Raw genomic sequence first — 72,089 nt, 5'->3', positions numbered from 1 at the left:
TCCTGGTGTTGCGTACGTGAGGTGCCTTCTCTTCCTTCACTTTTTCACTTCTCACATTGACTTTTCTGATTTTTTTGTGAGCTGTGGTGTCATACTTTGCGTGAGGCATTGAAGGGCTGTATTGCAGGTTGTTTTAATTGAAATTCAAGAGGTTCAGGACCTGGCTAAATTTGGACGTGTTGCCGTTGGTTGGGAAATAGTTATTCCCAATAGTAGTGGAGGTCCTTGAATTGAAACGTGAGTCCTCATGATGCCAAGCCATTATTGGTGTTGATAGATGTTGAGTGGAGGGCGGCTTGGCATTTTCCCTCTATAGCTCCTAGTTGAAAAGAGATCTGTATTTATCCCCTTTTCCCTCAAGGAGGACAGTCACAACTTCTCCACCCCCAGAGCACACTGTACATATACCACCATAAAAAGAGGTATTTTTATGGTGCCCCACAATTCAGTTCATTTAAGTGTAATGGACGTCATTACTGAATGCAATAATTGCTGTTTGTTTCTCCCTGTTTTATTCAAATTTGCCATTTTAAAGCTTGGGGAAGACACACCGCAGCGTATTCGTTAGTCTTATGCTACAGAGTTATAGCGACAACAGTGAGCACATGAGCGATCAGAAACACATACCTTGTATACCTACACATCACATTACATATTAAATGTGGACGCTTGGATGCACACACGATGTGACCCCACACACCGGCACAATACACAAGCATGTACTATTGAGAGGTGGGGCCACAGTCGTCTTACGTATACATATGTTATGAAAAGCAGAGATTAAAAGCGAGCGAGTTACCTATTTTCGCCTTGAAAAATGGGTACCTCCCATTAAGTGAAAAGACTAGAAAAGGGATTTACTCATGCAAAATAAGACAGGGACACGGGGCAAAACAGTGCAATACACTCAATTGGTGTCACATCTCTCAATAGAATGAATGTTTACATATTGTACCAATATGACGCTGATACATTTAAAGTGCTTAATGGGGGCACAACGCATGATTTATATGTACATAAAGCACCATATGAAGACAGTTTCGCATATATTGTATGTTGTCTGCCTTTTCTCATTTCAGAGGAGAACAGTATTTTCTCCAGATCTGGAGCACATTGAATCGGACCACACAAAATCCAAGGGACACAGTTCGGATTGGCTTGTAAAACAAAGGGATCCTTCTATCCTTATCGGTCGTGATGAAAGCTGCCATCCCGTTGGGCACAGGTAGGCTGCAACATGTAGACCTGTTTTTATTGAGTGATGTGGGGGACACATTATACATCCCGATACACATCCACCTTCGTTTTAACATTACCTCTATCTAGATTCCGAATAAATCAACTTTTTTCTAGATAAGGGGTAATTTTATATCTTTTATTCTGATGCGGATTCCAGATAATCTCTTCAATCCTTGTGAAGGCAAAGACCTGATGATGATGCCATCAGTTACTAGTAAGTCAGTGGCAAAAAATATACCACAGACTGAAAATAGCTGTTGAGGGTCTCACAGATTTTTTTAAAAGGGATCCCTCAAGAATATACAATCTCACTTATTTAGTAGTTTTTGGTGTACTATTGACCCCAACACAATGCACTGTAACTGCCAGGAGAGGCACTGGGCCCTATTTACTATAGCACCTACAGAACCTTGCCTGCACCACATCCTGCACATCCTCTATGTGGAGTCTTGCTTCCTCTTGGAGCCTTGGGGCCCCTGCCACTGCTGCCCGGCGATCCCTGCCCAGACCGCCATCTTGTAGCCCCTTCTATGGGTATCTCCTTCTTGCCAACATCGCTCCAGCCTGGTATCTCACTCTATTCCTCCTTGGCTGCACCTACACTGAGCTGAGGCCCTGGGTAGTTGGATATTACTGGGGACCCCCACTTGTGTAGTTACACTCCTGCAGCCGGGCTCCATAGCCTGCTCCTACCTCGCTCTATACCGCCCTCGCTCCTCATTTTTAGTCATGGGCCGCACTGACTCTAAGCAGCACAAGCCGCTCTTTGACTAGGCTAAACCGGTGAGGTGCCAGGGCTCTCACTCGGACATTAACTTCTTCATATGAAACATCTGTGGTATCAATAATCTTCACGTGGGCAAACAAGTCCTTTCATGTCTGTCCCGCCACGGGGCTAAAATAGCCTTTCTTCCAAAAACACATCACCCACCTCATGATACCCAATCTCATGCAACTGCCTGGAGAGCCCATCACTACTTCTCTTGTTACAGTTCCTACTCGCTTGGAGTTTGCATGCTCATGCATAAAAGCATCCTGTTCTCTCTTCACAAGTGCCACTTGGCCCAGAATGGCAGCTATTTGATCTTACAAGGTACACTTGCCGACAAACGAGTCATACTAGTTAACACATATGCCCCCAACTTGGACACTCCAGAATCTTTCCAGGAGCTTTATACTCATATGGAGCATGCAGATTCTGACGTTGTCATTCCAGGGGAGACTTTAACATGATGCAACACCCCAGCATTGACACCACTAGTGCCCGGCCAAGTGGTAAGCCCTGATGGCGAGAACTGCTCCAACACATTGTTGATACATACCCCTTACAAGATAATTGGCATGCTCAACACCTGTCCACACTTGGTCATAACTTCTACTCTGCCCCTCACGGCATTTGGACATGGCTTGCTTATTGGCTTCTCTCTGCTGATGCCTGCTGGGCTCTAGACCACGGAGATCAAACCCTTAACGCAAACCCTATCAGATCATAGCCCTGTTCTCCTGACCCTCCAAATCCCTTTTGGATGTGGGTCGGAACGCACCTGGAGATTTCACGGCGAAGCTCTGCACGATCCATAGTGAACTCCATTATTCCTTCGGCAAGTACTTTGCCCTGAACTCTGGCATGGTCTCAATGCAGGAGGTTCTTTGGGAGGCCTTTAAAGCATATGTCCATAAAGTGTGCATATCTAAGCATATGGGCATTCTGCACAATATCCGCTCCCAACTCCAATGCATCAAAACTGCCCTGCGTGACATAGACCTGGCCGCCTCTCAAGGTGGCGACCCTCAATTGCACTGCTGTTCAGTATTACTGACTGAATTCAGAGAGCTGGCTGTGAGAGATCTCACATATCTGGGTAAGCACACTAGGGCCACTGCTACGGTGAGGGGTAGCACCTGGGTGGCAGATTAACACAGCTGCTCCACACCAATCTCCTTGGTAGTTATGTCACCGAGTTGCGTACAACTCTCAGGTCCTCTGTCTCCGCAGGCAAAGCTATCCCGAGTTCTGACACTATTATTAAGGGCTTTACACATCCCGCATGAATGATGGCACACCGGAGATCTCGCCATACCTGGCAGAAATTGCAATAGTGTAGCTCAATGATGCTTAACAAAAACGTTGTGAGGAGGGTCCAAGGGAAAATGTATAGACCTGCAAAAGATTGTATCCCCAATTCCATAATGATATATAACACAGAAAATCCTTGGGTCTGACGTGGGGAAGTAAATGGTCAGAGACACTGAAAAAAGACCTAGTCCCATCAAGGGCTACAACCCCCTCACTTCCTACACAGTAATTGTTTGTTGAGCTGCGCCCTCCCCCAACTCATTCCTCTCATCTGGTGGATTTAGAACATCCTTTGTAGAGTAGATCCAAAAAACATCCCTGAGCTCCTCCCTCTCAGTGAGGGGGTTGTAGCCGTTGGTGGGACTAGGTCTTTCCACCAAGAGGAGAATCCCAGATGATAAAGCATGCTACCTTTGGTGGGTGAGGGATTACGTCCGAAAAGGGATTATCCCACGGATATTTCTGTGTGATTTTATCAGTGTCTCTGACCATTTACTTCTCCACGTCAGACCCAAGGATTTTCTGTAGCTCAATGATGGCCGGAGATGATTACTAAGTGAACCGACATCATGCGAATAAGTCACCCAGGTGATTGATGCTTTGGATGGATCCAAGTGCCCCTGGCCTTGATGGCCTTATGGGAGCTTTCTATAAAGCTTTCAAACAGCAACTTGCCCCACACCTCTTAGCAATGTAAACTGAATCTCTGGATGCCGGCGCACTGCCACCCACATTGTGCAAGACAGTGCTCATGCTCCTCCTGAAGCCTGACAGGGACCCCCACCTGTGCACCTCCTAAAGTCCCCTTTCCCTTCTTAATCTGGACAAAACGATTTTAGCCAAGATCCTTGCTACCAGATTATCCCTAATGATGGAGCAAATTACATCCCCTGTTCAGTCAGGCTTCGTCCACCTTAGATCTACCTCCCTCAATCTACGGACCACCTTCGCGGTGCTAAACAGAATCTCCCCCACTACACCCGCTGCCGTTGCCTTAATAGACGCTGAGGGGTCATTTGACTCCTTGAAGTGGCCCTTCTTGAAAGCAACTCTGATAAAGCAGGGACTTCCCACCGGGTTTATCTCCCTGGTCATGCTATTATATTATATTCCGGTGGTACGCCTGCATTAATGGTATCCTCACTGATGCATTGCATATCAGAAGGAGGACCAGGCAGGGCTGTCCCCTATCTCCCCTCCTATTCATCATTGCAATAGATCCCTTAGCCCATCACCTCCAGGAATGTGATAGGCACCAAGGCCTCCAGCTCACCCATGGCCCCTCCTCATTTCCCAGTATGCAGAAGACATATTTTTTGTCATCCTTCAGATAACCTTCCTCCTCTTAATCAGGAAATAACATGCTTCGGCAACCTTACTGGGCTCCAGATTAACTGGACTAAATCCGAACTCTTACGGACATCGCCTGCTCCATCTCCATGGACTATCCTCTAACTTGGGCTGCAAATACCTTAGTATCCATCTCCATCAAGATAGGGATCAGGTAATCCAGTTCAACTATGGCCCCGCTGTTGATGCTCTTATGAGTCAAGTGGAGTGTTGGATTAAACTCCCCCTATCCATGGCAGGACATGTAGCTATAATCAAAATGGTGGTTCTCCGGCACTTCTTGTATCTTTTTTTTAATATCCCTATACTGCTCACACAGAATTTTTTTATCATCTTACAGAGTCTCCTAACGTGCCTTATATGGGCTGGAAGCCACCCCCGCCTTTTGTGGGATACCCTAACCCTCCCTTATGACCATGGTGGGTTCGAGGTCTCAGATCTACACCTCTACTATCTTGCCTTACATGCATCATTGGTACCACCCAGGTGCCCACCTCCCTTGCCTAAAACCTGAAAGGAACCAGCTGGGGGACTTTCCTCACTCCTCTATTCTGCCGAAGGGCCTCCAAATTGATCCCACAGATGTTCAAACCATCTCCAAAACATGTTGTGCCTGGCTGAAGCTCCGTCAGGTACTGACCGGAGGCTCCCTCTATTCCCCTGCCCTTTCTATAGCTGACAACCCTTGCTTATCACTTACACGTGAAAAACTGGTGCAAAGCACCCTCTTTGGTAATAGCCTCCACACCTTGGGTGATATTTTCCCTGATGGGCATGTCCTGACACATGCCGATGATAGCCGCTTTCAGGACACCTCATACAGGGATCACTTTATGCTTCAACGACTACATACTACCCTGCGCTCCCTTATGCCTTTCTACCCCCTGGCCCCGGATGATTTCCCCCCACTGACACTTGTCATTTCGGACAATGACGGAGAGCTGTTGGTCTCCAGGATATACCGACTCTGCACTACCATAAAACCTGACACCACAGCTAGAGTCAGTGAGACTTGAGGTGTGAACCTGGGCTCCCCACTCACTGACAAAGTGAAGTCCTACTGTTGTTGACAGACACAAGGCATTTCGATCAACTACCAACACAAACTGCTGTATTTCAAATTTCTTCACTAAGCATACCTCTCCCCTTCTGACATTGCAAAATTCTTCCCTAATTGATCTGACCAGTGCCCCAAATGTTCAGCCCCAAATGCAGATTTTGCGCACCTGACATGGACATGCCCACAGATTTGCCTCTACTGGACTTCGATCTTTTCTCACATCTCAGCCAAGAACGAAGTAGCAGTTGCACCTGACGCCCTCATGGCACTCCTAGGCACACCGGTGATATTCCTAAGTGCACTCGCCAGCTTATGTTCATGGCACTTCTGCTTGCTAAATGCAAGATCGCCGTGAATTGAGTCAGTGGTCAGATCTCTACTGCCGCAGCGTGGCTCAAAATTATGACACTTTGCGATGGTGTCAGAGGGGCTATGCATAGCAACAGCCACTCACATCTCGACCTAAAGATTTTTGGCAGCATCTTCTGGACTGCCTTTTCACCCTAGAACCCACTGCTCCAGATTGATAACTACCCCCCACCCTAATCTCCTTACCGCCCTCTCCCTTTCATTTTGTGTCCAATGCTCTTATCTTCAATGTGGTGATTCTCCTTCGTGTCTATGTATACAATGTATATGTTGATGTTATACTGCTGACTATGTTGTGTTCATGACGGTGCACCTTGCACCCTGCTACACCCTTACTGTACCTCTGTGTGATGTGCTTCATCGGGGTGTTGTTGTTGACAGGGCTCTTACTGTATGAAAGCCCAATAAATACATTAAAAAAAAAGATTTGCATTAAGGCACCGGTTCCAAAGTTGATAGTATAGGATAGGATAGAGTTTATAAAGTGCTCGAATGCCGAGGCGTCTTGGCGCTGGGAGGTGAGAGTAGAGGGACTGCATACCGCAAAGTGGTAGTCCCTCCTGACAGCTATCCAGCTCTTCTTCCTGGCAAAATGGTCTCAGCCCAGAAAGGTTCTGAGTATATGGTGTCAGAGTTCCAGTACTTATTTTCATTTCAACCTTTGAAGTAGGCTAACCTCAAAGGAAAGTCTTAGTTGTGTACAAGACCCTTCCTTTTCCTGCCCTGGCTACAGACACACTACAAGAAGTGGACACTTCTATGTGTGAGGACAGGCACAGCCCTATTCAGGTGTCAATTTCAACTCCTCTGCCACTCTAGCTCAGTAAGACTAATCAGCCTGGTGACAGGCCAACAGGATATGCAGGACACTCCTCCGTTCGCTTTGTGTGACTGTCTAGAGAGAATGCGCAAACAGACCAACTGTCATCCTGACCCAGACATGTATTCAGACACAGGCACAGAATGGCTAAAGTAAGAAAATTCTAACTTCCTAAAAGTGGCATTTTCAGACCGTAACTTTAAAACCAACCTCACTAAAAAAGGTGTTTTTAAATTGTGAGCCCAAAGACACCAAACTCCAATTTTCTATCAGGTCCCAATTGGCAGATGCACTTGTGAGATATTACAAGGCAGGTCCAGTGCTAACATATGAGAGAGATAGGCCTTGCTGTAGTGAAAAACGAAATAAGCAGTATTTCACTTCCAAAACATGTAAAACATAACACTACGTCCTACCTTTTTAAATACAATGCACCCTGCCTATCTTTTGAAAGGCGGTATTTTGTGAAAACATAACACAATATTTTCCACATGAACTGCCAGTTTTATCTGTGGCTCATTCACTGGCTTATCCCTTCGCTGCAGGGGTTTCCTTCTCAATTTATCTAAGAACAGCTACAGTGCACGTACAGCAAATAAAAGGGACAATGGCCGACTCTGTCTAGTACAGACATCATGGTAGTTAGAGGAATTACAATATGTGAGCTGCTCTGCTGTCATTTCTAAGAGACAGAAATAGCTAGCCAGCTCTGATATTAAGATGAACCTGTTTTGTGCAGATCAATATCATTAATGTTAACTTTCAGACCGAAAATTGTAATTAGTTAAAGAAAGCCATAAGAATAGTCGGTGAATACCGTGAAAAACCTGACCTGACCCCAGTGCTGGAAGCGGCGACTGAGGGGTATAATTACTCACAACTTCATATTTCTATGCATTTTCATTTCAACGCAGCGACCTCTCTAGTCCAGTAATATTGAGCATGCCCGTCAGCAAACAGGATCAAACAATTGGCCAAAAACATTGAGTACAATTATTGTAGACAGGGGGCCATGACTCGTTTTGAAATTATACCCATTGCTCAGGGGCACTTATGTTTGAGTCATTCTGACAAGTTTTACAACACTCTAATTGAACTGCCTGGACACTGAGGAATTGCTGCTTGGGAAAGGAAACCAGCTGCTAGAGTTACACAAAGGCCTATCAGAAAGCGCGGTGCACTTTCCGACGTTTGAAATGTCAGACTCCTGGGCACCAATTTGTCTGACATATTACTGTGCCGCAAGTAGTCAGCAAGTGTTACAGGGTAATTTCTAACAATTGATATATATTCCTAACCACAGTTCTAGTTCAGTAATGGCTGCTCAGTCCTATTTATTATTCATTCATGCTTCGAAGGCAATAGCATCTTTAGCAATGTAGCACAAAGGAACAGGTTATTACATTGAACGGGGGTGTTGAAATGAGGACGCCATTTTATACTCACATCGACCATTTCAATGACCCTCTGATGGGCCGGCTAGATGAAGCAGCCTGCAGAATGTAAGCCAGTGCTAATCATATTTTGTTTTCAATAAAGTGTACATGAATGTAAAGGCACAGAGAATGGGTTTCCTATACAGCATAGATCTCTGTTCATTAATAACGTGAATTAATGTTAAAATGTGTGTCTTTGGAATTCATGGGCTTCAAGGAAATGAAGAAAATCACTGCTGTTGCAATCATTGCAAAACTTTAATGGGGTACATTGACTGCACCCCTGCACTGGATTTTTAAATGTCAGTGGGGAATGGTGCAGGTAATTGCAAGTTGCCCAATATTGACTATTTGAAGGCCATACCCATTACAGCGCTTTTACATTGATCTCAATCGAACATGAGGCCATCGGGAGCCTGATGTTTTGTAGCATTTTTAATTAATTGATTTAAATATCCACATTTTGATTTTAGTTTTCACCACTTGGGATCTGTACATTTACTATCTTCATTTAAACTATATTTGTAGGTCTGGAATTATCCAAGGCATTTTGATTTTACAAACAATACGCATGCAATGCTGACATAGAGGGGTTTTAAGCCAGCCCTCTTCATTCATTGGTCTGTAGCAGTGTCATGCACATTTTTCTTTTGCCCAGTACAAGATACTGCATGCGGCAGGAGGCCACACCACTTCTGCTACTGGTTCCATTCTGTATTGGTGACAACAGTGTATTAATCATTTTCACTGCTCAGGACTGATGGGCCAACGTGCTTTTCTTAAAAAAAAAAAAACAATAAACGTGTCTCCTTTTGTTTTTTTAATGATTTTAAAATAAAGTTTTAGAATGCTTTTAACAAAAAAAATTAGCAAATCCCAAAGTCTGGCAGACCACACCAGACTTACTGTCTTTCCCAATACTTGTTGATTTTGAAAATGCTGTGAATTGAGTCAACATGTTAATGAATGCCCATTGGAACCTGGACAAGAGAAGGAATTGAAATTCTACCAACAATGCAATCTTAAATCGCTTTTCCATGCAGAGGTCTGAGCACCTTTGTGTTCAATGAGACTAAAGATATTTTTTTGGACTGAAATCTAATGAATGTAAATGCCAACGATTGTGGAAACATGCTATATTTCTAATTCTATGGAAGAACATCATGCAATAAAGACCGGGGCTCAAAATTAAACGTGAATGACATGCGGAATACAAAGATCAGTTTCTGGAAGTTTCATCAATTCTCTTGCCCCTTCTTCATCGTGGGGATTATCAATGAATGAAGATATAGGCAACTCTCTCAAGAGAAATATTTTCTTACTACTTATACTGTCATTTTTAATAATGGACGTAACTAATTTCTCACATACGTGTGCAATTCAACAAACAGATCACAAAAACGGTGCAAATGTCCAAGAATTCAGCAAGTTCTCTTTGGCACCGAGCACTGCTTGAGTACTAGTGAAGGGAGAAAAGAGAATCGATCATGTTAACATTAAAAAGTTTTTTACAAGGGCAGAAAAGAAGAAAACGGGGAACACCGTGGCTTAACCCAACATTTCTTTAAGTTAAAAGTTTATTTTCAGACAGTACAACTTGAAAACAATGAGCACGGTTTGCCTCTTTCTGTTTCTGGACTCAGCTTACTAAAATAAGGCACTAATTCTGAAAAAAATCGAGTTAAATTCATTTTACTCTCTAAAGGGTGCACAGAAAAAGAGCTTGGCTCTGCACTGAGCCAGAAAATCCAATTATAATATGGCCCTAGTTCAATGGATTTTAACCTTTGGACTTCTGTCCACCCCCAAATAATCATAACTGAATTCTGGAGACCGCCACTAAATCATTATTGGAATCGAGGGACCCCCCCCCACTGTGTCATTACTGGGAGTGGAGGACCCCAGCCTAAGCAATTTCAATGAGTTGAACAGCAAAACAATATACAAAAATACAGAAACAAGCATTCATCAAACAAATACACAAATGGTGAAATATTTTATTTAATGTACAAACAATTCACAAACATATATATAAAAATCAACATTTTCATTTTAACAGAAAGTTTGTAAATTCAATTGAGGTCACCCATTGTCCATAGTATATTCTGTTTGATGCCTTTGCACTGCTCCCATGATTCAATCATTCACATTTACAGAGCTTTTAAAATTATCACATTTACATTTTGCTTCTTTTTTTATATACAAAATCTTAATATTTTAAGTTGTAGAACCCCTGAGTAGCCTAGGAGGTTAAAAAGTTCAAAAAATAAATAACATATCTTTGAGATATAAATGATAGTATGTTTGTGATACAGTTTAAAAAAAATGATCCAGGAAATCCCCTTGCTAAGCACCTAAAACAAACCAGCTTTCCAAAAGTTGTGCTTCTTTGGTAATACGAAATAGAAAAAAAGGATTTTGCCATTAACTTATTTCATCTTGCATTTGCTCCAAACTTTATTTTATAATTAGTACAAAAAAAGAGCAAATTCAGTTTGCTTCTTTTTTCCTCGGGTTCACCAATATTTATGCTCTATGTACTGGTTCAGTCCAGTTTTCACTATATTTTTCTGCGCACAAGTTTATGTAATCTGGCCATGGGGTGAGCAATAAAAGTAGCTGTAGAAGTTACTGCACACTCAGAGCCGGACTGTGGAACCAAACCTAGTGCTCTCATAAATGCTCAAACCAGCCCGACTTCATTTTTCTCCTGGCGCAATCTCTCTCTTTCTATCCATCCATTTTGTCTCTCTTTCTCTCTCTCTCTCTCCTCTTCCTCTCTGATCTCTTTCTCTCTATATTCCCACTATCTCTCTCTCTCCCGTTCTCTTTCACTTGAAGCCTTCCAATGCCTGCTACAATTTACCGTAGGGAACTGGGGAAAGCAACAAAGGCACAAGGAGCGGGCCCTTGTCCTAAAACCCGGCTTCTAGAGGGGTTTCAGGCCACGGGGGAAATGCCCATTGGAATAAAAGGACTGTCCAGCTCTATGCACACTGCTATGATAATGTAGAATGTCCAGTCTGATAACCATTGTTTATCGTAGTTCATCTTACGTTGAAATACTGAAGGTAAACACATCCAAAGCCGCTTGATCAGTTTTAAGCACAGCTGTACAATAAGGAAGGGACAGTGGCGGCTGTCTTGCAACGGGGGGGGGGGCGTGGGGGTGGAGAGATGGATTAAAAAAAGAAATAAATGAACGTACCTTCTCTGTTGTGCTGCCTCTCCTCTCTCCTCAGTCTGCTGGAAGCACTGGAAGCACCCCGGCTTCCTGGCTCTCCCAGCCAATCACAACGCTGCAGAAGCAGCGTCGTGATTGGTCTGAGCATCCTGTTTGGACACTCAGGCTGTGATTCAGGGATTTTAATTTTATTTTTTGCACTGCTGAAATAGCAGTGGGGCGACGCTCGTCCGCCTTAGCTGAGGAGCCGCCATTAGGGAGGTACTCACCAAGTCTACCCCTTCTCATCCCCACTAGTGCTGGTGTTTTGGGACAGGTAGTGCCCTGCTGGAATCTTGAAGCATTGGTTCTTTCAGAGAAGCTTTTAGTTACCAAACATGGAAGCACAGAGAGCTGTGTGGTGACAGTTTTGGCACAAATACATGGCTTGACGATAAATATTACTGCACAGGATATTTACAAGTTTGAATAGGAGATTGTTTTGATTTTCATTACTCTCTCATGCTACTTCCTGTTCCACAGTTGGAAGTAAGTGTGTAGCTATATTTTGGGTATATGTTTAAAAAATATGTGATTATTCCTCTTTTCCATACGTTTCGTTTTCAGCAATGTCAATACCCCTGAAGTTTGTAACGTTTCCCTTTAGATCCTCTATTTTATGCTCCAGAGCAGCACTATGTCGACCTCACCACATCTGCATACTTCTGGAACTCTACTCTGATATGCTATGTAACTTTTTCAATATGTACTATAGTAAAATGTATTATTTGGCTGTGTAATAAAATCTATTGTATTATTTGGCTGTGTAAAAATATATATATTACAACTGGTTGATCAAGTCCTCTAGTCGTTCTGTGAGTTAAGTTATAGTACACACTGCATTAAATGTAAAATATATAAATTTAAAGCAAATTAAACATCAGTTTATATTGAACCTACAGGTGCCAAACTTGTGGACATCTTTACATGGTTTCTACAGTATTCTAAAAAGCCATGCCTCCAGGTTAAAACCAGTTACAAAGCAAGCCATCAAACATTATATTTTATGAAAAAATTCTTCAGTAAAAGCTTACTTTTCTCTCTCTTAACTTATACATATTTTCAGCTCGAATTGGAGCTCTCCACTAGAGACCTGCTGAATATAAATCCTTCCCCCAACTGATTAAAGAATTCGCCTGTCTACTGCCTGTATCCAACAGTGCAGTGTTGAAACACAATTCTTCCGGTTATCATCTGCAGACTCCTGACATAATGTATGCACACATCTGCCACATGCATAATCCCCCGGAGCTGCACTTCTAAGATAGCATGCATCTGGCATGGTGTGCACAGTGCGGCACAATCAAATCTTGCTTAGGCCAAAATCAATTGCGGCTGATTACTGCAGTGATACATACGTTGCACACTTGGCTAGATAAAGTTGAAGTTTTTTACAAACAAAACTAGGCTGACAATATGCTCATATTACAAAGGCAGGCTATTGCTACTGGAATAAAACATTGAAATTAGTTATTTTTTGCCTTTCTTTAACATTTCTCTTATTTCCACACATTTGTAACTTTTTCGACAATTTTTATTTGGGGCCCTCAGAAATTGGGTTGTTGGCTGAGTGGGCTGTTCACCCTGCACAACTAACAGCCACAATAGCTGTCAGGATGAACAACAAAAGTCAAAAAAATTGATCTGTGTTCAACCCTCTGGTAGCCTGGTACAAAAACAGTCATGCTTAACTTAGAGGCAATATGTAAATTATTTATGCAGCAACACAAACAGCAATAAAGTGAAACGCAAGATAAAAAATCTCTCACACTAATTTAGAAACATAGAGTAAATTTTAATAAATCATTTGACATCGAAATGGCGAAAATGTGATCAGTAGAACCGGAATTATGATTTTTTAAAGTTTAAGGTAAAAGCATCTACAAGATCAAAGCTCCAACTGCAGACATCTAGTCACGCAACACAGGGTCAAAGTCAAAAAATATAGCTGACCACGATGGAGTGCGGATCGGATACAAAGAGTAGACTAGGCCCAGTGGGTGCTTACCTTTGGACTTAGAAGAAATTTTATGGAAAAATTTCTGAGTAGATAAACGTTAGTGGTTCAAGACAGCCGGCGGTGTACGAGGAGGAGGAGGCATTGTCATTGGGAGCTGCTGATCAAAGCAGTGAAGATTTCTAAGTTTGGAATTAGCATCGTTTTTTTGAAGTCACAAATGCCCAGCAGGACAAAGCTGCAGGCTGTGGCCTATGAGTGCTCCACGAGCAGCTCCCTTCTGCGGGGAGACGCTGAACAGGATTTCCTGCTGTGGAGAAGAACGCAGCGGAAACTGCTGCAAAGTCACGTAGAGTGCCAATGCACCTTGGGGGATTGGCAAGCAGGTAAGTCCCAGTCTCCTCTTAGTTATCAGATCACTTTTGTCAGGATTTTTTTCACGTCCCAAGTTTTGGATATGAGCTATTTGGCCAGATTTAGCATCACTTTCAAAGGTCCAGGACTGAAGAGACACCACTTGGAGGGTCAGGACTCATCCATGTTAGGTCCAGGTGTGGTTTGAAGATTGTTGGAGCCTTTTCTGTCCCTGAGGCTCTAATAAGGAGGCCAACTAACTAGCCCTTGAAATCACTCTGGAAGTCTAGGGTTCAAGCCGGAAAGTAGGACTCAAGTAGCAGGTCAGTCCTCTGATGGCTCAGGGCAGGCGTTAGGTAGCAGGGCAGTTCTCTTGGTGCAGGAGGACTTTTCTCTGAAGTATGCAAAAGAAACAATTGATGGACGGAATGCATGACAATGTAAGGGTCAAGACTGATTTGCATACGGCTGGGTGCAAACTGGGGTGGTGTGGTGAACAAAAGAATGATGGATTTAACCCAGATCCTTGTGACTGGGGTGAATGATTGCATTGTCCAGCATTTCGTCCATCAATTGTTTCTTTTGCATATGTTCTCTGAAGTACACATAGTCCACATGGAAGAAGGGCAGTCCTCTGAGAGTCCTTCTGCAGGTCCAGAAGTGAACTAAAGAGTGGGTATGAGGGTCCCATTTTTAGGTCTCGCCTAGCGTTTCATTGCGAATGCGCTGCCATCGCTTTGCGAGGCATACAGTATATATTGTAGTGTGGAAGCTTCGTGGAAGCTCCGCCCACTCTCTGCCCATTGGCTTTTGTCTTAAATGCCGCCTTCCAATTGGTTTGAGGCTTGTTAGTTCCTCCTCATTCATTGTTTGTATCCTTCCACAGCTATTGGCCCCTTTACTCCTAACACTATTTTCTTCCCTGTCTACCCACCCTACCGTCCCCTCCCTCAGTCTGTGACTTCTCACCCTCCCCTGACCCCCCCACTCCCGTTCGTGTTTTCTTGCTTGCCAGCACTTCCGTTTTCATCTTTATTATTGCCACCTTGAAATATGCGATTTCCAGATGCGTGCTGTACAAAATCTTCTCGTGTTTAAAGAACTAGATTTTAATGTTACTCTAAATATAATAAGACTCTAGGCAACATTTGGGGTATGCATGGCAACTGACGCCTCTTGGCATTGTTGTTGGGCGGGAGGAGCAGAAGTGTTTTAACTCATGCTTAAAACGAATAACTTCCTCTCAATTCAGTGCTATAATCTTGTGTATTAAGGTGACGCGCTAAAGAAAGGCACTTTTTGAATTCTGAAGAGACAGCATCGCACATTTACATCATGTTTACTGTATGATTAACATGCGGATCATTTTCACGGCTCACCCACTGGCTTGTATACGTTTGGCTCGTCTCCAGCTGGCTCTACCTGCTAATTAATATATTGGCTCGCGCAACTCTAACAAAGAGAGATGAATGGATACATGACTGTGAGCCCGATAGATGGTAGAGAATTAGACTGGTGCAGTCAAACAGACAAAGTCAGTCTCCATTGCCTCACGTCAGAATCATCACTTTCAATAACCTGGAAATCTGCTGGAAACTCCTGCATGCCCCAACCTCATCCCCCTCACCTATTCTTACCAGAAGCGGCAGATTCTGAGCTGTGCCCTGCTGGTGCAGAGGAGCACAGCAGAGTCTGTAGAAGCGCTGGGATCCCTAGCCTCTCCGGGTTGGCACCTAAGCCTTCTGGATGCCTTCACACTCAGGATAAATTAATACATTTTGTTCTGTGCTTTAGTCGCCCCTCTGTGAGCAATGTCTGGTAGATGGGGCTCTGTGTTAAGAAGCACATTCAGAGAGGTGGTTGTGTACAAACAAACAACAGCCACAATACCGTACGTATTGAACGTGTAGTTAAATACCTGTTGATCGAGTACCTCATTGGCTGATCATTCCATGGCACTACCAAAATTACATTTGGACACATTTGCTCAACTGTAAAACATTCCCTTCTGTGTGTCATTTAACAACTCGGGGCTTTAGGGTTAGGTAACCTACTTTAGATGCTGTGTAAAAGAATAAATACAAAAATTAATGCAATTAAACTAAGCAACCAGTACTGTCTAAAACACTGTGAAAACTGACACGCATTCTGGCATTTTGTTATGTTAATGTCGATTTTCTCATAGATGCGAGTAAAGTACTCTTAATATCTTAATGAAATCTGTACACTTTTAACTAATAGCACTGGGCGACATTTGACAACTAGGCAATGAATACATTTTCATGTACCCCTGAAATTCCCCTGCTCCCTTGGCAAACTTCATTGCCTCCTAGTGTTTGGAGGATAACCAAGACACAGGAGAGTGAGTCAAATAGTCTAGAAAATGAAAGAGAAGCCGGAATTCGGATTCACATGCTCCAATACCGATCGCATTGGTTAGTCTGTAAGCGCTACTTTTATTAATGAGTTTTGCATTAGTAAAGCACCACGGTGTGCATGTGTGGCAACACTTCACCCATGAGGTACGTGCCAAACAATTGTTGACACAATCCACACTTTGTGTCTTTTTCAATATATTTATTACGAAGTGCAGGACCTTTCCAAGGAATTTTGCACAGTACATACATTCACTCCAAAAATAAAACATGTAGGTAAAAAACATTACCATTTACAACGTCAATAGCTCTAACTCACAAATGTGAGACCTATGTGCATTGCAAATGCTTGTTATATCTGGTACCCCATTTGAAGTTAAAGAAAACTCCAGAGGTTTTCTCCTAGAGAAGTGTCTGGAGTTTTTCCTCTACCCCTGCCCTGGTCCCAGTTTGTCTGCAGGCACAATAGACTAGCATAAAGGTCTTTGAGTGTGAGATGAAGCAGTGTCTTTGAAGTGCAAGTGGGGCAGTGCACAGCATCATCCCCCATCCTGCCTTGGATGGCCTATCCTGCCAACACCTGTGCTCTTTATTGTGAGGCTGTCTGGGAGAAATACACGAAGACCAACTGCCAACTATACCTACTCATGTGACCCAGGAACCTGGATGCAGGCACCAAAAAGTTAGGATAAGATAATGCCAACTTTCTAAACGTGGCATTTTCAGAATTGTGGCATTACCATTAAAGAAGGTTTTAAATTACAATTCCCTAGATAACCAAACATGAGATTTCCACCTGCTCCCAAACAAAAGGTATCACTTATTAAATGAATAAGGTAACCCAATGTTATCCTATGGGAGTGGTAGGCCTCACAGTAGTGAAAAACACATTTTTGAGTTTTTCCCTACCAGGACATGTAACAATTTAAATTATATGCCTACCTTTTTTACTGTAATGCATACTGCACTATGGGCTGTTTAGGGCCTACCCTAAGGGTGACTTGATATGTATTGAAAACAGAGTTTTAGGCTTGGCAAAAGGTTTATTTTGACAAGTCGAATTGGCAGTTTAAAACTGTGCACAAGCTGCAATGGCTGGCCTGCAACATGTTTGAAGAGGCTACTTAAGTGGGTGGCACAATGAACGGTGCAGGCCCACTAGTAGCATATAATGTACCTGCCACGGGTATAGGTGAACCATTTTAGTAGGGACTTCGAAGTATATAAAATATGCCAATCAGGTGTAAGCACATTTTACCATGTTTTAGGGAGTGAGTACAAGCACTTTTTGCACTGATTAGCAGTGGTAATATGCAGGACTGAAGAAGGCAACATGTTTGGGGGTGACCCTGCAGAGAGGGCCAAGTCTAACAGTTTTCAAACTCAAAGTTTGCATATCTAGCTACAGGTAGACTGTGTTGCTGTATTACACTTCTCAGGCTGAAGGCACAACATGGTTTTATGGACAGAAGGAAGACATGTTAGGACCGATGTATTAAATGGTTTTGTGGTTGTAAAGACTGTAAAGACTGCAATTTGCGACATCATAAAAACATCCGCCCACAAAACCATATGTCATTCTACATAAAATGTATGAGTCGCAAATGTCTATGCCTTGCATTCAGCAGGAGGAAGTACTGAGAATGGGGAACTGCATGTCCTAATAAATAGAAGTAAATGCATCAATGCTTTGGAACCAGTAAGTTTCAACTATCTGTGTCTAGCAGCACTTCTTCCTCCCAAACGATATTTCCTATAAACCATCAGGACCTTCTTTCTGCCATGGCCCAATTTTTCTATAATAGCAACATGACTAGGCCGAATTCCAAACCAAGGCATCCTTGGTTTAACCCACACTGTAAGGCAGCAAAGTATGACCTCCTAATTTCCATCAGAACAAATGATAGACCACGGATCAAGGAGGCTAGGGACCAGCATAGAAAAGTTGTAGCCAGGGCCAAAAACAACTGGGAAAGCGATAAATGGATAACCATGACATGAGAGCCTTCTGGAATCTAGTCAAGACAGGGAAAACCGAAGGCCAACAGGCCATAGCACCAAACCTGGGGGAAGAAGTCTGAAGAGCCCATTTTAAATCTTTATACTCTAGGACACCAGAAGATGAGGGTAGGGTGGAAACATTCACCCCAGATGTGGAGCCTTCAAATCTAGATGCCCCACTCTGCACAATAAAGGAGATTAAAGAGGCACTGGGTAAGCTCCTCCCACCTAAAGCACCGGGGCTGGATAAGATCCCTGGCGATCTATTTCGCTGCAAACCCACAGTCTGGGCTCCCTATCTCTGGTCATTATTTAATGCCATCCTACAAGGTATGGCGTTGCCCTCTACCTGGGCCGGGCCCAAAATTATACCCAGCTATAAAAAGGGTTCACCACTTAATCCAGCAAATTATCGCCCCATAAGCCTCCTGGATGTCACCCAGAAAGTTTTTGCTTGTGTACTCTTGGAGCATCTACAAACCTGGATAGAAGAGAACAATGTATTAACACCTCTACAAGCAGGGTTTAGGCCTAAGACCTCTACCACTGACCAGATCTTTAGATTACAGTTTATCCACTGGAAAACCATGGTCTTAGAGGGTGGCAGCCTCTATCTCACATTTGTGGATCTTAAATTTGCTTTTGACTTGGTGCAGCGAGATCAACTGTGGGGTATACATCTTGATTTGGGAGTTTCCGAATATCTTTGCCATCAACTGAAACGCCTCCACCAAGACAACTATGCGCGAATAAGATATGGAAACAATGGTGAACTGTCCGCCTCTTTCCCTGTCGAGAAAGGGGTGCGACAGGGATGCGTTCTGGCCCCGACACTCTTCTCCCTTTTTCTAAACAGCCTAATCGGAACCCTGTTAGACGGGAAAGACATTGATGCACCGAGGTTGGCAAACCGCAAAATTCCAGCTCTTATGTTTGCGGATGATACGCTTCTACTCTCCAAATCTCCCATGGGCATGCAGAGGGTGCTTAAGGTATTCAGCACCTTCTGCAAAAATTGGGGACTGGAAATTAATCTACAAAAAACCAAGTATGTGGTTTTTAATGCTAACACTTCGAATTGCCCATATCCCCGATTAGACGGCAGGCCCCTAGAGACCACCTTTGACTACCTCGGGATCACTTTAACCGAAAAGATGGAATTGGGGACACAAATAAATAAAGCTAGCCTCAAACTGACCCAGTCCTCGGGGGGCATCATAAAAGTTCACAAGAGTTGCACGCAAAATGTGATAGGCCCTGTAGCAGAAATATATAAGATCCAGGCTAGGGGAGCGTCATTGTATGAGGCAGAATTGTGAGGCCACTGCCCATATACCTCCCTCTCAATGACAGAGAATTCCTTTCTTAGACAACTGCTGGGCCTCCCTATGAGTTCCCCACTAACACCGCTTAGGATGGATCTAAGGATTAGCCCTATAGCAGATGTAGTCTCTTCTAGACCTCTCCAATACTGGTGACGCCTTTGGAGTACACCCAATTGGCCGAATACAGAGAGGAGCTGAAGGATGTCATGCGCATCCAAGCTGCAGGGAATGTCCCTTGGCTAGCCTATATTAGGAATACATGCCAGGCCTTAGGGAGGACAAATATGTGGACAACTCCAGATGAGATCTGTCCAGCAGTCCCCAGAAGGACACTACTTGACTCTTATAGAGAATTTAAACTGGCTCTACTATGGCGGGGGTCTAAGCCCGGGTGTTTAACCTCCAGGTTCCTGGACATTAAGCAGCAATACAGGATAGAAACGGCTCTTGACCATATTCAACCGCTTATAGCCCAAAAACTTTATATCCAATTCAGACATGGGGTGCTCCCGCTCCGAGCATTCACAAATAAATGGCAGGGAGCCCACACATTAGACTGCCCTGGGTGCGACCGGGCTGAGGAAACTGAAATGTACGTCCTCTTCTTTTGCCCTGCTTATGGGAAGCCAAGGTCACGGTGGCTGTTACAAATGTGTAGAAACATGGGGATCAGACACTGCGCAGAGGTGTACAGGCTTTTTAAGTACGAAACTGATTCACTTATTGTGCTTACCATCTCACGGTTTCTATACTCTATGTGTAGCATTCGCAGAGCTAGTGTTAAGAAAACTCCCCTAGGAAATCCGTAGCTCCTTAGTAATCTCTACATACATATGTTTTGCTAAAGTATGCCATAGAGGAAAAAATGCGGTTTGTACACACCTACTGTATGGTTATCCCCACTGTAAATTAACCCTCTTCGATGGCCTTTTAATCATATAATTTTATCTGTTTTAACTCGGACCCTTTTTAACACCTGTTATGAATATTTTTCAGATAAAGTCAAAAGCTTTTAGTAACCGATAGGCATTTTATCTATCAATGAATTAGCTTTTAGCCATAATATGTGCTATTTTATTTCATCTAGTAATCAATGCAGAAACCATAAATCCTTTGTACATTGCACTATATCAAGCCATAGAACCGATAGAATAGAGTAGGGAGTCAATATAAGAATGTACTAAAAGTTTCTACAATTTGGAATGTTCCAATCTTAAAACGCAGATATCATGTACATAGCTTTTATAATGATAAATTGTATTGTTCTTATTTCTTTTTTTCTCTTTTTATCTATTATAACGTATGCATTGTCTTTTTTGTATGTGCTTTTATGGCCTGTGTGGTCGAAATAAAGCTTTTCTTGACTTGACTTGAGTTGAATTTGAAGGCCTAGGATATCTGAGGTGGTTTTACCTACTTTTTCCCAGAATTCCGCAATAGCCGCACTCCATAAACATGTGTATGTCAGAGGCTCTCTCCAAGCCACATTTCTTACAGCTGACTGGGGGGCCGTCCGTCCTCTTTGGCAGCCTTAATGATGTTAAATAGGCCCTATGAAGCATAAACAAGTGATTCCTTCTCAGCCATGCTAGTTTTACAATGGCAAACAGAGTGCAGAAAGATGTTTGCCAAAGGTGTTCCCAAGGTTCATTTGGTAGACTGTCACCCCACAGTTCTTCGGCCAATTTGAAATCCCCGTCGGTTAACTCCTCGATACTCCAGTACCAAGTGGAAACCTCCTTTTTTCCTATAGGTCTAACCACCAGCTGTTCCTCTAAGGTGTTACCTTTGCCAATTGGTATTTTCAAGTTTTGGACCCAACTCTGCAACTGGATGTATTTGAACACGGGATTCTACACTGCATGTTTCTCCTGCAGCATTGTCTGCGGGACATTTTATTTTTTGTGTAATATGCGTTTAAACATGTTATTTCTGTTAAAAAAAGAATCAGCAAAACCTACTCGGGACTTGGCCACTCCCACAGCTGGTTTTAGCTGCTGCACAGCTCAATACCAAAGTATTCTTTTTCTGGCTGAAAAATCTTTTTGTTTATTCTTGCGCCTTGCCTTTATATTAATTAGTATTTTTTTTGTATGGAAGCTAAAAATATTAATGTTATGCATAACAAACATAAGCAAAATACTTCTCCTCCACCTGTTAAATGTAAATTAGTGGATGTAATAAACCTTCATTATCCACATTACTTTAGGAAATACAAGCTGTTCACTCTAACACTGATACTATTGCATCCGACATAAAAAAGCAAAGATATGGCTAGCCTCTCTATGAAAGTATCAGACAATGTGATAAAGATTCAAGATAATAAAGCAAAAATTGACAACCTCATGCCTATGGCAGCAAAAATAGTACCAATGAGTAAATCATTACTTGACTTAGAAAATCGCAATTGTCAGTACAACCTGTGAATATTTAATTTACCAGAAGATGTGGAAGGTAATGACTGTGGGTTGTATTTGGAAAATCTTTTACCTGGTCTTTTATACATAAAATGTCCAGAAACATTAGAGATTGATAAGGTGCACAGAATTCCTTCTCACTGCAGTCCTAACCAGAAAATACCTTGTCAATTGATATTTAAAGTTTTATGTCAACACCATCTAGTGCTGAAACGGAAGGCATCAAGAGATTTTCCATCCATGATGGTTAATGAGAATAAAAATTGTATTCATCAAGACTTTGCCAACTAAACTGTTCACATCCGGAAAGAATTTACTGATCTTCGACGAAGACTGATAAACTCTGTTTTTAAATATGGACTATTTGACCCATCAACTATGCAAATTTGGAAAGATGTTTTTCTAAGTCCTTTCAGCATCCAGCGGATCTTCGACTCTTCTTTGATCAGCATTCACAGCTTTCAATGGAAACGAATGACTCTGTCATTTGAAGATTTGGTTTAAGTTTCTCATAATTAGCCTCTTTAGCAGAGTTCTTTGCAAGGGCATGTAGAGTCAGGTCATTGTTGTCATGCGAGCGTGCAATCCAAAGTACTATTTATGTATCTTTATGTTGTTTTTGTTTGTGTTTGTCTGCATCTTCCTTTTTCTATTTCTCACAATGTTAGAGCTCCTTCTTCTTCTTCTTTTAGTCTATCTGGTTCTTTCTTTTCCTTCCTCTTTCCTATTTTATGATGATGTCCAATAATAAAGATATTAAAACAGCGCTGTTAAACATACTAAGGTTTTAATTACTTAGCTGGACTTAAGGCTGATATATGTTTACTTCAGGAAACCCATATAGATGATACTGTTTTATCTTACATGAACAAAAAATGGGTAGGCACTATTATTTCTTCCCCTGTGCACGTTAGGAAAAATTGAGTTGCTATCCACTTTGCAAAAAAATTACATCTTAAAATTTTGCACAAATACTTTGATTCTAAAGGGCGTTTTCTCACAGCTAAAATTAAAAATGACAATACTATTTTGTATCTAACTAATGTGTATGGTCCCACCAATGATGATCCACATTTTTCATCTCTTTTTTACTTCTGAAGCACTAAAATTGGGTAATGTACCACTTAATATTGGAGGAGACTTTAATCTTATATGTGACCCCTTGTTAGATAGAATTTCCCAAACCAAATATTGTCCTCCAAAAGCTTTTTTCACTCTAAAATCTTTTTTAAAACAACTAAATTGATAGATGTTTGGTGTCTGAATCATCCAACAGACAAACAATTTACTTTCTTTTCTAATCCTCATAATTCCTATTCTCAAATTGAATATTTATTATTTTCCTGTAATTTAATACATTCTCTGGCACATGCATCAAGGAAGGCTTTTGCGATTCCTTAATTGCGATTATTAAGGAATCGCAATTAAGGAATCGCGAAAGCCTATGCATGTAGAAATCGCTATAAAAATAGCGATTCCTAAACATTCCTTAATTGCGACTCGCAAATTGTAAGTCACAATTAAGGAATGCCTTCCTATTCATTCCTATGGGCCTACACGCCCATAGGAATGAATGGGAGATTGCATGCGCAATTTGCGAGTACCAGTAGGTACTCGCAAATTGCTCATGCAATTTCAAGGGTGTCAAAATGACACCCTGTTGCACTCCTGAAATTGTGATGTGCACCCATTTTGCGCACACACATTCCCCAAGGGCATATGTGTGTGTAACTTAAAACTTTAAAAAATGCATTTTAGTGAATTTTTCAAAGTTTTTGCAAATTACAGACAAGTTTGATTTGTCTGTAATTTGCGGTCTCAAATAGCAAAATCACTATTTGTAAGTGCTTCTAGCATTCATAATTTAGGAATTCACAAATAATTGCGAATTCTTAAATTGCGCTTAGGAAACACTTTCATGCATCTCCAAAGGCTAATTTGCGATCGCAAACGGACGATTTTTGCGAATCGCACCGTTTGCGATCACAAAAACCTTTGATGCATGTGCCCCTCTGTTTTTATTCCTATTATTCAGAATATTGATGTTTCTGATCATGCGCTTATCTCTTGCAATTTATGTCCTACCTCTTCCCAACCATCTCATGATAGATGGCGCATAAAATCCAATGCTGTCCTTAATGAAAAAAACCAGGCCAAGAATTTTGTCTGCAATTCATGACTATTTTTTTAAATCCTGATGGTTCTACATCTGTTGTCACTCGATGGGGTGCAATTAAGGCATATGTTAGAGGAGAGACGATATCTATAATGGGACACTATAATAAATCATTTAATTTAATAATTGAAGAATTAGATAAGCAAATAGCTAAATATTACTTCTACAAAAATCAAATATAAATTACAATTGCAAAAACTTTGTTATGAACTGAACTCCATACTAAATAAGAGATTTCTAATCACAAAGCTAAATTTTGTTTTAGTGCTAACAGATCTAGAAGATTTTTGGCCAAATAACTCCATATTAGGAAGGATAAAAATCAAATTCATGCTATTCAAACACTTAGTGGTCAAATAGCTTTATCTCATGAATAAATAATGAATGAATTTATGAATTACTATTCAAATTTATATAGTAAACCTCCACTGCGTGATATGTTACATATTGACAACTTTTTGGATAGCTGTGGTTTACCTAAACGTTCGCGGTCAATTAGAAGTGAATTAGATTTACTAATTACTTTGGAGAAATACATGCTGAATGTATTTCTCCAAAGTAATTAGTAAATCTAATTTACTTAAATCTCCAAGTCCAGATGGTATCTCAAACTATTTAACTACCTCAGCACTATTGGATCAACTTCTGGGTCCTTAACTGAAGCTTTGATTGTAGTCCTCTAGAAACCTGATAAAACCTCTCTTTAGTTACTAATTATCAGCCCATCTCTTTAATTCATCAATATTGGATAAGCTACACAAAGATTCTTGCAACCAGGTTGACTGCTGTGCTTCCTAACATAGTGCATATTGATCAATCTGGTTTTATGAAAAATAGGCACTCAGTTAATAATGTTTGATTACTGTTTCATGTGATTGAAGCTGGATCATCACTACCTCATCCAGCTGGTGTATTGGAATTAGAAGTGGAAAAGGTTTTTGATAAAGTCCATTGACAGTATCTTTTCCATACATTATATGCATTTAATTTTGGCACCTCATTTGTTCGCATGATTTCAGATCTATATTCCGGTCCGTCTGCCAAACTGTATTTAAATGGTCAAACTTCTAATAATTTTTCCCTTTTTAAAGGGGCACTAGACAGGATTGCCCCTTATATACTTTTTCTTCTGGCTATTGAACCTTTCCTAATTGCTATTAATTTTTTTTATAGAAATTGAAGGCCTTATTATACATATAGTTCCTATTAAAACATCAGCATATTCTCATGATGTACTCCTATATATTGGTAACCCGGAATCATCTATTCTTCCATTATTAAATTTAATTAACACTTACTATCAGATTTCAAGATATACTTTAACCACTAATAAAACTGATTTTTCCCCTTAAATGTTCATTGTACAATTGATATGCTCCTAAAGAAAAGAAATCATTTGGCAGAAAAACAAACTTAAATATTCTGGTATATTATTTTCTAATACCATAAAATAATCCCTTTCCTTAAATTATGATTATTTTCTTGCTTCTATTAAGGATACATTTTGAAAATGGTCTATGCTACATTTAACTTGGTGGGGAAAGATTGTTGCTATTAAAATGATTATTGCTCCAAACATGTTCTATCTTCTTTTTATGATGCCTATTCAATTTCCTCTTAAATTGTATAAGAATCTGGAAAAATATGACTAAATTTATTTGGAATAACAAATCTCCTAGATTAAGTTATCAAAAATTTAAATTGGTTAAGAGTAGTGGTGGGGTAGGTTTGCCAGGTTTCCTTACTTATCACAAAGCATTTATTTTAAAACAAAATACTTTGTAATTTCAGCACGCAGAAATGAATAATTTACCTTTGTGACTTTATATTGAAAAAAGTTTGATTTTTCCTTTAACTGCATTGTTCACCATGTCCAATGCTACAGCTTTATTAAAAAGATCAGTAATACTGAAATCTACAAAATTATTCTTACAAGATTTAGACTCTCTTTTCCAATAACTTATGTCACTTACATTAAATCTGTCATTATGGCATAATCCTTTGTTAAAATTGGTTCGCCACACAAAATTTAGTTTCTCCTGAATAACAGATGGTATTGTTTATTTAAAAGAGATTTATCATAACAATGCCTTTTTAAGATTTGCTGAATTACAACAAAAATTTAAGGTACAGCCTTATTAAAATAAATATGAAATTTTATGTAACTCAATTCTTGATTTGTTCCCAAATAATTTTCTTTTAAATGCTACCTCTGATTTACAATTGTATTTACAAACAATTGCTTCAACACCCCATGCTGTGTCATTGCTTTATAATAAAATAATTGAATAATTCTGCTGGGGATAATATTTGCCTTCGCTCTTCATTTTGGAATAAGGAATTCGATTTGTCATTATCCTTAGATATATGGAGGAAAATTTGGTTAAATAGTATTTCGGGATGGTTACCTTTTTCTTTATACAAAATTAATTCCTTTATACTTTTCAACTGTTTATGGACTCCGTTAAGATTATTTTATGCCAAACTTTTGAGTTTGTCGAATTGTTTGAATTATTCCCTGGATACAGGTTTGTTGAGACATATGCTGTATGAGTGCTACTTCATTCGTAAATGTTGGCAAAGAGGTTTGGGAGATTATTACAAAAATATTAAATGTTACAGATAATCTGTCATACACTATTGTTATTTGTAAATCCACTGCACTTTCTACCAACTTATCTATTACTAATTGCAATCCTTTTGATTTTTTAATTTCTGCAGCTTTAAAATCAATACCTACTAATTGGAAAAAAATAGGATCATTTGTAAAGCGCATGGTTACATCTAGTCGGTGTGTCCCAGCGCTGGACCAAAACGCTCAGATAGACAGACCGAAAGGCAGCGGAAGCAATGAGAGGGCATATCTTTGTATTGAATAGGGTTAAGAAACAGCCATGTTTTCGGTTTCTTTCTGAAATCAGTTTCTGTAGGAGAGGCTCTCAAGGCATATGGCAGAGAGTTCCACATTTTAGCTGCTAAATAGGTGAAGGTTCTTGCACCCATTCTAGATTCCCTCATCTCGAGAATTTTAGCAAGTTTAGCCTCTGAGGATCTGAGATTCCGACCATGGATGTAAGCTTGAATCAGAGAATGGAGATAGCTGGAGCCTTGTTTATTGGGTATGCAACGGCAGAAACACAGGGCTTTGAAACTGATTTGTTTGGGTGCTGGGAGCCAATGTAGCTGGTTAAGGGCACTTTATGCTGAATATCTTTTGGGGACATTCAGTATCAGCCTTGCTGCCGCATTTGGAACTCGCTACAACATTTTCAGACTACCTTTAGAAGCACCCTGTAACATCCTTCTCTTTCCTTTGTTATGCCTTCCTTGTCATGCTTAGAATTTATGGAGCGTGCGCCAGGGGCATAACACAGGCCCCCGCAACCCCCGTGATGTGGGGGCCTCCAAGCTCCAGAGGCCCCCCTCAGCACAGCACTCTGGCCAGAGAGCTCCTGATTGTGCCCAGAGGAGGCCCCTCCACGTACCTTGCCGGGAGGCCCCCTCAAGATTCATTACGCCAGTGGCGTGCGTTTCACCCTGCCGTTCAGTATTCTGGAATCACTGAACGACAGTTGTCTGTTTACTTTCTATTTTGTTGGACGTACTGTGCTGCGCTGCACTAAATCTTTGGTTTAAACCACGTACCTGCTTCAACTCATGATTACAAGTGGCAACGACGGACTTTGCAGACACCCTGCTACCCTTTTCTTAGCAGCACAGGTGCGGTGCTGTCTTCTGGACCTTGCGTGATGTTTCTTCGTTTACCCACGTAGTTCTGTGGTTCCTGTCTCCTTTGAGTTTTTCTGCTGTTGGTGTCCTCATAATTCTGCCCTTCCAAGTGTTTCTGACGTTTTTGTGAGAGACTCCTGCTGTTTGCAGACTTTCAATGGCTGACGGCTGTACTTTTCGCATAGCCGCCTGCCGATCTTCACTCTTCAAGATTTTCTCCTGTTGTGATTACGTATGCTGTTATACATCATCACTGACGTTCCCTTATTCTACTGCAACTGCTGAGCCGATCTCTCCGTCGAGAGCTGTGCGTAACCTGCGTGCGGCGGCTATCTTTATTCACTGTGTTTGTTTCCATGGTAACGGTGTTTGTTTGCTACGCTGCTGATCTCCCACGCTACTGATCTGCCTCTGTTGAGCTTCTCATTTGGGGTTTTTCTGAGACATACAGCAACTGGGTATCTTCACAGCGTGTTACAATGGTGACACGCACACCTCGCTGCATTTTCACAGCTGGGTATCTTCACAGCGTGTTGCAACGGTGACACACACACCTCACTGCATTTTCACAGCTGTTTTCCTGCAGCGTGTTGCAACGGTGACACACACACCTCTCTGCACTTTCACTGCTGTTTTCCTGAATAGCTGTGTCCCCCCAGAATATATTGCAATGATGACACACACACCTTACAATCTTACCATATTCACCTTATTTCCAAGGCTATTTATTAAAATCAAAGCATGTCATAACGGTGACATGCACGCCTTGCAATTTTACAATTTTCAATTTATTTCCAAGGCTATTTATTGACATTATAGCGTGTCATAACGGTGAAACGCACACCCTCACAGCTTTTAGCTGTGTTATATTTTATGGGTTTTATTTTACAATGGTGATATGCACACCTCAGGTACTGTACTTTGCACTATTTTGTTTGCTTATTTTTTTGTTTGTTTAACATACTTATATGGTAACAAACATTGGCTTTATTGCGTAATTATTTCATTGGTGTTCAGAGTTGTGGCATTGTATTATTGCTTGATCTTTACTGTAACAGTATGCAGTTTGACCCTTCCAGTACGGTTTTTACAAAACAAAGGTGAGCCACCTATTCCATGGACAAGGTGGAAAGAAGAGTTTATTACAAACCTTAAAGCTATTGATGGAGAAAGGATGTCAGCAGAAAGAAAAAAAACATTTTTCACCATTGTTTAGGTTCGGAAGGACAAGTCGACTTTGCCTCCTGTCAGATCTGGTGGGGATTACAATGCCTATGATGAAGCTTTGTTGCGCATTGAGAATTGATTTAAGCCAACCACTAGTGTTGCTCTTAATAGATTTAAATGTTTTACTAGAGCTCAAAAAGAAGGGGAGAGCTTTGATGAGTTTCTTACACTTTTGCGTGCTTTGTCTATTAATAGCAATTTTGGTATGATTACAGACAAAATGATAAGAGACCAAATTATTGTACATGTTAAAAGCAAAAAAGTACAAGAGCAGATATGGATAATGGGTGATCCTAATTTGGAAGCTGCCATTAGTACTGCCAAAGCTCCTGAGCAATCGGAGAAGTGGATGAAGTCTCTTGATAAGGATGTTAAAACCCCTATATCGGGAGATGTTAACAGTGTTACCCCAGGTTATTCTAGAAATGTTTTTAGCAACAAAAATAATATTGCTAAGGGTTTCCTTTGTTTTAGATGTGGCAATCCAGGTCATGTTGCTTCTTTTCCACGTTGTCCTGTGATTGGCAAGGAGTGTAGTAAGTGTGGATGTCTAGGACACTTCTCCAAAATGTGCAAAGATACAAAAAAGATTTTTTCTGGTAGTTCATCCAAAGGTAAGGTGTCGTGTGTGTCTGGTGAGACTCTTGTTGAAATGTTACACATCCTGATCCTGAGTTTGGAATAGTTGTTTCCATTCACAATTTTCCTGTTGACTCTCTTGCATCCAATATTGGTCCCCCAAAGTGTTTGGTGCATATTTTGGGCAAGGATTTAGAGCTTATGGCGGATTCTGGCTTGCCTTTGCCTATCATCACCAAAGAGTATTGCATTCAATGCTTTGGTGAACTGCTACCCACCAAGCCGATGACCATGTTGAGGGAGTTTTTCCTACCAGCTGAAGCTCAGTTTTGTTGGCATTTAGTTTTAAGCAACGGTCAGTAATCCATGAGGCAACATCTCATAAACAAGATTTAAGAAGTTCGGCTGAAATAGAGTTAGGTTCAGACAGATTTACGATAAGTTGTGTGTCACCGGCATATGACACCACTTGAACATTATATTTTTTGTAAACATTAAACAATGTGGGGCTCAAAATAGAGCCCTGAGGGACTCCTTTAGTAGAGCAGAACAAGTCTGAGACACAAGATTTTAGAGTTACTTGAAATGACTGATCCTGAAGAAAGGCCCTAAACCATTGAGGGCATTGCCACTCATCTCGCAATCCTGGAGCCTTTGAATTAGTATATCATGAGACACCATGTCAAATGCTGCGCTTAGGTCAAGTAGTATCAGGGTGGAAGTTTGGCCCTTGCCTGCATTCTGTCTGAGGGCAGACTCCGTGGAGTACGTTGCTCTGAAACCAGATTGCGTAGGGTGCAATAACTCTTTGGATTCCAGGAAACTGGTTAAACAGTTGTTTACATGTTTCTCCAATATTTTAGCCCCGAACGAAATGAGAGAGATGGGTCTATGATTCTCCAAGATAGAAGGCTCCGGAGAGAGATTTTTGCTAATAGGGATTACTATGGAATGCTTCCATGGCCTAGGAACTGAACCTGAAGGGATAGATAATCTAATCAGTCCTCGTAAAAAGGGGGACAATCGCAGTCATCCTTGGCTGAAGAATTCTAGGTGGAGCTGGATCTAAAGGAGAACCAGATTTAATAGATAGGAAAATGGAACTCAATTCTGTTATGGAGGGAACAGCGAGCTCAGTCATGTCACCTGGTTGTTCTCTAATCAATTTGTTGTCTTCTTTTATTACAGGTCCAGAGAAGTTTTCATAGATTTTGGTCACTTTTTCAGAGAAAAAAGTCGCAATGCTATTACAAAATTCTAAAGAAGGTGTAACATTAGCTGAGATTCGTTTGGAGGATGTAAGTTACTTTAGTAAGGAAAATAATTCCTTAGTAGGGTTTCTAGCTGAATCTATTTTCAGCACATAGTACGGATGGTGGGCTTGGATAATATTTACCAGAAGAGGAGCTAATTTAACTTTATCAGGCGTCATCCATAATGCTCCTAACTATCAATTATTTTGTAAACAAATCAATACTTATATAACTTTACATCTTAAACTGAGTTTTATTAGTAGTGATTTATTGTTACTTACATAGTCATATCGGTTAAGTTTAGTGGCTCTATAAATTTTATATATATTGATTGTTAAGTTTACTTCCTCTTTTCTTTTCTTTTTCTTTTTCATTATAGGATGATAGTACTGTTTTTTTAAGTACTTTATTAACTCTAGCTTAATGATAGCTTACTGATTAAAGTTTTTATCTTAGTAGCTAATATTTTGATGTGTATTAACTTGTAACTTTTTGGTGCTTTTTTATGTATGGTCTTTTATATCTATATAAAATTCAATAAAATATTTTCAACACAAAAAAAACCTACTCGGGACTGAAACGACCATTATAACCTTAGATCTGTTTACCCATGTCATTCTACTACCATGGCAATATAAAATGCATTGACACTGAGATAAGCAAAGAGCATTCATTTTTGTTTCGAATCCTATCTTTTAAACACCTTGCAGGAATAGAAGCCTGCCATTGGCTAACTTAAAGCACTGGCCCACAGAATCCAGTGAGGGGCCTTTTTATTGACTTTTATAGCATAATTTATTTTACGAACAGTGACTCTCACAGTATCTTCATAGCCATGATCTACTGGAGGCCTAGAACATATAGTTGGTTTAGAGGAGCCGAAATCATTTGCTACATAAAGGTACATGCCAGGACATGGGTTGTGTTCGTGGAGAACAGAGGGATTGCGTAGCTGAACTAAGCAACTTGCCCTGCCAGATCAGTCCCTTCTATACTGGCCGTGCCAGCTTCAATTTAACCCACAGAGCCACAGAGGATCCAGGTTCTGTCAAAAGCACCTGTTTGACCATGTTGAACACACTCCTAGGGCTGGAGGTTCCAGAAGGTACTGAGATAGAGCAGGATGGGACCTGATTAGACAAATTAAAACTCTTGCCCTCGTGAAACATCACTCTTGTTACTGAAATATGCAGAACATCCTGAGGGTAGTAGCTGTGGGCCTAAAATTGGAGTTGTGGAAAGCGTGATGCAAATATGAACTGTGGACAGGAGAGTAGGCACCCCGGTCTGACATCCAAGGGCTATTTTTCACGGTAGCACTGCTACTGGAAATGGTGAAAAAACATTGGACTTTTTTCCAAGTCTCAGAAGGGCAACATTTGAATAACTTTTTTTGAATGGTTTGTTCCCATTTCTTTATAGCATTTGACCTCTGCACCCTCCTTTCTTCAGCTCTCACAGTTCCCCTATAAAGAATTGTCTTTTTAACTAACTTTCTTTTTACTTATTTCTTTGCTTTAGTTAGTCCTTGCACATTTAGCCAATTCATTTTCTGTGAAAAAGACATTGATGCTTGTGCAAAGGTACCATAGGTGAGCCTGGTTTTTCTCAAAGAAGCGAATTTCTTTATGGGCATATTGTATGGGTCTTCAGGGAGAATAGTCACAGGTCACATCAAGACTGCATATTATATTTGTAGAGTATCATTGGATGCAATTGCACCGGACCCAAAAACAATTGGAGGGTTATTAATGTTTAAGTGTTATTATTGCTATTTAATGTTGTCCCAAAGAGGACATTTAGTCTATACAATGGGCATCAAACATACCAGGAGTGCCCCAAAATCAGGATGGGATCCCTTCACATTTTGTAGCATATGCTAATGAATACTGCTCAGGGTGGCCTAGATATAGACTAAGCTGAGACACATGGGGGCTTATTTACAAGCCCCTTGTGCAGCAGGTCCGTCACTTTTTCCCATATTAAAAGTGATGCACCGGCAGCGCAAGGGGCTTGTAAATAAGCCAGATAGTTCTAGAGGAAGTCTTTGAATAACTTGTAGCTGGCCACATGTCCGGCATATGAGTCTGATCAGTGCTGGTGCACTCCTCATTGGATGTCAGGGATGCAGACCCGAACCTTGTGCTAGCAGTGAAGTCTCTCCAGCACAGGTATGAATTCAAAGTTTGTGCTGGTGCTGGAAAAAAACTCAGGGGCAGATTTACAAAAATTTCAATTTATTTCCAAGGCTATTTATTGACATTATAGCGTGTCATAACGGTGAAACGCACACCCTCACAGCTTTTAGCTGTGTTATATTTTATGGGTTTTATTTTACAATGGTGATATGCACACCTCAGGTACTGTACTTTGCACTATTTTGTTTGCTTATTTTTTTGTTTGTTTAACATACTTATATGGTAACAAACATTGGCTTTATTGCGTAATTATTTCATTGGTGTTCAGAGTTGTGGCATTGTATTATTGCTTGATCTTTACTGTAACAGTATGCAGTTTGACCCTTCCAGTACGGTTTTTACAAAACAAAGGTGAGCCACCTATTCCATGGACAAGGTGGAAAGAAGAGTTTATTACAAACCTTAAAGCTATTGATGGAGAAAGGATGTCAGCAGAAAGAAAAAAAACATTTTTCACCATTGTTTAGGTTCGGAAGGACAAGTCGACTTTGCCTCCTGTCAGATCTGGTGGGGATTACAATGCCTATGATGAAGCTTTGTTGCGCATTGAGAATTGATTTAAGCCAACCACTAGTGTTGCTCTTAATAGATTTAAATGTTTTACTAGAGCTCAAAAAGAAGGGGAGAGCTTTGATGAGTTTCTTACACTTTTGCGTGCTTTGTCTATTAATAGCAATTTTGGTATGATTACAGACAAAATGATAAGAGACCAAATTATTGTACATGTTAAAAGCAAAAAAGTACAAGAGCAGATATGGATAATGGGTGATCCTAATTTGGAAGCTGCCATTAGTACTGCCAAAGCTCCTGAGCAATCGGAGAAGTGGATGAAGTCTCTTGATAAGGATGTTAAAACCCATATATCGGGAGATGTTAACAGTGTTACCCCAGGTTATTCTAGAAATGTTTTTAGCAACAAAAATAATATTGCTAAGGGTTTCCTTTGTTTTAGATGTGGCAATCCAGGTCATGTTGCTTCTTTTCCACGTTGTCCTGTGATTGGCAAGGAGTGTAGTAAGTGTGGATGTCTAGGACACTTCTCCAAAATGTGCAAAGATACAAAAAAGATTTTTTCTGGTAGTTCATCCAAAGGTAAGGTGTCGTGTGTGTCTGGTGAGACTCTTGTTGAAATGTTACACATCCTGATCCTGAGTTTGGAATAGTTGTTTCCATTCACAATTTTCCTGTTGACTCTCTTGCATCCAATATTGGTCCCCCAAAGTGTTTGGTGCATATTTTGGGCAAGGATTTAGAGCTTATGGCGGATTCTGGCTTGCCTTTGCCTATCATCACCAAAGAGTATTGCATTCAATGCTTTGGTGAACTGCTACCCACCAAGCCGATGACCATGTTGAGGGAGTTTTTCCTACCAGCTGAAGCTCAGTTTTGTTGGCATTTAGTTTTAAGCAACGGTCAGTAATCCATGAGGCAACATCTCATAAACAAGATTTAAGAAGTTCGGCTGAAATAGAGTTAGGTTCAGACAGATTTACGATAAGTTGTGTGTCACCGGCATATGACACCACTTGAACATTATATTTTTTGTAAACATTAAACAATGTGGGGCTCAAAATAGAGCCCTGAGGGACTCCTTTAGTAGAGCAGAACAAGTCTGAGACACAAGATTTTAGAGTTACTTGAAATGACTGATCCTGAAGAAAGGCCCTAAACCATTGAGGGCATTGCCACTCATCTCGCAATCCTGGAGCCTTTGAATTAGTATATCATGAGACACCATGTCAAATGCTGCGCTTAGGTCAAGTAGTATCAGGGTGGAAGTTTGGCCCTTGCCTGCATTCTGTCTGAGGGCAGACTCCGTGGAGTACGTTGCTCTGAAACCAGATTGCGTAGGGTGCAATAACTCTTTGGATTCCAGGAAACTGGTTAAACAGTTGTTTACATGTTTCTCCAATATTTTAGCCCCGAACGAAATGAGAGAGATGGGTCTATGATTCTCCAAGATAGAAGGCTCCGGAGAGAGATTTTTGCTAATAGGGATTACTATGGAATGCTTCCATGGCCTAGGAACTGAACCTGAAGGGATAGATAATCTAATCAGTCCTCGTAAAAAGGGGGACAATCGCAGTCATCCTTGGCTGAAGAATTCTAGGTGGAGCTGGATCTAAAGGAGAACCAGATTTAATAGATAGGAAAATGGAACTCAATTCTGTTATGGAGGGAACAGCGAGCTCAGTCATGTCACCTGGTTGTTCTCTAATCAATTTGTTGTCTTCTTTTATTACAGGTTCAGAGAAGTTTTCATAGATTTTGGTCACTTTTTCAGAGAAAAAAGTCGCAATGCTATTACAAAATTCTAAAGAAGGTGTAACATTAGCTGAGATTCGTTTGGAGGATGTAAGTTACCTTAGTAAGGAAAATAATTCCTTAGTAGGGTTTCTAGCTGAATCTATTTTCAGCACATAGTACGGATGGTGGGCTTGGATAATATTTACCAGAAGAGGAGCTAATTTAACTTTATCAGGCGTCATCCATAATGCTCCTAACTATCAATTATTTTGTAAACAAATCAATACTTATATAACTTTACATCTTAAACTGAGTTTTATTAGTAGTGATTTATTGTTACTTACATAGTCATATCGGTTAAGTTTAGTGGCTCTATAAATTTTATATATATTGATTGTTAAGTTTACTTCCTCTTTTCTTTTCTTTTTCTTTTTCATTATAGGATGATAGTACTGTTTTTTTAAGTACTTTATTAACTCTAGCTTAATGATAGCTTACTGATTAAAGTTTTTATCTTAGTAGCTAATATTTTGATGTGTATTAACTTGTAACTTTTTGGTGCTTTTTTATGTATGGTCTTTTATATCTATATAAAATTCAATAAAATATTTTCAACACAAAAAAAACCTACTCGGGACTGAAACGACCATTATAACCTTAGATCTGTTTACCCATGTCATTCTACTACCATGGCAATATAAAATGCATTGACACTGAGATAAGCAAAGAGCATTCATTTTTGTTTCGAATCCTATCTTTTATACACCTTGCAGGAATAGAAGCCTGCCATTGGCTAACTTAAAGCACTGGCCCACAGAATCCAGTGAGGGGCCTTTTTATTGACTTTTATAGCATAATTTATTTTACGAACAGTGACTCTCACAGTATCTTCATAGCCATGATCTATTGGAGGCCTAGAACATATAGTTGGTTTAGAGGAGCCGAAATCATTTGCTACATAAAGGTACATGCCAGGACATGGGTTGTGTTCGTGGAGAACAGAGGGATTGCGTAGCTGAACTAAGCAACTTGCCCTGCCAGATCAGTCCCTTCTATACTGGCCGTGCCAGCTTCAATTTAACCCACAGAGCCACAGAGGATCCAGGTTCTGTCAAAAGCACCTGTTTGACCATGTTGAACACACTCCTAGGGCTGGAGGTTCCAGAAGGTACTGAGATAGAGCAGGATGGGACCTGATTAGACAAATTAAAACTCTTGCCCTCGTGAAACATCACTCTTGTTACTGAAATATGCAGAACATCCTGAGGGTAGTAGCTGTGGGCCTAAAATTGGAGTTGTGGAAAGCGTGATGCAAATATGAACTGTGGACAGGAGAGTAGGCACCCCGGTCTGACATCCAAGGGCTATTTTTCACGGTAGCACTGCTACTGGAAATGGTGAAAAAACATTGGACTTTTTTCCAAGTCTCAGAAGGGCAACATTTGAATAACTTTTTTTGAATGGTTTGTTCCCATTTCTTTATAGCATTTGACCTCTGCACCCTCCTTTCTTCAGCTCTCACAGTTCCCCTATAAAGAATTGTCTTTTTAACTAACTTTCTTTTTACTTATTTCTTTGCTTTAGTTAGTCCTTGCACATTTAGCCAATTCATTTTCTGTGAAAAAGACATTGATGCTTGTGCAAAGGTACCATAGGTGAGCCTGGTTTTTCTCAAAGAAGCGAATTTCTTTATGGGCATATTGTATGGGTCTTCAGGGAGAATAGTCACAGGTCACATCAAGACTGCATATTATATTTGTAGAGTATCATTGGATGCAATTGCACCGGACCCAAAAACAATTGGAGGGTTATTAATGTTTAAGTGTTATTATTGCTATTTAATGTTGTCCCAAAGAGGACATTTAGTCTATACAATGGGCATCAAACATACCAGGAGTGCCCCAAAATCAGGATGGGATCCCTTCACATTTTGTAGCATATGCTAATGAATACTGCTCAGGGTGGCCTAGATATAGACTAAGCTGAGACACATGGGGGCTTATTTACAAGCCCCTTGTGCAGCAGGTCCGTCACTTTTTCCCATATTAAAAGTGATGCACCGGCAGCGCAAGGGGCTTGTAAATAAGCCAGATAGTTCTAGAGGAAGTCTTTGAATAACTTGTAGCTGGCCACATGTCCGGCATATGAGTCTGATCAGTGCTGGTGCACTCCTCATTGGATGTCAGGGATGCAGACCCGAACCTTGTGCTAGCAGTGAAGTCTCTCCAGCACAGGTATGAATTCAAAGTTTGTGCTGGTGCTGGAAAAAAACTCAGGGGCAGATTTACAAAAAAATAACGCAGCACGGTGACACAAGTCATTTGACTGCCCCACGCTGTGTTAGTTTCAAAGCACAGGGACGCAACTTATTTACAACAATATGTTGCATCTCTGTGCTTCCCCCTGCGCTGGCGCACAAACTTCTGCCATGCACCAGTGCAGGCACTGCTTGCACCATTGTGCAAGGATGCCTGCGTCATAGGAAGATTGTGTTTGTGCAGGAAGGGCACCTTCCAGCACAAAACAATCAAATGCGGTGATTTCCTCTTCCAATGCGTGCTGTTGAATGCAGCACGTATTGAAAGAGGAAAGAAACGAGAAGAAATGAAATCATTTCTCCTCGTTGCACCTCGCTACTCCACCCCTAGGGTGGCGTTGCTTCTGACACATTTCCAGATTTACGATTGCTCGTAAATCTGGAAATGCATCATGGACATGGGTGTTGTGTCGGAACACCCACAGCCCATGTCATGCCCCTAACACGCAAAGTATTGCATGAAAAGTAGTGATATTTACAAGTACAGGTAAAGTCACACAGAGTGGCTTTATATGTGCTTGTAAATATCACTCTACTATTAAAGTCAGTTGGGTAACCCTTTTTCCCTCGGAACCTGGGTAATATTGATATGTTCAACAAGTGGGTACAACTGGGTAGAAACAATTAGTTCTTTAGTATATCAAAAGTATTACAACAGTACTTCCATTCACAAATAAACGTTTTTTGTACACACCACAACAATTCTCAATATAGAAATATTTCTTTTATATATTTAAATTATTTGAAAAGGCTGTCACACAATACATAACATACAATGACATAAATAGAATAACCAATTGATTAGTGACTGATGTGACAAAATAGTGAAACAAACAATACATCCATTTTATACCTAACAAAAAAGATAGAAACATTTCTGTCCTATTCTGAATTTCATCAGTAACCCGCAATGTCAGTTGGTTATGGTTACAATAACTCAGGACAAGAGTAAGCTATACATCAACATTTTGACCCTCGTGCCTATGTTAATGTCGGGGCATCACATTGGATCTTCTTCAGGACAAAATAAAACACACAGTGACATCCAAAATCTTCCAAAAAAAGAGAGAGAATTTCCAGCCCTAGATGGAGTAAAAGTTAAAAGAATTCGTCCAATTCCGGATAGTCGTCAAACTTAAAGGATTATCAAGTCCTCAGTAGCGTTATTCGATTTGAATTTGATCCTGACTCAAAAGTTAATTTGCATATGTCAGGTAACTTGACAAGCAAGGCCTGATTGTAAAGCATTTGATTCACACCAATGCTGTCTCCCATTTTGGGACAGTATACGATTTTGCAGTTTCACACAATCTGTCTGGATTAGTAATTTACAGAGAAGACCCTATCTAATGCCTTTACATTAACACAGACACCAGCGTTGAAACTTTGTAACCATAACCAACTGACATTGTGGGTTACTGATGAAATTCAGAATAGGACAGAGATTTTTGTATCTTTTTTATTATGTATAAAATTGAAGTAATTTGTTTCACTATTTTGTCACATCAATCACTAATTAATTGGTTATTCTATTTATGTCATAGTATGTTATGTCTTATCTGGCAGCCTTTTCAAATAATTGAAAAATATAAAATAAATATTTCTATATTCGGAAGAATTTTTGTGGTGTACAAAATTAGTTTATTTGTGAATGGAAATACTGTTGTAATACTATTGGTGTACTAAAGAAAAAATTGTTTCTACCCAATGGAACCCACTTGTAGAACATTTAAATATGACTCATCAGGTTGCACCACCAGCGCGTCATGCAATGTGACGCACCGGCGGCGCAAGGGCCGGTAAATCTTCCCGATGTAGTTAAAAAAGGAGCAGCTATCTTTGACTCACCATTTTTAATCTTTCACTGTAGGTGACCAACTCTGGCTTTCAAGAGGACACAGTTCCATCTCCACCCACTGGACAGAGGTTGTGACTGTAATCCTGTCATGGGGGGATTGCTGGATACTCCTGGGATCCCTTATGCCTCTCTCAAAGGGGAGGGTGCGCACTTCATAGGTAGTTTACTGTTACTGTGCGTCCCGAGAACCTCTTTACTCCAGCACCTGGGTTTGTCATAGGAAGTGGCCACACAAAGGCTTTTCTTTGTGTGCACAGGGCCCTAATTCAAAGAGGAAATACACTAGACAGTACACATGCTCAAAATGTGCACTCTTGCAGACATCTTCAGACCTTCTTCAGCAGGGGCAAACCACTGCCCCAGGGCACTTCTGTTGTCCTTCCCCCAGTTTGTTAGCCAAATATAATTCTTGCTTGTTGCCTTCTCCCACCACATAGAAGCAAGGCTTTCAAACTCAAGGGTTTAGTTAGGTAGGCAGGTACCACTAGAATGTATGAGCGTGTACCAGTAAGAAAATAAAAAGTGCTTAAATGAGTATTCAATTGGCTGCTGAATCTTTTATAAGATTATTTAGTCAATGAAGTTACTCCTATATCCCATACTTATGCTCACACAGCTTATTGATCTCCCTGAGAACAATTGCAAAAGGGCCAGTGGGTGCCCTTTAGCAACCCAAGCTAGCTCTAGGACTCTCTGGAGCAGTTTGCTAGCACATCAACCTGGCACCGAGCAGTGACTTCTAACTGCTCATCTAAACGTCCTTGGAGCATCATTGAGCGCTACCTCTGCACAAAGAGCATGGCTGCACTAGGGTCTTCAGTGCAATACATTGTACAGTGATGATGTGAGGGTGATGGTGTTGGAATATTAGCCTGTGTGAGTTAGCACATCTTGCAGCAGCACAAATCACAGGGACCAAGTCACACAGGAATGCATGAGCAAGTAAAAAGTAAAAAGCTACTACTGTTGCACTCTTCTACTTACTCTTTCATGACTTTGAGAATTGTCCATAAAAACATCTAAAAAGGGAATACCACTTTTGTATTCAGGTAATACTCATATGTAATTAATATAAATAGAAAGGACTGTGCCATCTTCACACATTGTGCATTTTGGGGCCAATTCACAAAGAACGAAAAACAGTACTCCCGTAGACCTACTTACCCTACAGATAAATGCTTTTGTAAATCCGGCCCAAAGTACTTGCCCAGCCTTGTAGACCACACTCACAGATAACCGAACTGTTACTTCTAGAGTAGAGTTCCTGAATCTCTGAGAGGATCCTCTTCAAAAAACGGGACGTGACAACTTGGCACCCTAGTACTGTGCATTTGACACTGTCAAGAACTACTGTATTTTAGTTAGATGCTGTTAGTCAATAAAGAAAAACTTGCCAACTTTTTATTATGTTCTATAACCAAAAAACAGCCAGCACAAAATAAACATGGAGCGAGAATGGTTATCTGTGCAATGTCTCTCAATGTTGCAGCTTTTTGTCGTAGTTCTTGTGGTAGTCCAATAAAACACAATGAAAAAATTACAGCACACCAGATGCTGCATTGTGTACAACAGTGATTTTTGTAAATAAAAATTATTCTTTCTCAGACCCAATGATGGTAAGTAAGCAAGAACAGGTCTGATAATGATGTAGGTCGCTGAAGTTTCAATATTTAGTTAAAATTGTTCCTGCAACAGTAGCAATACTTTTTTCTTTGAAGGAAAAGAGTACAGATTACTAAGGTTAGCAATAATGACAGATAGGGTGGGTTTTGTCTATAGGTCCTCTGGTGGGAATAGTTTATGGCCCAAGGCAACGCTGAAGGACATCAACCTTTGGCAGTGTATAGTCTGTTGCACTAAACCTGACCTGAAAAGTGACTGTTCATACATTTTAAGTTGGAACGTTGAAAAAATTGTAGCAGGAAAAACGATGCCTAGCTACTGCAACGCGTTCATTCAATTACAACGCAAAAGATGAAAAACTGAAACAAAAGCATCTTCCACTCCCCATGCACCAAGGGTTTAATAATTAATTAGCATTAAGTAATGTTATTTGTGCAGGGAGCGGCGAATTTCTTGTGGTTCCAGACTGCAGCACTATTGGAACATAACTGCATAAATTGCACCTTTACTGGTGAAATTTTCCACCAACACTTGCACTGACTGACAAGTGCCCAGTTGTCACTTGTACTAACCGATCTGTGCAAAAACTTTTTTGCAGTGGTTGGTTAAAATGTATGTGCAAAACCGTAACATTGCAATGACTACAACATTTCACCACTGCAACCTACTTAAGCTGGAACTGGCATTGAACTATTGGATCAGTGCAGGTGTCAGCTGTGTATCAAAGAAAGCACAAAGTTACAATGTGGGTTTTGGGCAACCAGTCTGCACTGCTAAGGACTTGCTTGGAAGGTCACTGTTGATCTTGTAATCTGGCATTAACAGCAACCTCCCCCTCTGCATAGAGCTGCAGATGTCCCCCCCATCTTTAATTTCAGGGGTCTGGGTTAAGGGCAGTGAGGTCCTAAATAGAGTTCACCGCATGTGAATCAGTATTATTTACCACTGAGAGTACTCAGAGTTGGAAACACTGTCTGGGTAATACATAGTGTAATGTGAAAAACGAAAAATACATTTTGCAATTGTTATTAAACTTTAAGTCTTGCATCTTAAATGTAATGTTTTACCTAGCCAACTCCAGTCATCATCTGTCTCCTTGAGAAAATCAAACTTCCATTAAAAAACCATGCCAGACAATATTTGCACAATTCAGTGTTGGCTTCCCTTTAAAACTGTAGTGATGAGTATTCGGTGTACAACACAACTCGAAAGCTTTGATTTTGCTATTCCTAATTATTATCAGAATTACCAGAACCGTTTGTAGTGCTATATGTCATAAAACATTTGTGAAGATATGAAGATATGAAGGTAAAGGATTTTGATCAGGCATTTGAAGGAGGTTGCAGATGGTGCAGGGGAGTTGGAGATTTTCACCAATCTTGAAAACATTGACAGAATAGTTAGAGTGTGAAGGCGTTCAGGAAGCAAAAAAATGTGCTTGCAATTTCTAAATCCTAGCTGTACATTAACAAATAGTACTGAAGTGGATGTCTAAGCAAAATCTGTTTGTATATAATCCAATCTGAATTTCTCACTTCTAAAAGGAATGGAAATATAATAAAGAAAGATTGCCTATCTTACACAGATTGAAAACATAAGAGAAAACAGTGTACAAAATGAATTTTCACCTAAATATATAAGAAAGTGCTTTTAAGTTTCAATTATTCAACAAAAAAAAGAGAGCAAGATCCTAGTGGGCAAAGTTTTTAAATACATGAGAGCACATCTTAATTATTGACTTATCTGTAATTTGCGAATAATGTATAGTTTTTCCTGCATCTGTGCCCTTGCAAAGTTTTACTTCACAAACGGCCAATATTTTTTCACTTGCATTGAAAATGGATGTGCCAACTTTGTGTTAAAATTAGAAGTGCCATTTCTCGTATGTTGCCTTTAAAAACTGTTTCTTGCAGGTTTGAAAATTTAAAGTTGTTGTTTTCCTGCAAAAAAGTTAAAAAGTGTGACCGTATGATTTTTATGTGACACCTCACAGCATACAGGAAATACATTTCGAATTCAAAAGATTTTTATGAAGATTGAAACAAAAAGTCTTTACAACTTCGCACACTGCAGCTTGATTGAGAACACATGTAAATGGAGGAATTCCAGTGGGACTGCAAGTCCCAACATCCTTAGGGCCCCTGGAGGTGACCCTATGTCAGAGCCTTTGATTGCCAGCAGCTGAGTGACGCCACATAGTGCTATAAAGCACTTCTCGTTGCCCCCGGTGCGGGACGCCAAGGGCAGGCCCGTCCTGCGCCTGTCAGCGCCAGGAAGAGGCAAGGCCACCCGCCCCTAAGTTCTATGTCTGAAAATAAATTGTTTTGTTTGAGATAAACCAATTTTGAGCTGTCTCTCTTCTCATATTCTACACTGACTGTCAAAAGAGAGACGTTTTGACTCTAGTCCTCTGGCTAACTCTCTGACTTTCTGCCCTTTTGAGTGCTTTGATCTACCCTAGCATTCATAATTATAAATGGGAAAAAGAAAAGATCTCAGAAGCCCTCAAGAGAATATGTAAATTAATGTGCTTTTGTTTCCTTATGCAGAGTTGTTATTTATGAGTGGTTGACTAAATCACAATGACTTCTAACTTATGCATGAATTCATTACATAAGTTGTAAAGTTAGCCATACCCACCAGTCTTACTAACAGTGAGTTTGCATGCATGCTAAGTGCATCTCTACAGAACACATGGAGTGAAAGGGGCTATGACATTTGTGGATCCTCGTTTTTTTCTCCCCTTCGACCACTCTGTGATCTGTGCATAATTTGCTGTACATTCCCAGATCAAGCCTATGGTTTAACTTCGACCAGTTGGAACAAGAGTTGGAGCTTGTGAACTCAAGCCCAGCCCTTAGAAAGCTTTCCCACTTCCAAGTACCTACTCCTTGTGTTTAGGGAAATAGCTGTATGCAACCCCAAAGCATCTAAACGTGCAGCTGATAATTAGTCTGAGCTGCACAAGTAACTTTCAAATTAGCCCCGGTCAAAATTAACTTTTAACACACACTTTTTCCTATTTTAAAAAAATGGCACGATTTGATTTGAAGTCAGTACAAAGATTGAATGCTTTGGACTTGGAGTTGGAAGGTTTACTTACAAGCATCAACAAAACTAATGGATCTGACATTTTTTAAATATAAAGTTTGGTGGGATGAAAATACATATTAGTTTGAAACATTTTTATACAGCATTGGTTTTGTTCAGATATAATAGGGTTATCTTAGAGGGTCTTTTTGGCATTGGGTCCCTGAAAGGGTACATTCTGTTTGTTCCTGGGGTGGATGGGGCAATCCACCCCCAAATTGCCCCTGGTGGGCAAAAAGCCCATTAAACGCCAGCTGTTTCAAAAAGGAGCCAAAACAAACAAAAGGAGGATGTGGCCTACTGTGGCATCCAGCCATGCCCTCTCACAAGGAGAGGCCATAGTGTCCTCCTAGGGTAGAAGGTTTGTCCCAATTGGGGATATTGTCCCAAATATGCCCCCAAAAAGGGGTAGAATGTCCACCTGACACTAGGGATTTTGCTGTTGTGGCAAAAGAAAGTGGTGTGGATGTTGAACGTTGGCATTGCCCACCCCCAAAAATAGAACCAATCAGCCTTTTTACCCCTCTCCCACCCCTGGGGCAGACATCCCTAAAGACTCAATAGCCTTTCTTCTCCTCAGCAGACTAAGAAATCCCATCCCAATGGCAAACAAGAGGACATTTGATTCCTTTGGGTGTTGTTTTTACATATCGGCCAGGAGAATGTGGCTAACTCCCACTATCATCCCACTTGCAAAGGTGAATGGCTTCACTTGTTGGGCTTGGGTAGGCTGCCACCTGGGAAAACCTACCAGACCACGACAGTTCTGAAAACTAGACACCCAGGGAGTCCAGGGTGGTGTGCATTGCATGGATCCCATAACATTGTTTTGCCCACAATCCCCTGCAAACCGCAAACTTTGACTAAAAACACACACTTTCCTCACATCTATGAGGAAAACTTCTGGAATCTGTGGGGAGCCACACATTTCCTACCACCCAGCATACTATATAGTTTATACTTCAATGCAGCTCTTTAGGGCCTTTTTGTATTGTGGTCTCGTGGCCCACCCATACAAGTAGGATACCATTCTTATTGGGGAAATCAGAGTGACAGGAAATATGTGGCTTCTCGCAGATTCCAGAACTTTCCGTCACAGTAATGTGAGCAAAATGAGGTTTTTTTTAGCCACAGTTTGACATTTGCAAGGGCTTCTGGGTAAAATTACCTAGTGAGAGCCATGTAAGTCATCTCACACTGGATTCCCCCAGGTGTCTACTTTTCTCAAATGTGCAGGTTTGCTAGGTTTCCCTTGGTGCCGGCTGAGCTAGGGCCCAAATCCACAGCAAACAACTTTGCAAAGAAGGGTCCGATTTGAGTGAAAAAATGTGATATATCCATGTTGCGTTTTGGGCCGTTTACTGTCGCAAGCTCTAAGCCTAACCACACAAGTGGGATACCATTTTTATCGAGAGACTTGGGGGGCTGCTGGGTGGAAGGTAGTTTGTGTCTCCTCACAGATCCCAGAACTTTCCATTACATAAATGTGATGATAATGTGTTTTTTAAGTCAAGGTTTGGGGTTTGTGACACATTCTGAATAAACAACCCAGGTGGGGGCCATGCAAGTCACCGTGGATTTCCCTAGGTGTCAAGTTTAAAAAAAATTGCAATTTTACTAGGTTTCCCCACATACCGGCCAAGCTAGGGCTGGAAATCCACAGCTACCTACTGTGCAAAAAAGGGCCTGTTCTGAGTGGGAAAATGTAATGTAACCACGTTGCGTTTTGGGGAAGTTTCCTGTCGCAGGAACTAGGCCTAACCACATAAGTGAGGTTCCAGTTTTATCAGCAGACATGTGGGAGCATAGAATAGTAGAACATTTGTTATTACTGGATTTTGCTTCATTTGTGCCTTCCAAAAGTAAGCCAGTGTGTAAGAAAGAAGACATTTTGAAAAATACCCTCTACATCATATGCTACTATGGGTACCCACAAATTCAAAGATGTACAAATAACCACTGCTCCTAAACTCCATATCTTGTGCTCATTTCAGAAATACATGGGTTTCCTTGATAGTCACTTTTTACTCTTCATATTTGACCATATGAATTGGTCTATATGCAGTGCATAATGAAAAACCATTGTACAGTGCGGCTCAGTTGTTGGCTCTGGGAACCTTGGATTCTTGGAGAACCTTCAAACACTATATGTCTCTGCTCCTAGAAGGGTCTAGTAGACGTAATGATATATTTCTTTTGTAAATCGTACATTCTAACTAAAAGTTACAAGTGAAGACGTTGTCACAAATGGCCATTTATTCTGACTCATTTTCAATATTTCTTTATTTCAACTGTTAGTTCAGTAGGGAAACCCTTGAGAGATCTACACATATGACTCCTTGCTAACTTCAAAATTGCGTCTACATTTCAGATATCAATTTTTTTTCTTGATCACCCATAGGTTTTACACTGGTTTCCACCACAAATTGGAAGTAGGTTAAGAGCACAAAAAATATGAAACTTAGCTACCTCTTTTAAAAATGCCAAAACCGCCGTAAACATTTTGGGGAGGGATTCAGCTCTGCATGTTTCTGAAAGATGGCAAGATGGTGACTTTAGAACAGCATGCCATTTTTAGAGAAAAAATTCAGACACTTTTATCCAGAGCACTTTTTTCCCAAAACACAAATAAATGTAGCTATATTTTGCCTATTTTCTAGGTCCTCTTTAGAGGAATCCACAAACCATGGGTACTTTTAGAATCTTCAAGATGTTAGAAAAGAAAGACACAAATTTGGAGTGGAAACCTTATGTGGAAAAAAAAGTTACGCCACCCTGAGCATAAACTACCCCAAATAACCAAAATTGGGTACACCACTGGGGATGGGGGAAGCCCCAGCAGTTCAGTGGTTAATATTATTATTATTATTATGTTGTTCAGTCCAATTGGATGGAATTCCTATCTAGCTTTCTGTTGTGGCGCTCTTAAGAGAAAAAGCGGCGCATCAATATAACGTTATGTTTGGTTATGATATGCTATGTTATGTTATGTGATATTGTTATGTTGTGCTATGTTGTGTTATGTTTTAGGGAACCTATAGAGCACACGTTCACCAAAAGGTCTCTTGGCGCTAAGATAGTGGAGGCAGCAACTAGAGGCAAAGTTAGCCATAGGCTTGTCTGAACAGCCAGGTTTTTAGGAGTTTCCTAAATCCAACATAATTGGCTACAGATCTAATGTCACGGGGAACAGTGTTCCAGGTGTGGGAAGTAATTGCTGAAAACCTAACACCTTCCAGCCTCTTCCTTTTACTTCCTGAATCAGTTAGTAAATTGAGATGGGCTCATCTAACATAGTGTTTAGAGGTATAGCGCTGAATTCTGGAGGACACAAAGGTCAGGCTTTTGCCGTTAAGAGATTTAACCCCTTGAGTGCCCCGCCCTTTCCACGCCCTGTGCCGGGCGTTTCATTAGCGGGCGGGGTTCATGACGAGATAGTCTCATCATGGGCACAGCGCAACCGCGCTCCATGACGAGACTATCTCGTCATGGGCACTGAAGGGGTTAAAAATAATGCAGGCTGTTTTGAAAACGGTCCTCTGAGCTACAGAAAGCCATTGTAGCATTTCCATCAAAGGCATAGTGTGGCAATGTCTAGGTTGCCTGGTTTTGAGCTAAATGCAGCCTGCGGTTTAGGACAATAGGGAGTCCCAGATGAAGAGCGTCAGCATAATCGATCCAGGACATCTCTAAGGCAATGATTATTTGGATGACAGCTTCTACCCGGAAGTATCTCCAAAATTTCCTTATTCTCCGGAGTTGGAGAAAGCAAGAGGAAGTCACCACTCCTATCTGATGTTTCAAGGAAAAGTCCTCATCAATGAGGATCTCAAGGCTTTTCACAGCTTTCTTTGGTGTAGGGGGATCCATCTCAGAGTGACAGAAGCAGGGATTCCATTAATGAAATTTGTTCTTTGTAACAGTAATTTCTGTTTTGTCAGAGTTTAACTTCAACTGGTCCCAAATAAGTAATATGGTATTTTGAAAGAATTTCTTAGATTCCATGGTATTGTCAATGGTGAAAATTAGCTGCATATCATCAGCGTAGTTGCATTTTTTCACCTTCCGCTCCTGAAGGGAATGAATCAATGGGCGAATATAGAGATTAAACAAATGAGGGGATAAGGAGGATCCTTGGGATACATCACAATTTAGTTGGCTCTTGGCTGAACAAAAAGGGAAGAGATGGACCGATTGAAACCTGTCTTTAAGAAAAGAGGGCATCCAGTTGAGGGCAGTGCCCTGCAAACCTGCGGTGCTGACACAGTAAATCAAAATGGCATGATCGACCATGTCAAAGGCAGCCAAAGATCTAATAGGATCAGCTTTGTGATACCCTTATCTACTTCTTTCCTCCTGTCGTACATTACAGAGAGAATAACTGTCTCTGTTGAATGGGCAGGGTGAAAACCAGCCTGATGGGGGTCAAGAAAGCCATACTCCTCCAAAAAGGAGCTTAGATGTTGAGCAACATGGGTCTCATATTGTTGCTAAATAGGGAATCAGTGAGATCGGTCTATAGTTTTTCAACACAGCAGGGTCCTCCCTGGGTTTTTTGGTAGAGGGAGCTGAGGCTGAGGTATAAGTTGAGAAGAGAAATAGCTATATCAGGAACACAGGAAAAAACTTTTTGGGAACATGCAGGGGACAAATATCATCTGAGGAACCATCAACTTCATAAGGCGCTCTTTACTAATAAGAGGAAAGGCGGGGAGTGTCACAGGGTTTTCCAATAAAGTAGCCAAGTTACTGAGCTGGAGGAATACTGTCTTTAATCACTTTCATTTTCTCAATGAAAAATAAATTCAGCTCCTGGTATAAATTTTGAGTTGAAACCACAGGTAAGATTACTCTGTCTAGATTGGATAGTTTTCAGAACATCTCAAAGATGACCTTGGTTTTATTTTCCGAGTTCAACATTTTATTTGCAAGGAAGGTAGATTTAGCCTGTAAAATTAGTTGTTTTTTTATGTTTTTTGTCATTGGGCAAAGGCTTACTCTATTTTCAGGCACATAGGTACTGCGCCATATCCGTTTTGCCTGCCAGAGTTCAAGTTTTGCTTTCAAGTTTCATGTTTTGTTTTCAAGTTTTAACTTATCCAAAAACCATTTGCATACATCATGGTGGCAGGTTAGTTTAGTTTTTTGAAGAGGAGCATGGATATTGGTGGTTACAGTTAGCCAGTCCGATATTGCCTCCTCATAGTTGTCCAGGTTCTCAGTGGAAGTGGGTGAGGATAGAGTCAGTATTTTGCAAAGTAAATTGAGATCTGTGCAATTCCAGTTTCTGGAAAGAGTACCCCTAAGTGTAGGGGGGTTTAAAAAAGATAGATCTTTTAAAATAAATGTATTAAGGTAATGGTTCAACCAAATGCAAGGGGAAACAGCCAGGTTAGCTATGGCTAAATTGGAAGACCAAACCTGATTTAAAGTATAACCTTTAATGTGAGTTGGTTCAAATACATGCTGGGGGCAAAATGAAGGCTAGCTAATGTACCAGTCAGGTCTAAAAATGTTTGACCGCATGTGTCCTCATTCACCCATTAGTGGAAATCTCCAAGGAGATAGATCTTTGCACGATCAATGGCCAGAGAGGATACCAACTAAGCCAAAAGTTGGAGGAAGTTCTGCATATGACCTGGGGGTCTGTACATGGGGACAAATAGCAGCGAGGAAGTATGGGAATCTCGTTTAGCACAGCAGAAGGGTGCATAAGGGCGTATGAATGATACTATCACCACACGTAACCAACCTAAACCTCTATTTTATAAGACTGAATTTTGTCCCATACCAATAACTGGTCCTCCGACGGACCTTTCCAAGAGTTGACAGGGATTTGGCAAACTTTTCAGATGGATATCCCCCTCATGAGGACCTACAACAAAGGGAATATTCTACAAACTAAACTATGTACATCTATGTATAAACCTTATTATTTACAATAATAAATAATGACAGGCTCAGTTTTAGTATCCACTTTGCTTTATCTATTTCCTTTGAAAACATGTGAAATGGTCAAACAAAGGTACACCATCGAATTTCAGAACCATTACACAAGAGAATTCAGAACAATAATTCACAATAACATCTCATTTCAGGAGCATGAGTTGAGTGGATAGAAAAAGAGACAAAAGAGCATTATAACAAGTTCAATGCAACTACAGATTTTCATATGAACCTAATACCCTATAGCACAGCGTGCTAATAGTCGGAAAATTAACCCTTCGGCAGGAAGGGAAAGCTGGGGCAATTCTCACAAAGGTATGAGGAGTAAAGTTAAGGATTCAGGATCTGACAGGTACAGCCATAGATGAGCTTAAGAAATCAGTTCTCGGCTCACACGGAGATGCTCATCCACGTCACGCCTGCTTAAGTCACACCGCGACAGAGTAGATTCTAACACTAATAATTATACCCTAATGTTAAAAGTCCATACGTATTCTGGTAAAAAAATCCAGGAAATTCTCTATCCTCATTGGTTCAGAAGCATAGGGTGTTAAGTCACACCACTTCCGTTGCTCTTCACTCTCAAAAGTTCTTTGTTTAAACCCATGCTGTCATCATCGTCCTTCAGCAAAGGATATCAAAATCTTCTCCTTCCTTGACTTGCGCACATTCAGATAGTTTTTGTTACCATTTAGTAGCACAGTTATCCACAAAACTAAACATTTCCTCAGACAGTAGGAAGTTCCACTGATACTCCGAACACATAGCCATCGACAAGAAATAACACAATAGTCACTATGAAGAATAAAACATTTCTACGTTTAAAGGCAAATTAACCCTAATGGTAGATTTGAGGCCTTCTTTGTAAAGCGTGCAGTTTTCTCTAAGAGAAATAAACAGATTCAGTTATTTGTTCAAAATAAAAGTTCCATTTCAATCTTTCATTAAACTTATATAAACGCAATCATTTTTAACTATTATTCTATGTAATTAATACTACTTAAGTAAACACGTTTTTACATTCACATTTGCTCATAAAAAGACATTTTTTCTCCTACTTTGCTGTCTTTCGTGCTGAAATCATTTGTGGTCTACATAAACCAATTGTCATTTTCCCACACCTTTCTTATTTCTTTTCCAAAACAAAAGGTTATTAATATTTTCTCGGTTAATTTCAAAATTTTAGTTAATGATTTTCACACAATGGGAGGTTTAATCCGAGCAGGTTTATTTACGGAAAACCCTGCTCCATCACCCAATAGTATAAATCTCCAAGGAGAAAGATTGTTGCGTGATCAATGGCCAGAGAGGATACCAACTAAGCCAAAAGTTGGGGGAAATTCTGCATAGGACATGGGGTCTGTACATGGGGACAAATAGCAGCGAGGAAGTATGGGAATCTAGTTTGATCACAATATTGTCCACCGTGGGAATCGATATTGGAGTAAGCTTGTCAAATATATAGTGCATTTTGACAATTGCAGCAACCTCTTCACCTTTTATCTCTGTGGCTGGTTAGTAAAAAGTAGATAGAGATTTTCAGGGAGGACTGCTAAGATATCTGGCACAGATTCCTCCTTCAACCAAGTCTCTGTCATAAGTAGTATATGTGGAGATTCAGAGTTGAGCAATCGGAAAATCTAAAGTTGATGCTTAACCAGCGACTGCGTGTTAAGTTTAGTAATTATGAGGTGATTCTTCTTCCAATTGACAGGCGCAGGCAAAGATGGGCTTGATATCAGTAGTTGTGCGTGACTGGTTAGGATCTGGTTAGGCGATAAAATCATTGGTAAATTCTCATTAAGAATACCTGCTAAGATTTAAAATTATAGCTGGCTCAAGTTGATAGCTTCCTAAAATTAGATTTCTAAGCTCCCTAGACAAGTAGACAAGTTTATGACCTTGGCCCCAGTCGGCCACGGACAGACGCAGATGGGCTTGCCTTTGACACGCCAGCAGCACGCCCGCTGCACGTGTCTGTGCTGCCGCCAATGTTATAAAGGGGAGGAGCTCAAACTGATTCCACCCAACTATTTCCCAATTGAACCCCCCCAACCAATGAGTAGCACAGTCTGCACATCCTCAGCATGTACAAATACAAGCCAAGCAACAGTGCAGCAGCAAATTAAAAAAAACAAATCAGGTAATTATAAGTTGCAGAGTATGCGGTCCTCAGAGTAATTAAGCAACAAATGTGCTGACTTTTCTTCACAGGTTCACGATCAGTTACTAATGTCAAAGTTCATCAATTTCTCATCAAGGTCATCTCTAAAAATAGGAGACATATATACCATCATGTGAGCTAACAAAATGTTTTCCCTTTCATTTTACTATATTTCTAATCAGTATACCTAATTTAACTTCATTTCAGGATTACTTAGTTGGAATGTTAATGTGTAAATCTTCTAAGTTATATGCATCTGGAAGTAACTTAGAAGACTGAGTCAATATTTCCAAAAGTTACAATTATTCAAAATATTAAGTGCCATTTTGGAAAAAGAACACATGCACGCAAGGTCCACAGTTGACTATCTAGTCAATAGCCCCTATCTGTGGTGGTAGCTTAAAAGAAGGGAGCCATTTGGAAATGGAATGTCTAGAGCTGATCGCAGCAGAAATCATTGTTGATCGAATAGAAAATGTATATATCTTATTTGGCACAAAGCATTTTGTTCAACATTACATTTAAGACTCTTCAGGTGCCTGACTTCATCCAATAGATGTTGAATGAAAAAACATTACTCAAAATCTATGTGTGTAGATTAAAGAGTATGGTATTTTGTGATTGTACATTTGTTGTCTGTGGTCAACTACACCCTGTTGAGTCTCAATCATTCTTAACTCAAGGAAAGTAAGTTGTATATTTGCAGAACTACAAAAACGTTGTTCATTTTCTGCAGCCAATAATATTGTGATGTATAATCAACAATACATTCTGAATAATAAGAAAAAATGAAAGATTAAAATAATCATTTCTGAATGTTATCACTTGTGGATAAGCAAGATTTGACTTGTAAATATGTCTGACTGTTAACACTGATACTAATGACTTGATCCACCTGATTTTTAAACTTTATCACATGCACTCCTTCTCCTATACAAAAACGAAAGGATGGAAGTTTGGGACTTCCTATTTTATAATTCCCCAACTGAGTCCACATTTAATTTATGCAGAGTAAAGATATTACTTTCTGCTTTTATTTTATAAATTCCTTATTTTTATTTCATCAATATTTTAACTCATTGCTAGTGATTTAAAAGTGGAACTACAACCACAATTATTTCTAGTTGTTGGGTCCAATGTTCATACATCAAGTCACCTTAGTTGTTGCTATATGTCACGAAAATTATGTATAACAATAGAAGTTTTAAGTGTAAAGCCTCCGATCATACATTTTTTTGAAAGTATGCAGTTCATTGTCGACATTAAAAACATTTTCAGCTCTTCCAATTTGACAAACCTTAAAGCTTTATTTTTCTCTTAAAAGATGTTTGGATCTTTTCTTTTACAGTCCAAAGGTTTGCTTTTTCACAGTGTCGCATGTTTAATCAATGCAATGCACCCTTTCTTTTATTGATGTTTCAGAATTTGCAGATCTTCTGCGGTTCCTCCAATAGGAACAATGCTACAATTCTTTGAGTCATTCCTTTCTCAGATCCGCAGCTCTCGGGTATACAGATTGGACTTCCTTTCCAAGTACCGCAAACCTAAAACGAGTTCTGTGAACACAGAGAATTTACTTTCTGAGAAAACAAGTTGTGATATATTGTTTGAGGGTAGGGATATCTAAGTGCAATTTTAATCTCCTGTAGTGGTACATTTTTATGTATCAATGTTTCAAGCCTTGTTGAATTTGAGGTACTGCATACTGGAATCAGAGTTATAGTGCCTGGCATATCCACGCATGCCTCTTGTCTGGAAACCACAAAGGAACCACTTAACCTTATGGATCACTTAAATAGCTTAATTTTTTCCTGAGACTGTGTTACTGCATATCCAAATAGTTGTAGACTTTCTAGCACAGATCACTGCACACCTTCCCATAGGAACTCTTTGCAGCAAAGAAGACTATTTAGTTTTTTGCTGTGCTTTTCTTTTTTGGATAGCCAAATATTTAGGTCCTTTGCAATGGCTTCTGGACTGAAAAACAGGAGGAGAAAATTCAGAGCAACATAGAGAAGAGACAAATGAAGAACTGGAAGATGTTCAGACTGAGTGTTCAAGATTGCTACCAGAATCCATTGTCTGGACATTTTTCACCATTCCACCAGGTAAACGAAAATAGTATTAAGTATGTGGTGTGCACGTGTTCAAAACGCTGAGCAGAGGCAGCCGAGGTAAATACAGCTTCAAAATATCTTAGTGCACAGGCACATTAATGATTGCCATTAATAGCAATAATATGCCAAAAAGAAAAAGAAGGACACTGAAGAGATGAGTACATCTTCTTCAGCGATGCCACACACCATCCCTCATGGAGAGAGCATCGATGATCCCTAATTTGCACCTGTGGGTTTTCACTGTTTGATGTGTCACAAAGTCATCTCCAGGATGAAAAAGTAAGTGTTCTCCCATCAGAAGATATGTAAAAATATAATTTTTTACCCCATTTCTTTTCCCATTGTTCAAGTTGAATTTTTGTTTTGTTTCTCCCAAAAAGTAATATCACATGAAAACCCAAAAAAATCTTTTGCCCAATAAAAGATTATTTTCAAAAAACAACTTTGATGCTTTAAAAAAGGGTCAAAATAAATGTTGTTTTGTATGTGAGTGAGAGCAAGTGCAAGTGAGTTAGAGTGAAGGAGAAGAGGAGAGATGGGTGAAGGAAACAGTGGATGAGAGAGTAAGTGAGGCATTGCATGAAAGTAAGGATTGTGCATTAGGAGTTTTCCTCTAGGCCTGGCCTCTGGTCAGGCATTGTTGCCAACATGCCTCAAGCAGGCAGCCACAATTGCACACAGCCATTGACCACACACAGCTGGGGTTGATCGCAGGACCTAGACTTTGGCTAGACCTTTCGGTCAATCCACGATTGGCTGTCAATCCCAGCTGCATAAAGCCTTTGGCCATGTAAGCAGGGGGTGGCTGTAGGATCTGGCCTCTATGCAAGTTAGACTCAGGGCTTGGCTCCTGGCCAGTGCTAGGCAACAGGCCAGATCCTGAGCACAACCTGACATCGGTGGCCAACCCCCGCTGCACATCTCTTGTTCCACATCACTTAGTCTTTGGTTAGCATTGTTTTGTTTTGTTTTTTAATAGTTAAATACCAGGAATTATCTTCTGGTATCCTCACCTCTTCTCCCCTGAAATTTGTCATAGGTTAGACATCTATGTTGCAGAAAACTAGACATGCGGTTATCCGCAACAATCTGCCAATATTGTTTAGTAATCTATGCACTGAAGATATGCAGTACTTCATTTGTAAAATATCAAGCATCAGGAGCCTAAAATGTTTGTCACATGCTCACTACCGATGCTGCAGGTTAGATTTGCCAAATACCAAGGCTATGTAGTCTTGATTCCACCTCAGTCCTCTTTTATCCACCACTGCACTATGTGCTGGTTCTATTTTATTTCTACTCTCTTCCTCTGTCATTGTTTTCTTCTCTTTTATCTCCTTCTTACTCCCTTTTCTGTCACTCTCTCTCCCTGTTGTTCTGGGTCATAGTCTGATTATAAGAAATAGGTTGCAGTCTCCCAAAATGAGTGCTCTTGGGGCGCACCTACAGCCACCGGCTCAGGTTAGGTACTTAAGATTTGTATAGGTATCTTCAATACATATGATCACTTTAGACGACTTGTCCTACTTGTTTATTGCAGAGAAGGTAGATTTCCTCTTTCCCTTTTTATTATGATTGTAATTGCTGTCGCATGTCTTCCATTGAAGATTTGCTATGTACACAAGCACGCTCCGTGTCTCAATTGAAACGTTGGCATATATAAAAATGTTAATAAAGAACTATTCAAAAAAATGCAAACTGTTCATGGCCTATCCCTTGCAGCTCAGGCTACTGAGGGTGCAAACGGTCTTGCTGTCTTTCTTTTGGGCCACAGGGAAACACATAACTTTCAAAATGCTTCTAAATGCTGTTATTTCCTAGAAAAATGCAATACGATGCTCTTTGCTAGAGTTTTGTTCTCTTTGATGTAATAGTGATTAAAAATAAATGTAAAAAAATGTAATGGAGTGGAGTGGAACAAAACAGAATAGGACATATTATTATTAGTATTATTGTTTTGTTGTAATGCCTGATTTTTAAACTGACATTTTATTCTTTTAATACATTGTGCTCAAAATAAGGAAATATGGTCAGAAAAAGAAAGGAATGTAGCTGGACTACAGCTGGATCATATTTCATGTACGCCTTTTCAATACTTTTTCTGGGTAAATAAAGAGCATTTCATAAAGGGTCCCATGCATCAAACTAAAAACCGGTCGCAAACGGGCAGATTCTCAGAATCTGCCCCTTTGCGACCGGTATTTTTGCATTTGGGATGCATCATCCCAAATGCAAAAATCGGAAATTGCAATTGCATTTAGGGAATTGCAAATTGCGATTCCTTAAGCGCAATGCAGAAGCAATTTAAAATAGCAATTTCGCTCTTAGGGGTCGCAAATTACCGAAAAATAAAACAGGCCGGTAATTTGCAAAAACTTTGAAAAATGCACTAAAGTGCATTTTTCAAAGTTCTGTGTTACACACACACATGCCCTTGGGGCATGTATGTGCACAACATGGGTGCACATTACAATTTCAGGGGTGTAACAGGGTGTCCTTTTGACACCCTTGAAAATGCATGCGCAATTTGCGAGTAACTAATGGGTACTCGCAAATTGCGCCTGCAATTCCCACTCATTCCTATGGGCCTGTAGGCCGATAGGAATGAATGGGAAGCCATTCCTTAATTGCGACTCACAATTTGCGAGTCGCAATTAAGGAATGTATAGGAATCGCTATTTTTATAGCGATTCCTACATGCATAGGCTTTTGCGATTCCTTAATTGCGATTCCTTAATAATTGCAATTAAGGAATCGCAAAAGCCTTCCTTGATGCATGTGCCAGAAAATCATTCAAATGCTATTTTTATTTTTCGTAAATTGTAAACTGTTGGCCAATTCTATTCGATAAAAAGGTCAATTAGTAGATCGCAAAAACAGACAATTCACTTTTAGCAACATTATGTATTTTGTATTATTGCTACAAATTCTCAGCTTAGCTTTGAATTTTAAATTCACTGAGGTAGTGCAGATATGTACATATTTCTTGGCCGCACCTTTTCAGAAAAAAACTAAGTACTCAAGGGGGCCTGAGGCATTAACTGCTCAGGGACATGTAATATGCTTCCTGAGCTGCGGCAACAATATATACACTACCATGCACCATTGTCGTGGTCATAATATTCATTTTTACAGAATTGTAAACCCTATATAAAATGGAATCCTCCAAATAGTGTAATTAGCACAGAGACACAGCGTACTCCTGGGTACATTGTTGTCCCCACCTCAGGGAATGCACATTTCTTATTAGTACTTCTTATTTATGTAAATAGCACCTCCTGCGACTCTCATCGACTGCTGCTTTAATGTTCTTAATGAAATATGAATTTGTTTTCTAGTCCATTTTCTCTCACTTAATTCAGGATGAAAAACTGAGGGGCATATCAACAACAACCGGCGATAATTATCGCTCAGCGCTATTAGCGTGAGGATAATTATCGCCGGCTAGCGTGAATTTTTATCGCTGAGATAGCGTGCTATTAGCAACGCTTATCTCAATAGTGATAAAAATCTACACGCTAACAGGCTAACGTGAGATTATCGCTGGAAACCCAGCGATAATCACACGTTACCTTGTTGATAGGGACAGGCAAACTTAGCCATGATATCCTCCTTCCATAGGATATCATGGCTAAGTCTGAAAATTAGCAGACGTAAAAAAGCAGCGTTAACCGCGGTTAGCGCTGCTTTTTTTGTCTCTAACAGGGTTAGCGACATTCTTAATAATAGGAGAAATGTCGCTTAGCGACATTTTTCCTATTATTTTACTCTGGAACGCCCCCTTTGCATCTCATTAGAGATGCAAGGGGAAGCGTAGAGTAAAAGGGTGCTAACATGCAAATTTGCGTGTTAGCACCCTGTTGTTGATAGGGTGCTAGTTTTATCTCTGCTTTTTTGGCTTTTAAAGCCAAAAAAGCAGAGATAAAGCCCTTGTTGATATGCCCCTTAATTTGTTCAATGCCTGCAACTAGAATCTTAGCAGGATTAACTCTAAATTTCATAGCTCTGTTAAAATGTTCTTAAAAGTGAACTGCTTGAGGTAGAGCCGGTGTTCAACATCGAAGACTGGTGATTGCATAGCTATCTCTCACCCTCTCTCCACTGAGAACTTTGTGTTGACATATACATTAACAGAACATTCCAAGCTCAGCACTGAAGAAAATCTATCTACCGTGCCTGCCTACTGCCCACAAAGGATCTCGAAGTGTGTTGAAGATGCTGTTTCTTACTGTCAGCTCCTCAAACTCAGTGCTGGGTTGGCACTGGGCATTTTCTCCGTAGGCTGGAGACATGAGGTCAGTTTTATTTCTGATGTTGCCAGCACTGTTACCGAGTCTAACCTCTCTAGCACACAGGGGTTAATTTTATTTTTTGTTTTTGTGCCCTGTGCCAAGGTCATTTTTCATAACTGCTGGAACTGCCAGCCCTGAGGGTTGGGTGGGTGTGCCCCAAGCACCCACAGTGGCTTGTTTGGCAGCTGGCAGTCAAAGCACACAAGATGACCAGCGTGAGCTTTCCGCAGGATGGCTGTCCTCTCACAGATCCTTCCACTGCTTGGTCTGGCAGAAGTGTTGCAGCTCTGGTCAGAGGAATCCAGAGATGAGGATGATACCTAGCAGCACAAGTCCGACTGGCTGCCAGGAAAGCCATGGCCCGGCAGTCGCCAGTAGGTAGTTATAGCTAGAACCTATTTTCCATAGGAAAAGCATTTTTTGATTTACCAATATCTTTGGCGCCTGTTGACGAATCTTCGCGAAATTTTCAAAACTAATGGCCTGCTCCAGTCAGCTCCAGCCTCGTAAGTTTCCGGTGATTCGTCAAGGTGGGGCTGAAAAAAAAGGGGGGTCCCAAAACATGTTTTCTCCTTGTTAATTTCCATAGGAAACTTTAGACACGGCTACAGCCCGAACTGCTGAACGGAATTACACTCAATTTGGCAAAAAGGTAGCGTTTGGTCCAGAAAGCACTCTTTTGTTTAAATGGTGTAAATCTGTTCAGTAGCTGCAGAGAAATTCAAGAAATAAAAATATCAATATCTGAGCACCGAGGAGGATTCGCAAACCCTCCCAGGCTCGAGCTTCACTCTAATTGGCTGCCAACACTCCAAACCAGGAAGTGTTGGCAGCCATCTTGTGACTCGGTAACCGAGTTAAAAGAAAATGTGTGAAAAATAGATGAAAAACAAGAAAAGGGGGCAGGGTAGAAACACCCTGACCCCCTAGGCCTGCTCAGGGGGTCCCACAGGGCCAAAAAAGCATTTTTTTTTTAAAATCAGCAGAATTCGCGCTGGGTGCGCTAATCCTGCTGAGCACATTTTTTAAAAATTAAGCGCAGGCTCCTGCGCTTCATTTTAATCTGCACCAGGGTGGGCCAGGTTCCGGGGGCAATGCCAAAATTAAATAGCGGGGGCCCATGCAGCCCCGGGGACCACCACCTCCCCAAGGCTATGCTAATTATATGCGGGAGGGCACGCGCCCCCCCCCCGCAGCCCCAGACACCGCCACCTCCCGGGGCTTTTTTAATGGGATGTGGTGGGGCTCCCAGGCCCCCTCAAGCCACAGGGACCGCCACCTCCCTGGGGCTTTATTTTATTATGTGCGGGGGCATGTGGCCCCCCGCAGCTCCGGGGACCGCCACCTCCCTGGGGCTTAAATTATTAGAAAATAGGTGTGGGGAGCCCCTGCTCCCCCCACACTGCCCCAGGGACCACCACCTCCCCGGGTTACTAATTGTTCAAAATCAGGGGTCCGTTATGGACCCCCGGCCCCAGGGACCACCACCTAAGGGCTTTACAAATGGAGGGAGGCTGCATGTCAGCAGCACAGCTTCCCTTGCTCAAAAGCAATGCCGGCTCCCGCAGGAGGTGGGGGTCCGGCGGGACCGTGGGGGCACTGGGGCTCCCCCCACAGTCCCCAACGCAAAGGGCCGGCCCAGGGGGCAGGGGTCCCCAGGGCCAGAAGTGGCTGAAAATAGAGAAAGAGACACAGAAAGCTCATATGATTACTGACTACACAGTGAACTCATCTAAAGTATATCAAATATTTAGAAAGAATTGGCATGTTCTTAAGAGTGATAACGTATTGAGATCATATCTTCCACCAGCACCTCTTATAACATACCGCAAAGGAAATTGAAAAACACAAAAAGAATGATTTGGTCCCAGGTTTCTTTCCATGCATGTAAGCATGCAAACACAGTCAGAAAGTTAAGGAATTTCAGGTGCTAGTCTGGAAAACCAGAAAGAAGATTCTGAAATTTCTTAATTGCAATACTAAATATACAGTGTATTGCCTCTCTTGCCCGTGCGGAAGACAATATATCGGCAGCACGATACACACCACTAAGAAAAGGGTTTTAGAACATATGCGGGCCATAAAAAACAAGGACCACACATACCCAGTGGCCCGACATTTTGAAGAGAAGCATAAGAGTAATCCTAACTTACTTAAGTTTTTCTGCTTGGATCTAGTACCGAGAGAAGACAGAGGAGGTTATAGGGTAAAGAAACTTAGGACATTGGAGTCAAAATATATAATTGAACTCCAAACTAAGAATCCTGGAGGACTCAATAACGAGGAGGAATTATGGATCCATGTAGGCTGATCATTACAGCACACTATAACACACTTGCAGAAAGGATTTTGCATTTGGGATGCATCATCCCAAATGCAAAAATCGCAATTTAAGGAATCTCAAAATAGCGATTCCTTAAATAGCGATTGCATTTAAGGAATCCCTAATTGAGATTTCTTAAATGCAATGCATTAAAGGTTCAAAAATAGCGATTTCGCTATTAGCGGAAGCAAATTACCATGAAGCTGGACTGCATGGTAATTTGCTAAAACTTAGAAAAATGCACTTATTTGTATTTTTCTAAGTTTCATGTTGCGCACACACATGCCCTTAGAGCATGTGTGTATGCAACATGTGTGCAGAGTTCAAATACATGGGTGCAATAGGGTGTCATTTTGACACCCTTGCACCCTAGAAATTGCGGGAGCAATTTGCGAGTACCTACTGGTACTCGCAAATTGCTCCCGCAATCTCCAATGCATTCCTATGGGCCGGGAGGCCCATAGGAATGAATGGGAAGCCATTCATTAATTGCGACTCGCAATTTGTGAGTCGCAATTAATGAATGTTAAGGAATCGCTATTTTATTAGCGATTCCTACATGCATAGGCTTTTGCGAGTCCTTAATTGTGATTCCTTAATATTCGCAATTAGGGACTCGCAAAAGCTTTTCTTGATGCATGTGCCAGTAAGTGCTTTAAATCATGTTCAACGGGGTAACAATGGAGTGGATTTTCTCGAAAATAACTACGATGAATCGAGTTATTATAAATGTGGAAAATATTGCTTCATATATTATGTTGAATTTTAGAAAGAGTTACCACTTCAAAATGGCCGCCATATTCTCGGAAAGAATTTGACAGTTCCATACCCCTTGGCGATGTCAGGTACGTGTAATAATGAACTGCTCCTTCGTGTTTAAATAGTGAAAAGAATTGTGGTCACACCGGCATTGAGGAAGGCGTAAGCGCCAAGAAGCGTCTGTCCGATTTGTTTTCTTAATGTTTTGGCAATAAATATTTACAAAATTGATGCTCCTGGTGTGCACCTTGTTCGTGGTTAAAGAAACCTAACTGCAATCTTGGCATTTGTACGTATTTTCACCAGCACAGGAGGTTGCACCCGTGTCAAGTGGTGCGGCAACTTTTGCGAGAACGAAAAGGGAATATACACATATATATATATATACGATCTTAACTTATGTTAAAAAAAACTGAAATTCACAGAAAACAAACAAAGGTTATACGTTATAGTTAGGTGCTGAAATAGGATGAAAACTAACATTTAAAAACCAAGAAAATACTGAAATTCACCAGGTATAGTTTACTGAGCTAACTCTAATTTCCCCCGTCATGCACTGCTTATGACCTCACATCATATTACATCACTCTTGACATTAAATATATCACAGATACCATCTCCAATTACATAATTGATTGCATCACTGATGACATCACTGATAACAACATAGGGCCTAATTATGAGACTAGGGGTCCGAGGACCGCCAGACTTGTGGGGGCACGGAGGTGGTGGTCCAACCTCCGCTGCACCAGCAGTCCGATCTCCCAATTACAACTTTGGCGGTTGGACCACCAGTGCACCACCGCAACTGCCAGGAAACCACTGTTCCCTGGCGGTGGAGCCCCCTTGGCGGCAGCGTGATGCTCGGGGACTCAGCAATGTGCTGGTCGGGCCGCTGTGGCACCGCCATGCATATTACGAGTTTCAGGACCGCCAGCAGTGTCATGGAGGTCTTTACTACATGAAAAGGCTGGTGGTCCTGAACAAAGGGGGCCTTACAGGGCACATGTTGCCCATGTGCATGAGTATGCGTGCCTGTGTGCATGCACCCCAGTTCCTGCATGGCATGGACTTTACAGTCCATGCCGTACAGGAACTGTTTTTGGTGTTCCCATTGAGGCGGCCATTTTCAGAGGCAACACCGTGGGACTGACAAAAAAGCCCACCAGACCGCTTTGGCAGTGCAGGAGTGGGCCTCCGGCATGGTGTGGCAGTGCCAAACTCGTAATCAAACCCATAGTCATTTATAGCACTGAGTAGTAAGAGTGTGCACATGAGGGGGCAGGGAAATAGCATAAGCCCTTTTGGAACTTGTGATTGTAGATGTTGAAAGCTATGTGATACACCATTTACACATTGTTGGGGTATAAGTATTACATCATGGTAAACAAGGTAAAGGCTGAGTGCACCTGATGTGGGTTACTAAGTTACATTTCAAATAAGGTTGTAGTTTAAGGCAAAACCTGTTGCAAACATATTGTAAAAAAGTACAAAGCTTCTTCTGACAATAGATTGTCCACCAGTGAATCTCCGTGCATGTGCCCATATTAAATAGTTGTAATACAGTGGTATAGACAAATTTGAAGTAAAGAGGTCTGAATATTTATTTCCAACATTCCAAAGAAGATTTTGAGGCATTGCAAATTTTGAATGAGGTAGAATGTAGGGGTGTCCCTCTCAGAAGGGGCTTATTTCACAGTGGTTATAATAATGTCTCTAAGGTTGTATGCCATTGTATCCATCTCAAGAAATAATGACTAGCAAAGAAGTTTACATTTACACCAAGATACAGTAATAGATTTACACATGAATAAATCTAAACATGTAAATGTACCTTTGTGAATGAGTCCCCAGTATTTAACTACCATGTTACACAGGGCCTGGTTCATCTTAATTCTAAGCACAAGAACCTTTTATTTTCCTTATAGCTACCTCCCTCTAGATATGCCTGCTGCACAAGATGGCACCTGACATAGAAAGGCACAGTACACCACTTGACACATATTCAGTTCTGGCAACAGTCAGTAGAGCATGTTTAGGCAAAGCTTTGCTCCATAGAGATCTTAGAGTGGGATAAATGCCAGCCCCCGCTCAACAGTCTCATGACCAAATTTGACAGAGCTGTCTTTGGTTTATTTCACAGTCCTACCCAAAATATGTGACCATCCAGTTAACCTTGGGCATAATGCTACAGCAGTAATGCTGACAAATGACCAGCTACATTGCTACTTATGTTCCTTTTACTTTTATGGTCCCATTAAATTTTCCGTTTAGGAGACCAGAGGCAAAACATGGATCGGGTAATAATAAATATTCTGGCTTCTGTAATAAGGCAATTCCTTTTTCAAATTTTCTTTCTAAGGACCAAACATATTTTCGATCAATTGTACACCTCCAATTATAGGAAAAGTGTAAGAAATGCATTTTAACTGGCACTAAATGACAGGTACAAGGAATTCTGCCAAATGCCTTAACCTCACCGCCAGCAAGTAATCTAAATAAATACCTGTGTCTATCCTGTATCATAGACAATACTGATACAAATGACATACAATCTTTGTTTTGTACACAAGGTAGGATCAAAAAGAGGACATATACAACAAAACATAACAGACTATGACAGGAAGTACTTTATGACCTCTGTGGGTAGATTTTAGCCCAACAATGGCATGATTGTGTCTTGCTCCACAATCGACAAATTATGATATCTGTAAGGATTAGACTATTCACTTACAATCTCCAGCATCACTTAGACACTCTGTTAACAAGGCTACCAATCTAAATACTCACACTCATGAAACTACAAACTCATATGCACTTGCTCCATAGTATCTGCCCTTTCACGAACTTCCACACATCACACATTAAAGCAGCCTCACTGACACCAATTCTCTGCTCACTCACATAAACCCAGATAACGTTTTTCATATACTTTCATATACTTTCAGCAGCACAGACATAAAATACATGAAATATAGTTCGTCATACACCAGCTAAGTTCAGCAAACCGTACCAAAAGCAAACAATTGGTGATTTGGAAGGAGTTCTGCATGGCAACCACTGGGTTTTTTGGAGGGGTCAGAATGAGAAAAATACAATTCACTAATTGAGCGAAGTTCCAGTTAGGAATTAACTGGCACATGCATCAACAATGCCATTTGCGATTCCTTAATAGCGAAAAATAAGGATTCGCTAATAAGGAATAGCAAAAGGCTATGCATGTAGAAATCGCTTACAAAATAGCGATTACTAAACATTCCTTAATTGCTACTCGCAAATTGCGAGTCGCAATTAAGGAATACCTCCCCATTGATTCCTATGGGCCTAGAGGCCCATAGGAATGAATGGGAGGACTTTCTCAATTTGCTAATCTCAATTAGAGAATCGCAAATTGCTCATGCTATTTCAAGGGTGCCAGGGCATCAAAAAGACACCCTGTTGCACCCCTGAAATCTGCATATGAATATATCTTTCATTGTTGTTGATTAACTGGTATTACAACATTTTTGACAACAATGAGACAAGCGTAATGTTGAAATTGGAGGAGGCCATAGCCAGGGCACGCCACGATCAACCCCTACTATTTGTCATCTGGGTGGTAGATTTCAACTGTTCATTATGCACCTATGGGGACTCGAAGGTGTGTGGCTTGAGAGACTCCCATGATCAACCCCTGTTACACTTCAAACATACACCCCAGGGGGACGCCTTAAACAACATCATTATTCTAAATGATCTATGCATAGTGGAGCCCTGGGTTGGTCCAAATTTTGCTCCAATACCGACGTTTCAGGGAAGTAGAGGTATGATGAGTTTTATTGACTTTGTAATTGTCTCTAGTGGGCACTTTCATCATGTTGATAAGTTGGAAGTAATTGCTAATGCTGCCAGTGACCACAACCCTCTAAACTTATCCCTGCTTTGTCCCGTTAAACCCAAACATTCTGTTTGGGAGCAACCTGTAAAGTATAGTAGGAACCAAGGTATCACACTTAAATGGGGCAAAATAGACGCGGCAGGTCTTGAGGCAGAGATCCTAAATGGATATAGCTCTGAGTACGAGGCATGTCTAACACCTACAATTACCCCTGAAAAGGTCATAGGGAATTTTGAATCTCTATGTGGGCATGTAGCCGAACGCCTCACAAAACCAATTGGTAAAAGCAAAATGCTAGGTCCCAGATGGTTTGATGCCGCATGCTGGGCAACACACAGATCCTTGAAAGCGGCATTAAAACAAAAACCTAGGGACATAGAACTGGTTAGAGCATCTAGACTGGCCTATAAAGAAGCCATAAGAATAAGGAAGTTGGACTTAAAAAACCAAGCCTGGGAAGATCTAGAAAAGGCCTCGGAATTGAAGGACAGCAGGCTTTTCTGGGAAGTTATCAATCGCCCCCTTTTTACAAGTAATGGCAAGGATAACATTGTGATGCAGATTGCATGCGAAACATGGGAATCACATTTTGGGAACATTTTTAACCCACATGGTATTTTATCTAATGAACCATCACTAGGAGACGCTAGGGAATCGGTGGTCTCTCAATCTTCTTTGTCCTTGAGCTCCTCGCTCACCTTACAAGAAGTGGAAGATGCTCTGTCGAAAGGCATACCATTAAAAGCACCCGGCCCTGATCTAGTGCCTTTGGACTTTTTTAAACACAATGTTAAGGTTTGGGCCCCCCTGTTGTTAAATGTTTTTAGAGCAGTTGTCATTAGCCGTATTCCGGCATCATGGAAGGAGGCAGTAGTGGTGCCAATTTTTAAGAAGGGCGATAGATCAGACCCCCGATTCTATCGCCCAATCTCATTAATTGATGCATCGTGTAAGATATTGGGTAGGGTCATTTTAGCCAGACTAGAAACATGGGCAGATTCGGTGGGCCTTATTGTGAATTCCCAATATGGGTTCAGAAAAGGTAAAGGTACTGTCGAACAGTGCCTGAACCTGGCCCTGATCATAGGGAAATACATGAAGGCAAGGAAATCCTCCATCCACCTTGCCTTCATGGACCTTTCAAGTGCATTCGACACTGTGTGTCGGAGCAAGCTGTGGCAAATGATGGAGGTCATGGGTTTCGAGGAACCCTTGGTCACCTTGCTCCGTAGACTCCATGAATCCACTACTGTAGCCATAAGGTTTGGGCCAGGGGGAGAGAAAACTAAGTCTATCCTCTCAACTGAGGGCGTTCGACAAGGATGCATATTAGCTCCTTTTTTGTTTCTTGTGTACACCAATGGTCTGGAAAAATACCTGTTGGACCACTGTCATGATTTTCCAAAGGTCAACGGCAGGAGCATTCCAATGCTTTCTTACGCCGACGACACGGTACTTATGACACTCACAGGAAACAGTATGCAGCACTGTCTTGATGCCTTCCACAAATTCATGTTGGACCTAGACCTCAAGGTAAACTTCGCCAAATCCTTTGCTATGGTTTGTGGCCCAAAGGGTACCAAAACCAGAAAGTTTGTAGTCAATAACTCCACCATTGAAAAGGTTGAAAACTTTAATTATTTGGGAAACCTCTTCAACAACAAACTAAGCTGGGCCCCGTTAATGCAGACTCGAGTTCAAAGTGCTAGTCGCTCTATAGAGGGTCTGTTTCGTTTCTGTGGCAAACTAGGACAAAAACCTGTTATACATCTAAAAACCTTGTATAAAGCTAAATGTTTGTCGGTTGCTACTTATGGGGCAGGGGTTTGGGGGACTGAAAGCCCTGACACGATACAGATCATGGAGAACAAATTTTTAAAGCGTGTATTGGCTATTCCACCAGGCTCCTCAAACAGATTTGCCCACAACGAAATAGGTCTAAGCTACGTGAGTGACACCATTCGCCTTTCCCCTTTACTGTTATGGGGCAAAATATGGCTATCAGAGGACTTACAGCTCACCAGAGATATCCTCCGGGATTGTTTAAAATTGGCAAACATGAAACAGATCCCCTGGCTATCTTATGTAAATGAAATGCTCCATAAAATAGGCTTGGGTGACATTTTTGACAACCCCGAAAATATACAGGGAGATATCAAAGCTGTAATTAAAACAAATTATTGGAAATCACCGTTTGTGAATTCCCTGGTTAGCCCTTATGTTCCTAAGGCTACTTTGCAGCACCAGTTTTATTTAACCTTCACAAACCATGTGCAATGGCGATTCTATTTGACAAGGTTTAGGCTACACATCTTGCACTTCCTTTTTGCGTTTCCTAAACAGGGGGGTTGGTGTGAGAGACTGCCCCCCTGTCCTTGTAATAACAAAGATAGCCAAAGCACGATGCATATTGTTCTTTTCTGTCCCCTATATAAGGACCCGAGAATCAGGTTTATTAAGCCGATCCTTAAGGAAAAGCAACCATGCCATTATAAAGAGGGTTATGATTATTTATTATCTCTGTCTTCACCTGGTGTCTGCTGTGCAATGTTAAATTTTATACGGGTGTCACTTTTGATTAGAAAACGGTATGGCTAAATCTGGCCCCAAGAAGCTGACCCTTTGATCATGTATATTGTATATTGTTGCATCGTGATTTTCTTATTTATTTCACCTGCCCTTCAATGTATGATCCGGCACGAAGAATCTATGAAATCATCTAATTTGATTGAAAGTAAAAGCTATGGGGTCTTCATCTGTGATTATATTAGCTAATGAATTTTATTAGTTTAGTGTTATAATTGTAAGACTGTCTTTTAAAAATGAACTTGAAATAATGCTTGTAAATGAAATTGTTTGACTTCTATGATTCTTTTGTTTTGAATCGAATAAAGTTTTTGAAACGAAACGAATATATCTTGCACACACACATGCCCCAAGGGCATGTGTGTGTGTAAAATGGAACTTTGAAAAATGCACTTTAGTGCATTTTTCAAAGTTTTTGCAAATTACCATGAAGTTCAACTTCATGGTAATTTGCTCCCCCTATTAGCGAAATCGCTAATTTTTAAACTTTCATGCATTGCATTTAAGGAATCTCAATTTGGGATTCCTTAAATGCAATCGCAATTTAAGGAATCTCTATTTAGAGATTCCTTAAATAGCGATTTTTGCATTTGGGATGATGAATCCCAAATGCAAAAATACCGGTCGCAAAGGGGCAGATTCTGCTAATCTGCCCGTTTGCGAGCAGTTTTCTCGTTGATGCATGTGGCCCTTAATGTCAAAATTAAACAATAACACCTGTGAAAAATAGTAATATACAAATATTAAGAGTTTAAAATTATTAAATAATGTTTGAATGAAGGGGCACACAAAGTTGGTGCCGTTGGAGGGAGATTGGATAAAGCCAGAGATGGAGATATGGAGCTGTTTAGCTAATAGAATCACAGTGACATGCCAATGGGAGTGAAGAATAAGATATCTTGACCAATTGCGTTCAGTAAAAAGACAATTGTTCGAGCTATCATATTCTTGAGTTCCATAGTCATGTCTAGAATGAGAATCGTGGGACAGAGTCACCTACAAGTTGACGCTCTTCCTCCTCAAATTCAAATTCTATTATATATGCTTAGTTAATAAAACCCAGTGCATAAAAATCACAATAAAATCGATCTGAAAGTTTTGTGATTAAATTAATCCTGGTGCCGATGCTAATAAGCAGTTTTGCACAGAGGGCATGAACTTCGCTATCGGCCTTTCTGTTGCAGTTTATTTGCAGCTTGTTTTAGAAATCTAGATGTCTGCCCATTTAGGGCCATATGTAGGTAGCTAAATACCGGTCGGTAACGGCCGAAAATCGGTAAATTTCCCGTTACCGACCGGTATTTAGCCCTTTGAGATGTAGGAGGCTGGATTGAAGGATTCGGTAATTTACCGATTCGGTATTTTAAGAAATCGGTAAAATACCGAATCGGTAAATTACCGAATCCTTAAATCCTATGTAGGGAGCACTCAAGTGAGTGCATTTTTGGTTTAAGGATTCGTTATTTACCACCAACTACAAGTTGATGGTAAATACCGAATACCTTTACAAAAGCAATTTTGTGCTTTTTTAAAAGTGCCATGTGGCAGACATACATGCCCTTAGGGCATATATGTGCGCCACATGTGCACACATGCACGATTCAGGGGTGCAACAGGGTGTCAATGTGACACCCTGCCACCCTTGAATATGCTCCCCCTATTACCGATTCGGTATTTACCGAATCGGTAATAGTGAATGGCTTCCCATTCATTCCTATGGGCCTCCATGCCCATAGGAATGAATGGGAAGGTATGCCTTATTACCGATTCGGTAAATACCGAATCGGTAATAACGAATATTACCGAATCGGTAAAATTTACAGATTTTTTACCTACATTCTATTTACCGATTCTTAAATACCGAATCGGTAAAATTCGGTATTTAGGTATCGGTAAATAGAAATTACCTACATATGGCCCTTAGTCTTATATTTCCCTCATTAAAACATGCTATTACTTCTTGCCGGCTCGTTTGCATCCCAAAGTATTAAAAAGATGGTGCAGAAATTGTCGTCGCTCATTCCGGAGTGCTGGGTAGATACAAATAATGTGCAGTATGGTTTGGGGGCTTCTTTACAACCTCTGAAGGATTTGTTATTTTCTTTTACAAGCCATTTCGATATAGATCCAGTATGGAAAGTCTCCCAAACACAGACACACTAATTTCATTTTCATATGAAGAGAATAACAGGATCCTAGGTAATGCCTGTCATGCTAGGGTTTAATAGGAACATGGTAATCCATGAGAAAGCTGTCCAATGCAAAATAAAAGGATTACACAATAAGCATATCAGAGAGTGAAGATATGTATATGGTTTATTCCATACACCTCAGCCACAGCATACCAACTGCCAGTTCAGGAGCGCGCATATATTCTAGAACTTCATGACCATAATGTTCCAATGTTCTAGTCTCTTCTACAATGTTCTGGTATTTTCTACAGTGCGAGTGACATAGGTAACGAACGGTTACCACACATCTCCTTTTTTTCACAAAATATATTTTTCTCAGATTCCCACCCCTGAAAGCATAGAAACACATAACATTGAATTACGCTTCTGAAGAAAGACAATCAAATTAAACAACTATGTTAAGTAAGGCCTTTCATTCATGGCTTCACGGAGTTAGAATTTGAAAAAAGTGTCACATTACACTTCCAAAGTTAAGGGGAAATTAATAATGTAATAACTCTCACTGTAACTTTGGTCTTATGCAATTTGTCAAATCGCTATTCGCGGGCTGCCTGCAACTCCAACTCCCTTTTCCTCCACTGATGGGCTACATCAACTCTCACTCAACCTTTGTGCCACTTCATCCAACCAGGTACCAGTCTAGAATTGGGCTTCCTACTCTTTAATAACTCAAAATCAGTACATCCATGCCTGCCTACCAAAAGCCTTATTTTAACCTTTGCTTGGTTTGGTGAGCACCAGACGTCCTCTGTGTGCTATGTCAATAATTTTTCCCTAAGGGTTTCTGGAGGTATCAATTTTAAACCTCTGAAAATGCATCCATCGACTTCTGATAATTCTTCACTGATCATCCAATATGGTCTCAGCCGCTCTACATTCTTTTCTTCACTACCACACCCCTGGATTAACAAATCTTGTACTTTACTTAGAATGGAATCTGTTTCTAACTCATTTTTCCAATTTTCCTCCTAGGCCACCCCTTTGGTGATCACACACATTTTTTCTTTGTGCAATTCTGTATCCCCACTTTGGTTATCACAGACTTTCTTTTCCTTTTCGGTGTTATCAACCAATGGGACAATCAATCTGCTGCAAAATTATGTGTACCAGGGATATATTCTACGTCAAACTTGTACTCTTGTAGATTAATGACCTGTCTTTTAATTCTACTGGAAATTGCCTCCAGTCCTTTTTTTGTAAATACCTCCTTAAGTGGCTTGTGGTCTGATTTTACCTTGAACACAGTCCCCCAAATAAAGTTCTTGAATTTGATAAGCGTCTAGTACACTGCCAATGCTTCTTTTTTGATTATAGATAGTTGACCTCAGATTGCCTAAGTGCTCTTGAGGAAATGTAATGGTTTCCTCATCTCTTCTACTTTCTTGTGGTAGTAACCCCCCCCCAGACCTTTTGATCTGGCATCTGTTGTAATTATACTTTTGTATGTTTTGATGAATTTACTATAAAATGCTATCATTCCAAAAAAGGTTGTCAGTTTGTTTTTGGTTTTGATTGCCACTAATTTCATAATGA

The sequence above is a fragment of the Triturus cristatus genome, chromosome 9, assembly GCF_964204655.1.
Source record: "Triturus cristatus chromosome 9, aTriCri1.1, whole genome shotgun sequence".
Taxonomy (NCBI): Eukaryota; Metazoa; Chordata; class Amphibia; order Caudata; family Salamandridae; genus Triturus; species Triturus cristatus.
The sequence above is the reverse complement of the archived record's forward strand: the minus strand, read 5'-3'. Positions refer to the sequence as shown.